We start from the raw sequence: 71,663 nt of genomic DNA on the forward strand, positions 1-71,663 counted from the left end.
ACCTACTTCCTTCCATCTTAGAAGCAAACACTTGTGTCAACTGTGCATTGATTCTTACATATTTGCTTATTTGCATTCATCATATTACTTTGTGTTGACCATTATCTATGAGATATGTATGTTGAAAGTTGAAAGCAATTGCTGAAACTTAAATCTTCCTCTGTGTTGCTTCAATGCCTTTACTTTGAATTTATTGCTTTATGAGTTAACTCTTGTGCAAGACTTTTGATGCTTGTCTTGAAAGTACTATTCATGAAAAGTTTTGCTATATGTCATCTATTTGTTAGCAACTATAGATCATTGCCTTGAGTCACCGCATTCATCTCATATGCTTTATAATAGTATGATCAAGGTTATGTAAGTAGCATGTCACTACGAAATTACTCTTTTTATCGTTTACCTACTCGAGGGCGAGCAGGAACTAAGCTTGGGGATGCCGATACGTCTCCAACGTACCTATAATTTCTGATGTTCCATGCTTGTTTTATGACAATACTTACATGTTTTGCTTGCACTTTATAATGTTTTTATGCATTTTCCGGAACTAACCTATTAACGAGATGCCGAAGTGCCGGTTCCTGTTTCTCGCTGTTTTTGGTTCCAGAAAGGCTGTTCGGGCAATATTCTCGCAATTCGACGAAACGAAGACCCAACATCTTATTTTTCCCGGAAGCATCCAGAACACCGAAGGAGAGTCGGAGAGGGGCCAGGGGCCACCACACAACATGGCGGCGCGGCCCCAGGCCTGGCCGCGCCGACCTACTGTGAGGGGGGCCCAGGCACCCTCCAACTCCGTCTCTTCGCCTATATAAGCCCTTTCGACCTAAAAACGCGATACCAATTGACGAAACTCCAGAAAGACTCCAGGGGCGCCGCCACCATCGCGAAACTCCGTTTCGGGGGACGAAGTCTCGTTCCGGCACCCTGCCGGGATGGGGAAGTGCCCACGGAAGCCATCTCCATCAACGCCACCGCCTCCATCATGCTCCGTGAGTAGTTCCCCCATGGACTACGGGTTCTAGCTGTAGCTAGTTGGTATTCTCTCCCCCATGTACTTCAATACAATGATCTCATGAGCTGCCTTACATGATTGAGATTCATCTGATGTAATCGGTGTTGTGTTTGTTGGGATCCGATGGATTGTTACATTATGATTAGTCTATCTATAAAGTTGTGAAGTTATTGTTGCTGCAATCTTGTTATTCTTAATGCTTGTCACTAGGGCCCGAGTGGCATGATCTTAGATTTAAGCTCTATACTTATTGCTTAGATTGTATCTACAAGTTGTTTGCACATGTCTATGTCCGGAACCAAAGGCCCCAAAGTGACAGAAATTGGGACAACTAGAGGGGAAGGCTTAGATATGAGGATCACATGTTTTCACGGAGTGTTAATGCTTTGCTCCGGTGCTCTATTAAAAGGAGTACCTTAATTTCCGGTAGATTCCCTAGAGGCCCGACTGCCACCTACTGGTAGGACAAAAGATGTTGTACAAGTTTCTCATTGCGAGCACGTATGACTATATATGGAAAACATGCCTACATGATTAATAATCTGGATGTTCTGTCTTAATGCTATTTCAATCCTATCAATTGCCCAACTATAATTTGTTCACCCAACACTTGTTATTGGAGAGTTACCACTAGTGTAGATAGCTGGGAACCCCGGTACATCTTTCATCATTATATACTCGTTTCTACATGACATTCGAAGTAGTATCAACTATTTTCTGGTGCCATTGCTCTCATATTACTGCTATTGCTCTTGTGTTACTGTTACTACTGCTCTCATATTACTGCTGCTTTCACATCACCCCTGTTACTAGTGCTTTTCCAGGTGCAGCTGAATTGACAACTCGGTTGTTAAGGCTTATAAGTATTCTTTACCTCCCCTTGTGTCGAATCAATAAATTTGGGTTTTACTTCCCTCGAAGACTGTTGCGATCCCCTATACTTGTGGGTTATCAAGACTATTTTCTGGCGCCGTTGCCGGGGAGGCATAGCTCTACTCATAAGTTCACCTGGGGAGTACACTCTACCTCTCTCTCTGTTTTATTTTATTTTGTTTTGCTTAGTTTATTTCTGTCTAGTATTATTTTGCTTAGTTCACTTTTGCTTAGTTTCTTTTTGTTTTGTTTTACTTTTCTCATATACCCAAAAATCCATAAAAATTTGAAAAACCTAAAAATTAAAAAACTGCTATTATGGGAGAACCTACAACCTATTTGGAGCTTATAGAATTATATAATAATTATAGAGAATCAAGAACGGGAAAAGTTATGAGTGTTGTGATAGAAAAATTGAATATAATTGCTAAAATCTTGCTTAAACGCCATGATATAAACTGTTGCTCTCAACAGGATACTAAACATCTTAAATTTCAATGTGGCTTTAGTGAGGAAGTTTTAATTAAGAGCTATAATTGGAATAGCTATATTCATTTTGGGTTCGAAGAAGTAGAACAATTTGTTTTGTTTATGGGAGCTTCTGAGATCGAATCCTTCATTGCTAAAAATTATGAAACTTGTGTTGTTTGTAAGGACCTTAAAGATTATGTCTCTTCTATTCTTAATTTTTGCATAGAAAGCTATAGTGATAATCCTTATATCATTGATTATAAAGAGAGACTCATTAATGCACAAGAATGCACTCACAATTTGCGGGAACCAGTGGAAGAAGAAATTGATGAACCTGAAAGCTCATTGGATCAAAAAGAGGAGGAAATTGATGAACCTGAAAGCTCATTGGGTGAAAAAGAAGAGGAGAGTAATGAACAAAAGGAGGAAGAATGGATTAGCTACCCATGCCAACCTTCTAATGAGAGTAACTCTTTATCTCTTACACTATTTGATTGTCCTTCATGCTTACCAAAAGAGGATGAATGTTATGTTCCTGTGGATTCTCTTGAAATATTCCCTATGAGTAAAACTTGTGAGAATAATTATGCTCCTGTTATTTATGATAATCCATGCTACTTTGATAAATCTTATGATAATGCTTTGTTTGTGCCTGATGTCGAAATGCATGGTACTAAAGAGTTTTGCTTGGCAAATGTTTATGATAAATCTCTAGATGATGGTCCTATGTTACTTGATAATATTAATTGTACTACTAATGAAAATGGGATTGGACAGTTCTTGACTTTATCTATGAGTCCCATATCTTTTGAGATTGATCAATCATCTTGTTACATTATTGATAAAAGTGGGTTTGAAAGTTTTAATCCTATTATTTTTGAGCTTGATAAAAATTATATGTTTATGGATCATGAAAAACATGCTGTATGTGATAGTTATGTTGTTGAGTTTGTTCATGAAGCTACTGAAAATTATTATGAGAGAGGAAAATATGGTTGTAGAAATTTTCATGGTACTAAAACACCTCTCTATATGCTTAAAATTTTGAAGTTACTCTTGTTTTATCTTCTTATGCTTGTCACTTTGTTCTTCATGAATTTATTTGTGTACAAGATTCCTATGCATAGGAAGTGGGTGTTATCACCAGAATTTGACCGAGTCAGAGGTGGGCCGTGATCAAGATAGATTTGAAGAATATGCATGGAAGGAAATACGTGAATCGGCCTTTTATACCAAGTTGGGCTTAATTGCCCGTGTATCTGTAACATATTAGATCGCATCTTAGTTTAGAAGTTAGAATCTTACTCGTGCACGGTTTGGTGTACACCCACATTAGAAAGTCCCCGGACTATAAATATGTACCTAGGGTTTATGGAATAAACAACAACCAACGTTCAACCACAAACAAATCTCGGCGCATCGCCAACCCCTTCGTCTCGAGGGTTTCTACCGGTAAGCATCATGCTGCCTAGATCGCATCTTGCGATCTAGGCAGCACAAGCTCTGCCCACGTTGTTCATGCGTTGCTCGTACTCGAAGCCTTTTTGATGGCGAGCAACGTAGTTATCTTAGACATGTTAGGGTTAGCATTGTTCTTCATATTACATGCTTTCGTAGTGCAACCCTTGCATGTCTAGCCGCCCTTACACCTACCTTAGGTGTAGGGGCGGCACCCCGCTTGATCATAGTTTAGTAGATCTGATCCGTTACGATTGCTCCTTGTTCTACAAGGATTAGTTTAATATCTGCAATAGTTAGGCCTTACAAAGGGTTGGAGGATCCAGCGGCACGTAGGGTGGCGTTTGCTGGCCCTAGAAAGGATGTTCCGGGGATCAACCTCGTGTTGGTTTTTAGGCCCAGTCTAGGATCGGTTTACGGTCACCGTGCGCGAGCGCGAGGCCCAATCGTGAGTAGGATGATCCGATTATGTGGTGAAAACCCCAGATCGTCGTAGATCTCATCAGCTTTACCTTGATCAAGCAGGACCACCATATATTCGGACACCTCGTCTGAATCATGGGTGGATCGGCTCTTTGAGCCGATTCACAGGACAACCTGAGAGCCGATCGAGGCTCGTATTTAACGTTTACGTGTGTGCCCTGCAGGAAACTAAGCGAGGCATCATCCACACCTTCCCGACCAGGTATAGGTCGGGTGGCACGCCCTTGCGGTTGGCATCGGCGCGTGCGACCAGGGAGGCTTTGCGGGCCGTCGCTCCGAGGGACCGGGGCCAGCCGCAGCCCTAGTTGTTCCCGGCTCTACCGTGTTGCCCGTCTCCGCCCGCCGGGGGGTTTCGACGTCAACACATTCCGGCACGCCCGGTGGGACAGTCTTCGACATCCACAACATCGCCATCTACATCCGAGATGGCGGAAGACACTCCGGTCACGTACGAGGATCCGCCTCGATGAGCTCAAGAAGAAACATGACGAGATCAAGGCAACCCTCGAAGCCGAACTCATCGGCTCCTTCCACCGAACCCGCTCCCATGGCGTCGGGTGGAAGGGTTTCACACCCGAAGGCGCGCTCGATGGAGTGGACCTGTCCGCCCCATCGAAGAACGCACCAGGTCGCCGCGGCAGGAGATCAACTACATGGTGGCTCATTCGCTGCACCGCCACTCGAGAGCCTCGGTGAACACCTTGGAGCGTGTCGCTCCGCGCGTCGTCAAGGAAATCATGAGTCACCGGTACTCCCCGTCGGGACCGGCTCGGGGACTTTCAAAGGAGAGATGCCGCTCCGGCCCCGGCCCGTTCGCATGGGCAGCACCGGAACTGCCGACCTCATCGGCATACGTCGTCTACAAGATTGGTGGTGATCCCAGTGACTACCAATTCCTACCTGAGGCACCCAAGGAGATCCCGCACGGATACGCGTGCGCATACGTACCTGACTGCAACGCCTGGGCGCTCTCGAACCAGGCTGCAATATCAGGGGCCTCTGGAACAGCAGGAGGAACGTCAGGAGCCGATCCTGAGAAGCAATCGTGGCTGGCTAAGTACGCCACTCCGACGAACCTCCAAAGCCCAGCTCCTGCAGTTGGCTTAGAACCAGAAAAGCAAGCATGGCTGGTTAAGTATGCCACCCCGGCGAATCTTCAGGGTTCGACACCTACGGCCATCACAGCGGATCAGATTTGTGCAATTCTGAAAGATCAGTTCGGCATGATGCCGAAAAGGAAGGCGTTCGGCTACACCAAGCCGTACCCCAACAGCTACGAACTGATCCCGCTGCCACCCAAATATCGGCTCCCGGACTTCACGAAGTTTAGTGGATCAGATGGTTCCAGCTCCATCGAGCATGTGAGCCGATATTTGGCACAGCTGGGCACAATCTCGGCGTCAGACGAGTTGCGCGTGAGGTTCTTCGCACAGTCCCTCACAGGATCGGCTTTCGGGTGGTACACATCGCTACCACCGAACTCCATCCAGACTTGGAAGCAGTTGGAAGAGCAGTTCCATGAGCAGTATCACTCAGAGGCTTCCGACGTTGGCATTGCCGATCTAGCGCAAGTACGGCAGAAGCGCGGGGAGACAGTGGCAGAATACGTCCAACGCTTCAGGACCATTAGGAACCGATGCTTTTCGGCTCATATAAGTGAAAAAGAAGCAGTCGAGTTGGCGGTGGTGGGTCTCTCATCATCAATCAAGGACGTGGCCTCCCAGCGTGACTACCCTTCGTTGGCACACATGGTGCAAAAGCTGTCAGCATATGAACAGCGCCACCCAGATGTTTACCAGGACAAATTCAAGCGGGTGGTGACTGTGGTTGAGGCAGACGAAGATGAAGGTGCCATGGGAGATCAGGAGGTAGCAGTGGCTGAATGGACTCGAGCGACGAGGCCCCGTGACCTGCAAATGGGTGAAGCCACAAGGCCCTCCAAAAGGGTTCGACTTCGACGTGACCAAAACTGAGCAGATCTTTGATCTCTTACTCACGGAGAAGCATATAAAAGTACCCGAAGGCCACAAGTTCCCCACGGTGCAAGAGCTGAACGGAAGGCCATACTGCAAATGGCATAACACGTTCTCCCACACCACCAACGACTGCAGGGTGTGGCGGCAGCAGATCCAAATGGCGATAGAAAACGGACGGTTGATTTTTAACCAATACGCCATGAAGGTCGACACGCACCCTTTCCCCGCCGTAAACATGGTGGAGTATGCTTGCCATGGAGGGTGCCAGCCGGGTTTCCTGTGCAATATCAACATGGTGGATCTTGGACACCACGCTGGCAAGGATGGAGATGAGGGCAGCTGCTCTCATAGCAAAGATACAGAGGAAGCCGCTCCACGCGATCGGCTCCGCCAAGACGGCAAGCGCTACGTAACAGAGGGAGAAGTGAAGAACATAAGATATCAGCGACCTCTCTCTGATCACCTCCTCAACAAATATGTGAGTCAGTACGACCAACGCCGACGGTCAAGCGATGATGATGAAAGAGATCGTCTGGCTAGAGAAGCCAGAAGACATCGTCGGCATAGTCGCGATGAGGAGGAGCACGAGCGTTGTGCCAAGGAAAAGGCAAGGGAGCAAGACGACGAGGACAGGCACTGGGATTGCCCCTTCTTCAGGCACTGCTGGGATTCAGGAATGAGCCGATTGCCAACAATCGGCAACTGCCCAGAATGCAACCGGAAGAAGAAGGAGGCAGCCAACGTGTCCGTGTTCGAGCGCTTAGGACCTCTCCCGCCACGGAGCAAACGAGCTGAGTCCCCTCGGTTGAAAGATCTCGAAGATTCGGAAGACGAGGGAGAAGAAGAAGACAGGTATCACCGGCCAAGGTGGTGCCCCGATGGACTCGGCCGTTCCCGAAACGCGGGGTTCAACGATTACGCGGCCCGGAAGAAGCCGAGAGGTTATACTTGCATACATTGAGGAAGGCAAGGCCTCGATTCGGCTGCGAAGGTTCAGCGAACCTTGGATGAAGAGGGTCGTCCACGGAAAATGGAGTGGCGCCCCAAGCAAAGGAAAGCCGATGATGAAACATCGGCTGGCACAAACATGGTGCTTGTTCTTCCCACAAAGCTTAGTGCTCCGCGATTTCACGATACACTCAAGGCGGACGACAGCAAGCGCACCAACATGATAAAGTCAGAGATTGGGCTGGTTTTGTCTACCGGCCTGAACGAGTAGCAAGAGCACATCAATGAGCAAGCATGACGAGGCTGATCCTTGTGATCGGCCCCAAAAAATTTATGAAGGGACATCACAAAACCTTCACCGAGCAAGCAACGTGGAGGCCGATTCCAGCAATCGGCCAAAATTATCCTCACCCACCATTCTCGCTCGGGTTCAACATGTTATCCAACAGAGCCGATACCATCAATTCTCTTGACAGAATCGGCTCGGGGGGGGCACCCAGGTGGATAAAACATGAGGATATGCAATGGAAGCGTCTCATCCTTTAGTGATGGGTATTGGAGCATGGGGGCCAATGCACAGGTCGGCCGTAAAAAAAGAAGAATTCTGAAAATTCGAAAATTTTCGAGCACAGCCGATGCAGCAGACATCGACTTAAGGGTATGAAAGCCGATGCACGAAGGAGGTTTTTAATGAAAGAACTCCTCAATGGAGTAGTTTAAGGGCTCGGATCCTCTTTTCAAGGACAAGGTCAAGAGCAGCCTGGACGTGCGGATCAGGTCAAGGATGGATTACATTAGATCCACCAAAGGAAAGGAGCCGATCTGGCCGGCAAGAACTGAAGAAACTCGGGGGGCAGCTCACCTTGAAGGCTCTCTGCTTTGAGAAGCCGATTTATGTTCAGATCGGCTGGCTCCGCATAAGAAGTTCCCTCAGACATGATCAAGCCCAGGTCCATACAGCTACTTGGCGTATCCTCGTCTCTGTTTTGTCTTGGCTGAGACTCGGGGGGCAACATGCCTGGTAGGTGCCCTGTTTTTGAGAGCCGATTGGAGTTACCTCGGCTGTCACTGCATCATGATCTTCTCAGGGAAGAACTGGGAAGGAAAAGCCGTCGTCTGGTACGAGGATTGGACCGTGCTGGTGCTGCAAGAAAAGGAAGAGACTGGTTTCTCAAATTAGCCGATGAATAGTCATCGGCTGCGGGACTGCAAAACGCCACGGTCGAGAAAAACAATAATAGCCCGATTCGTTACTATCGGTCTTGGTGTGGCAAGCGGGGAGGATGGAAATTGGATTAATGAAAGGAGAAATTGGAAGAACAATTCTCATTAGTTCAAAGGAGCAGCTTTACAAGAAGAGCCGACGGCTCTCAAAAGAGGGATCTAGTGCCTAGTGCACTGCTATCGCTAGTCCTACTCTACTAGTCGTCGCTGTCCTCATCGTCGCCGTCGTCGAGGTCGTCGGCGCTGCTCCCGGAAGCTCCTCGCCGCCGCTGCCCCAGCCGTCGGCTGGAGCTTCCTCCTCCTCCTCCTCGTCATCATCATCATCCTCGCTATCCGCCCAGCTGCGGAAGCGCTTCGTTGGAGGATACCCAATGGAGGAGGAGGAATCATCTTCCTCCTCCTCATCTTCTTCTTCCTCATCGTCATCATCGTCCTCGCTGTCCGCCCACATGCGGGAGCGCTTCTTCGGCGGAAGCCTGACGGAGGGGGAGGCCTTGGTCCCCTCCGCTTCTCCTCCCTTCTTCTCCTTGTCAGAGGAGATGGGGTGCGCCCCGGAGCGGGGATCGTCCTCTTCCTTGTTCTTCGGCAACGGTTGGAGAGAGAGGCCTGAAGCGGAGGAGGAAGAAGAAGACATGGCTGCAGGGGAGAAGGGTTTTTTGGTTTGGTGAACAGAGTAGAGCAAGGGGATGGAGTGGTGAACCGTTTGGCACAGATAAATAAAGAGAGTGTAGTGGAGATTTAATGCCATGACGGTTCTCGAGGACGTGATGCCAAGATTGACAATTCATACAGAGAAGCCCAGGAGACGAGGCGTAATGATGGAAGATTCTGCGGCAGTTCTGCTCTGCCATGACATGACCCGACGAGAGAAAGCGTAATGATTTTGGAAATGTCATTTCCAAAACCAGGGGGGCATGTGTTATCACCAGAATTTGACCGAGTCAGAGGTGGGCCGTGATCAAGATAGATTTGAAGAATATGCATGGAAGGAAATACGTGAATCGGCCTTTTATACCAAGTTGGGCTTAATTGCCCGTGTATACGTAACATATTAGATCGCATCTTAGTTTAGAAGTTAGAATCTTACTCGTGCACGGTTTGGTGTACGCCCACATTAGAAAGTCCCCTGGACTATAAATATGTACCCAGGGTTTATGGAATAAACAACAACCAACGTTCAACCACAAACAAATCTCGGCGCATCGCCAACCCCTTCGTCTCGAGGGTTTCTACCGGTAAGCATCATGCTGCCTAGATCGCATCTTGCGATCTAGGCAGCACAAGCCTGCCCACGTTGTTCATGCGTTGCTCGTATCGAAGCCTTTTTGATGGCGAGCAACGTAGTTATCTTAGACATGTTAGGGTTAGCATTGTTCTTCATATTACATGCTTTCGTAGTGCAACCCTTGCATGTCTAGCCGCCCTTACACCTACCTTAGGTGTAGGGGCGGCACCCCGCTTGATCATAGTTTAGTAGATCCGATCCGTTACGATTGCTCCTTGTTCTACAAGGATTAGTTTAATATCTGCAATAGTTAGGCCTTACAAAGGGTTGGAGGATCCAGCGGCGTGTAGGGTGGCGTTTGCTGGCCCTAGAAAGGATGTTCCGGGGATCAACCTCGTGTTGATTTTTAGGCCCAGTCTAGGATCGGTTTACGGTCACCGTGCACGAGCGTGAGGCCCAATCGTGAGTAGGATGATCCGATTATGTGGTGAAAACCCCAGATCGTCGTAGATCTCATCAGCTTTACCTTGATCAAGCAGGACCACCATATATTCGGACACCTCGTCTGAATCATGGGTGGATCGGCTCTTTGAGCCGATTCACGAGACAACCCGAGAGCCGATCGAGGCTCGTATTTAACGTTTACGTGTGTGCCCCGCAGGAAACTAAGCGAGGCATCATCCACACCTTCCCGACCGGGTATAGGTCGGGTGGCACGCCCTTGCGGTTGGCATCGGCGCGTGCGACCAGGAGGCTTTGCGGGCCGTCGCTCTGAGGGACTGGGGCCAGCCGCAGCCCTAGTTGTTCCCGGCTCTACCGTGTTTCCCGTCTCTGCCCGCCAGGGGGTTTCTGACGTCAACAGTGGGTTAGACTTAAATGTGTTTTGAACATGCTTTTTGATGCTCTCCTTTGCTTCAACTCTTATTTCTTGTGAGTGCATCATTAAAATTGTTGAGCCCATCTTAATGACTATAAAGAAAGCACTTCTTGGGAGATAACCCATGTGTTTATTTTGCTACTGTTTTGTTGTGTTTTGGAAGTTGATACTACTGTAGCAACCTCTCCTTATCTTTATTTTATTGCAATGTTGTGCCTAGTGAAGTCTCTAATAGAAGGTTGATGCTAGATTTGGATTTCTGCGCAGAAACAGATTTCTTGCTGTCACGAATTTGGGTATGATTCTCTGTAGGTAACTCAGAAAAATCTGCCAATTTACATGAGTGATCCTCAGATATGTACGCAACTTTCATTAGTTTTGAGTTTTCTGATTTGAGCAACGGAAGTACCTCTTAAAAATTCGTGTTTACTGGTTGTTCTGTTTTGACGGATTCTGTCTCTGTTTTTTGCATTGTCTCTTGTGGACTTTAAGTGAGGCTTTCTAGACGTGGAGAGCTGTAGCTAATGTTTTATTTACTTCTTGCAATGTGTCACTACAGGGCCAAGGTGGATTAAAGTTTTTTGAGTACTAACCCCTCTAATGAAGTTTATGAGAAGTTTGGTGTGAAGGAAGTTTTCAAGGGTCAAGAGAGGAGGATGATATATGATCAAGAAGAGTGAAAAGTCTAAGCTTGGGGATGCCCCCGTGGTTCATCCCTGCATATTTCAAGAAGACTCAAGCGTCTAAGCTTGGGGATGCCCAAGGCATTCCCTTCTTCATCAACTTATCAGGTTTCTTCTATTGAAACTATATTTTTATTCGGTCACATCTTATGTGCTTTACTTGGAGCGTCTGTGTGCTTTTATTTTTGTTTATGTTTGAATAAATTCGGATCCTAGCAATCCTTGTTTGGGAGAGAGACACGCTCCGCTTTTTCATATGAACACTTGTGTTCTTCGTTTTACTTTTAACGTTCAATGACAAAAGTTGGAAGCTATTGCACTTGTTGCTATTTGGTTGGAAAAAGAAAATGCTTCATATTGTCTTGGATAATTTGATACTTGGCAATTGTTTTGAGCTCTCAAGTAGATCATGATTAATCTCTTGCATCATGTAGTTTGAACCTATTAGTGGAGAAATACCGTAGAGCTTGTTGAAATTGGTTTGCATGATTGATCTCTCTAAGGTCTAGATATTTTCTAGTAGAAGTGTTTGAGCAACAAGGAAGACAATGTAGAGTTTTATAATGCTTGCAATATGTTCTTATGTAAGTTTTGTCTGTACCGGTTCATACTTGTGTTTGCTTCAAACAACCTTGCTAGCCAAAGCCTTGTACTGAGAGGGAATGCTTCTCGTGCATCCAAAACCTTGAGCCAAAACCTATGCCATTTGTGTCCACCATACCTACCTACTATATGGTATTTTCTGCCATTCCAAGTAAATACTTCATGTGCTACCTTTAAACAATTCAAAACTTTATTATCTCTTATTTGTGTCAATGTTTTATAGCTCATGAGGAAGTATGTGGTGTTTTATCTTTCAATCTTGTTGGGCAGCTTTCACCAATGGACTAGTGGCTTCATCCGCTTATCCAATAATTTTGCAAAAAGAGCTGGCGCGGGGTTCCCAGCCCCCAATTAATTAACTTTCATTAATAATTCTCTTCACGTGTTTTGCCCTGATTCATCAGTAAGCAACTTAATTTTGCAAATAGACACTCCTTCATGGTATGTGAATGTTGGAAGGCACCCGAGGATTCGGTTAGCCATGGCTTGTGTAAGCAAAAGGTTGGGAGGAGTGTCAACCATAAATAAAACTAAAGTACATGTGTCAACAAAAGAGAAGAGGGATGATCTACCTTGCTGGTAGAGATAACGTCCTTCATGGGAGCCGCTCTTTGAAAGACTGTTTGGCAAGGGGGTTAGAGTACCCACTACCATTCGTTGACAACAACAAACACCTCTCAAAAACTTTACTTTTATGCTCCCTATATGATTTCAAAACTTAAAAAGCTCTAGCACATGATTTAATCCCTGCTTCCCTCTGCGAAGGGCCTTTCTTTTACTTTATGTTGAGTCAGTTTACCTACTTCCTTCCATCTTAGAAGCAAACACTTGTGTCAACTGTGCATTGATTCTTACATATTTGCTTATTTGCATTCATCATATTACTTTGTGTTGACCATTATCTATGAGATATGTATGTTGAAAGTTGAAAGCAATTGCTGAAACTTAAATCTTCCTCTGTGTTGCTTCAATGCCTTTACTTTGAATTTATTGCTTTATGAGTTAACTCTTGTGCAAGACTTTTGATGCTTGTCTTGAAAGTACTATTCATGAAAAGTTTTGCTACATGTCATCTATTTGTTAGCAACTATAGATCATTGCCTTGAGTCACTGCATTCATCTCATATGCTTTATAATAGTATGATCAAGGTTATGTAAGTAGCATGTCACTACAGAAATTACTCTTTTTATCGTTTACCTACTCGAGGGCGAGCAGGAACTAAGCTTGGGGATGCTGATACGTCTCCAACGTACCTATAATTTCCGATGTTCCATGCTTGTTTTATGACAATACTTACATGTTTTGCTTGCACTTTATAATGTTTTTATGCATTTTCCGGAACTAACCTATTAACGAGATGCCGAAGTGCCGCTTCTGTTTTCTGCTGTTTTTGGTTCCAGAAAGGCTGTTCGGGCAATATTCTCGGAATTCGACGAAACGAAGACCCAACATCTTATTTTTCCCGGAAGCATCCAGAACACCGAAGGAGAGTCGGAGAGGGGACAGGGGCCACCACACAACATGGCGGCGCGGCCCCAGGCCTGGCCGCGCCGGCCTACTGTGAGGGGGGCCCAGGCACCCTCCGACTCCGTCTCTTCGCCTATATAAGCCCTTTCGACCTAAAAACGCGATACCAATTGACGAAACTCCAGAAAGACTCCAGGGGCGCCACCACCATCGCGAAACTCCGTTTCGGGGGACAGAAGTCTCTGTTCCGGCACCCTGCCGGGACGGGGAAGTGCCCCCGGAAGCCATCTCCATCAACGCCACCGCCTCCATCATGCTCCGTGAGTAGTTCCCCCATGGACTACGGGTTCTAGCTGTAGCTAGTTGGTATTCTCTCCCCCATGTACTTCAATACAATGATCTCATGAGCTGCCTTACATGATTGAGATTCATCTGATGTAATCGGTGTTGTGTTTGTTGGGATCCGATGGATTGTTACATTATGATTAGTCTATCTATAAAATTGTGAAGTTATTGTTGCTGCAATCTTGTTATGCTTAATGCTTGTCACTAGGGCCCGAGTGGCATGATCTTAGATTTAAGCTCTATACTTATTGCTTAGATTGTATCTACAAGTTGTTTGCACATGTCTATGTCCGGAACCAAAGGCCCCAAAGTGACAACTGGAGGGGAAGGCTTAGATATGAGGATCACATGTTTTCACGGAGTGTTAACGCTTTGCTCCGGTGCTCTATTAAAAGGAGTACCTTAATTTCCAGTAGATTCCCTAGAGGCCCGGCTGCCACCGGCTGGTAGGACAAAAGATGTTGTACAAGTTTCTCATTGCAAGCACGTATGACTATATATGGAAAACATGCCTACATGATTAATAATCTGGATGTTCTGTCTTAATGCTATTTCAATCCTATCAATTGCCCAACTGTAATTTGTTCACCCAACACTTGTTATTGGAGAGTTACCACTAGTGTAGATAGCTGGGAACCCGGTCCATCTTTCATCATTATATACTCGTTTCTACATGACATTGGAAGTAGTATCAACTATTTTCTGGTGCCATTGCTCTCATATTACTGCTACTGCTGCTGTGTTACTGTTACTACTGCTCTCATATTACTGCTGCTTTCACATCACCCCTGTTACTAGTGCTTTTCCAGGTGCAGCTGAATTGACAACTCAGTTGTTAAGGCTTATAAGTATTCTTTACCTCCCCTTGTGTCGAATCAATAAATTTGGGTTTTACTTCCCTCGAAGATTGTTGCGATCCCCTATACTTGTGGGTTATCAAGCATCTTGTTAATAGGTTAGTTCCGGAAAATGCATCAAAACGATATAAAGTATGGATAAAACATGTAGATATTGTCATAAAATTAGCATGGAACATAAGAAATTATAGATACGTTTGAGACGTATCACCGGCGTCGACCCGCCGGACCTGGACGCCGACCGCGAGCCAGACGAGGAGGAGGATGGGTCCATCCTCCTCGGCATCCAGGAACTACCGTGCCGGCGCGACACGGTAGCCGCCACCGGCGGCGGCATCCCCAGGACGGGGGTGTTCCCGCCCTCGATGTGCGCGAGCACATTTGCGAGGTTGCGGCCAGGCGCGCTCCACCATCGGCGGTGGCCGGCGGCGTTGTTCCTTGCCGGAGGAGGAGGAGGGCCGTCGTACGCCGCGAGTTCGCGTTCATACCTTCGCCGGAAGAACGCGATCCACGATTCGTAGTTGTCGGGGAAGAAACGTGGATCCGCGCGCTGCTCGTCACTGAGAGTGACGAGCACCTCGTCGATCGCCGCTTCGAGTGCGCCCCCACCTGTTGGCGGCGGCGGGATCGGCACGCCGCCTGCGCTCAGCCTCCATCCTCCCGGCGCGCGGAAGTCCGGCGGCGCCGGGTAGCCCGCAGCGTGGAGGAGCCGTCCCTCCCATTGGTGGAGAGAGCGGCGGCCGAAGCCGTTGTTGGCCGCACCGTCGTTCGCCATTGCTGGTTCGTTCGAGTTGGGGGAAGATTTGGGGGAAGGCGAGCGAGGTGAATGCGGGGCAGACGCGGTAGTTCGGCGATAAATAGAGGTAGGCGCGCGTGAAACCGAGGCGACGGCATTAACTCGCCGCGTGGAAGCTACGCGGCCGGCGAATACTGACCGGCGGCAGGCTTTTACAGCGCGCGGAAGACGATGCGATGAGGACGATGATCGGTGTCTCTCGCCGACAAGTTGGGGCCACCAGACGCGCGGGAAGTTTCCTCGACGTTTCGTGCGCTTTCGTTTCGTCCGGAGTCCCTGAGCGCTCCCCGGGGGGCCGGGGATGGCGTGGGCTCGCCGGATGAATTTAGGCCCAAATCCGGACGAAATCGAGGAACCGGGGGCGCGACTGGACCGAATAACGCCGTCCGGATTGGAAAAACATCGCTCGGGACCTAGTCGGGGAGACGAGTGGGGATGCTCTAAGACCCATCCAGAGAACGCTGGATGGAAAAAGGAGGGGTAGGATGTCACTTGGCGTTAATGCAGGGCGAGCTCAGTTGGTACATTTGTAAAAACACCCTTACAATGGCAACATACAGTTGATGTCACTAATTCACATTCCAGAGTGTGTGTTTGTGGCTAGGATTATGTATCACAAAGGTAACATACTAAGGGCCTCTTGATTTTACAGGATTATGAAAACATATAAATAGCAAAGACGTGGGATTGTAATGTCATGCGCATTCATATCATACATAATTTTAGGTTGTTTGATTGCATCACATACAGAAAAAAAGGCTTGGGTGAATGCAAGCTTTGTTAGGAGTCGTCAGGAAAAAATTTCATAGTATTATCAACTTCAAAATTTCTATGAAATCCCTTGAACCAACAAGACCCTGAAACATATTGTTGATCCAATGTTTGTCCTAACAAATTGTAGTAGTTTCTTCGACCTAAATTAATTTAGGCATCCAGAAAAAACTGCAATATAGTAGAAGTAGTGATAATTTTGAAAGGGAAAGAATAAGGTGTGAACAAGAAGGCAATCAAGCTCGTGTCAGTCCCCAAGTGACAGTGAGGGCGAACTCTAGCGACCACGTCACCAGGCCACATTTCCCGATTTCTCCATTGTCACTACCGGCTTAAGCCGCGTTGCCGATCGGAGATGCGGAATCTGGGCGGCGGTCCGAGGTCCTCATCGGCGAGCACTGAGGTTAACGAGGCAGAGGCAACCGACTTGGCTGACCGTTAGGGAGGCCGACTCGGACGGGTGTGGAAGAGGTGGACACAAGCGTTGTGTCCCGCGGGTCGCAAGCGGGGGAGCAGAAGGACGGTTATGCGGTGCGACACCGGTGGATGATCTCGGCGGTTGCGCAACATCGGCGTGGCCAAGGGCAGGGGTGCAGCCGGCCGACGCAAGTGTGCTTGGGCCGGTAGGAATTAGGCACATGGGCTGGATTAGCTTCTTTGACCAGATTGTACAACCTAATGTTATTTTTTTACCAAGCTAAATGAGCTGCTCCCGAGCTAGGTGAACTCCGCTCGTTTAGCTCGAACTCATTTAAGGATAAAATTTGAAACTCGGCTCGACTTGTTTTACATCGAGTTTGAATCAAGGTGTGCCGAGTCGTGAGTTACTCGTTTACCTCACGAGTTTCGAGTTTTATTTTAGGCCTAGTGTCGGGGGGACTTGGCACGTCATGTGAGTTTGGTGTGTGTTGGCCCTTCGGGTTGGTTTTGTTGGCTCGCAGCTGTGGGGGAAGGAGGGCCATCGCTGCGATGCTTGGCAAGTTGGTGGTGGCTAGGAGAAGACGAATGGTGCCGATGCGGGTGTTGCATCCCCCGTCTAGTGCGAGGAAGATGAAGAAGGGATGCCATCACGTTTGGCTTGCTAGTGAGGTGCAGAGAGTCGTGGAGGCAGAGGCAACAAGGTGGAGTGGTGGCTGACCGGAGCTAAGCTTGTAAGTATTGTTGCGGCTGGAGTCATCGACAACAGCTCCTATGAGCGATGTTCCCTTGTTGGAGGTGTGAACGTAGCAGCTCCCAGCTGCCTTTTGCTGGAATGCTCTAGGGAAACCCTAGGTTTGGTCTTCTAGATCGAATCGAACGATGGTGACGCTACTCGGTGTCGTGTTCCCTCTTTGGGGGCATCGTCTTGGACGAGGATTCTATGATCCGTGGCTAGCGGGGGTGTGCGACAGTGAGTACCAGGAGCCCCCCCCCCCCCCCCCCCACACGCGACGGGTCAGCCGATTTGGTCTCGCTCATGGGTACGAAGAGGCACATGCCCTCCTCTTTTGCAAAAATGTCATCCCTCTATAGCGTAGACGAGGTTGGGGAAAGGTATCATGGAAGATCAAGACGATGCGCGATGGTTTTTAGTGAGCACTACGAGCGATGGGACGCTGGAATAGCTCGCCTATGTGTCTTTTGTTTTCCACCTTCCAGCGTTCTGTATGTGTTTGGTGCTTTAGGTGCGGCTTGCCGCTGTTTAGGTTTTGTGCCGATTTTTATTTACTTAATAAACCAAACAGAATCCTCAGCACTCGGAATACCAAAACTGATTCGCTCCCGGAATGTATAGCATATATTTAAAAAACGTAAAAAATTTAGGATTTTTTTTGGCATGTAGAGGGACATGCTCTATTTCTGCACCTAACGTTCCACATAAAACCTACAATCTTTGTGCCTTGTGTGAGAAGATAAATAATGCCTCGAAAAATAGACTATTTTAACACAAATAATTTGCTTTTTTTTACACAGGGAGTAAAATATATCAGTTTTTTTTGAAACAACTTTGTAAGCATGTAACATGTCAATATATACACGAGACATTTTTATTTAATTTTATTTGACACTTATAAATATATATGTTTAAAATAAGTGCATATGCACCGAATGCAGAAACACCCTGCCACAATCCAAAAAAAAAAAAACACCCTGCCCCATAAAAAAGAGAAGCAATAATCCAAGAAGAGAAAAGACATGTTTGACTTGCTCTCCAAGCGAACAAGCCCTGGGATCCGCAATCAGCATTGTAAAAGCCAAAGTGAGAAAATAAAATAAAAGAGAAAGTGAAGAGCAGCCTGAAGAAGAAAAGGGAAATCAAGACCTGTGTAGAACCGCCACCTCGCCGCGAGGAAGAAAAAAAATGCTCGCCCGAACCCTCACCGGCCGCCTCCTCCGGCCCCGCTTCGCGCCGTCGCTCGCTGCCCTCCGCGGCTACTCGTCCCGCGCGTCGGCGCCGGTCGCCGCCACGGACATCGCCATCGACGAGGACACGCCGCGGCCCGCGTCCCCCGTCGGGGTCGGCGCCGCCGCCATCGCCGCCACGCTGCCCACCGTCCTGCAGCCGCGCGTGCTCATCTACGACGGCGTCTGCCACCTCTGCCACCGCGGTGAGCAACATCCGACCTAGCCCTAGGACCCTGGGTACCATTTGGCTCGAGCCGCCGGCTAATTTGGGGGAACGATTCGCGTTCGGTGGCACTCGTTTGCTGTGCCATTGGATTTCTTGCGATGGCGAATCGTTCGCGATTTTTTTTGCAATGCAGGGGTGAAATGGGTGTTCAAGGCAGACAAGCACGCCAAGATCAGGTTCTGCTGCCTGCAGTCCAAGGCCGCGGAGCCGTACCTGAGGCTGGTCGGCATGGACCGGGAGGACGTGCTGCGCCGCGTGCTCTTCATCGAGGGGCCTGAGGCCTACTACGAAGGCTCCACAGGTTAGTATGCTCCTGATCAGATTCGCGGAGCAGGCTCTGTGTTGTGTCAAGAAAAGATTGGAGATTTTCATTTTACGGCGCTGAGAGTAAAACTAACATCACCCTGAGACAGGGTCAATGTTTAAAGGTGGGAATTCTTGTCATTTTCTGCAGAAGGCTAACATGAGAGCTACTTGAAATCTTAGAGTTGATTTTTATTTCAGTACCATCTAGTACAAAATATGTTATTGGTCATAATTTATCACTTGGGAGCCATCACCTGCCCCTTGTTGATTCTTGAGTCAGGCCAATTGACTTATCTGTAGCTAGGCTTTTGAAGGATACACAAGCACCTTACTTATCATAGAACTCATCTGTATTTGTACTTCAGCTGGTTCGCTGAAATTATTTCATCTGCATGTTTATGCTATATTTGCACCGCCCCTTATTCAACCTAGTTTTTTGCAATGATAAGCAACTGTTTTTTGCTCTCCTGCACTAGATTGTGTAAAATGTGTTTGGTCTATAAAATGCATAATAATAACATTATAAACTGTAGTTCTATCAGTCCTTGAGGCATCACAAAATTCTGAAAGTACAGAGAGTTTCAGATTTTTATATGCATGTCATGCAAATTGCAAATTATGAACAGAGCTATACTGTGATATAATGGCATGAAACAAAAACACACACACCCACACAGTTCATAAAATAAACAATTAAAGTACAGTTATTTCATTACTGTTGATCGTCTCAGTTCTCATGGCACTAACCATTTTCATATTTTTGGTTGCAGCTGCGCTGAAAGTTGCATCATACCTGCCTCTTCCCTACTCGGTGTTGAGCTCCTTGCTGATCATCCCCGTACCACTACGTGATGCAGCCTATGACTACATTGCAAAGAATCGGTACGATTGGTTTGGCAAAGGCGATGAATGCCTAGTCACCAAGGACCAGGAGCTTCTCGAGCGTTTCATTGACAGGGAGGAAATGCTTGGTGGTGGTCCCAGCAATAGCTCTTATTGATCACAGCTTTTGCTGTCAATGTTTGCTTCTCAGTTCGTGCGGTAGGCGTAGGCAAAGAAAACAATGTAAGTAATCTTCCCATCTATGTAGGGCGATTATGATTAGTTCTAAAAGAAGCCTGGAACTTCAGCTCCGTTCTCAGTCACCGACAGTGGCTGGGATGCAGCATATATGGCAACATCTGTCAGATGGTTTCCAACTTTGCGTGCTAACTTTAGAGGGTTAACGTCTAGAGAAAGAGAGGAGATTTTTGGATTTTGGATTATTATCTGGCGGTGCATCAGGCTTTGAATGCCCCAACTTGTCAAGTTCCTCAAGATGTTTTTGTGGTATTTTACTGGAAATTATTATTCTGTATAAATACCCTAATTAAAGTGCATTTCTTCTTATAAATTCAGGATAACACCATAATATTATATGGTCATAGCTACCCAAGATTCTGTGGTGTATGCCTTAGGGCATGTACAATGGGGTGACGTCAACCTTCCCTTACGCTTGCCACGTAGGATATTTGCTTAGTTGGAGGAGAGAGAAGGAAGAAAGAGAATGTTGTTTTTCCTTAGCTAAGGGATGATCTCTTATGAAATAAGAGAAGACTATTTTCCCCATTGTACGACTTGTCTTCCCTTAGCCACATAATTTGCTACTAAAAATAATTAATTCTCATTTATTATAAGAAATGATAATAAGAGATAATGCATTGTATCCCTAATATTTATCGTCTTCTCGAGATGACGTGGACTACTAAGAGAAGACATGTCTTCTCTACCATTGTACATGCCCTTATTGCACATAATCCTAGGTCTTATGGTTTTCGAAAGTCATTCTTCAACCAATTCCCACTCTGGCTGACATGATAATCCAACGTAGAATACGCTTTGTACCGCTGATCCATCCACCTTGACATGTTGGCAGCAAAAACAAGACTGCTCATCTAGCGGCATTGTATCTGGGACTGGTTGTTTAGCTTGAATATCAATTACTCAAAAGTTTGGTTATCTTAATCCTATAAAACACAGGATTATGAAACCTCTACCTTTGCAGTCTTCCGCATCACAACTTAACAATCATAACACACCAGATTTTGTGAAATAAAATTACTTATGTGTTCACCTTTTTATAAATGCTTGACATTTATTTAGTAGAAACATCGGCACAAAGTCGCCCCTGATACAACCCAGAACAACATCACAGAAAGTTTGAGATCACACCTTGTGATAGATGCTCATGCAAACATCGTGTACATTCAAGGCAAAGCGGTTGTATAATACAAGACTTGTGCCTCATGAAGAACATTCTCCGTACTGTTTTACAATACAACAAAGGGAACAACAACTATATACGAGCCCACCAAACTACATTTTCTACACAAAGTTTTGGAAACAGTTACCCGCTGGTCTACAGTACAAGGAACAGAAACAAAACTATACAGGTCCAGCAAACTACATTTTCTTCTGAAAGGTTTAGGGTACTATAACTAGAGATTTCGTTCATGGGGTTCCAACCAGGGGAATCCAAGTGTGTCAAACACATCCTTCTCCTCATGACAGTTAACTATAGCTTCTGATCTCCCCGCCTGTAAAATTCACGATAAATGAATAATGCAGACAAAAAAAAAGACTGATCTGTAATGACGAAAAAACAAGTACATGAACGTACGCGCTTTCCACCACTGCTCTGTGTGGCAAGATACAAACCAGTATCATCAAGCACGTAACCTTTGGATTCTGCTAATATTCTTAATCTGCATGTTTTAATTGCAAAAATTATTTCAGAAAATAAAATGTAGTTTTTCAGAACCTATGTAGCTTGAAATCGTACCGTCGGTTTAGAACATCATTTCCAGTCCAAGCAAGCAGTCCGAAGGCATATCTGTTCCTTGGGTATACCTGTCAACACCGAATGACAGATATACCTCATTATCAGCAGATAATTACTATATATTAATGTCATTATACAACCTATTGTACATGGCGAAGCCACACATCATGTACGCTGATAGTTCATATCATTGTTATTAACAAGGTGTCATGGTGTTAATACAAAATACTGGAGTTGTTAATTTCTACAAACATAAGACAAGTAAATAGCAATACACATAGCCGTAACAAAAAAAAGAACCTATACCAAATGAATTTTGTTCTTCTTCTCCAAAAGAAACAAATTATGCTAAAATAAGAATAAAAATGCCAACATAACTGAATTTCCTCCCACTGGAATCACTCCATACCTTCAGGTCAATACGGTGCCGCAGCTCACGTCCAGGATATGTGCAAAGACCAAAATATGTATCAACCCCACAGTCAGTTCCCTGCATTTCATTGAGGAATGTTAGTTAATCAAAATACTCTTAACACAATGTCTCAGGAAGTTTAAAAAAGGACCTTACTAAATATTGTCATTTTCTCACTTATTATCCTACTGGATTCCTATCTATAGGCTTTCTCTTCCATTTAATCTATCTTCCTAAATCCTGTGAAATTGGTGTCTACTTACCTCAATACTGTGTATGCTAAAGATAAGATCCTCCCTCAAAAAACTCATGTCCTTTAACCTCTGAACAAACTTCGGCAGAAAACCTACATGACTGCAAAAGATTGTAAGGCCCCATACATAACTTGGTACTACCAAATTATCATTGCATAAACATGAATTGACATGTATATAATTGAGAATAAGTCACAAAACCAAACTTGCAAGTTACAAGAATGAGCTGCTAACAATGGTAAAAAATTGCTGTTCGGAATGGTTTTGAGGTTCTCTTTTTTGCCCATTTTCACTTTTCCTAGTTATTATTGAATTCAATAGAATATTATAGCATACACCGAAAAAGGGATTCTCCCAAAACTTGAATATAAAATCATGACATGATTTTTCAGTTCAAAACCTGTACATTTTGAAGTCAACAACTTTTGCATATGCTTTGAAGTATACCTTTCACCATCAGGATGAGTAATAACGATATCCATGTCCCCGCAAGAAGCTTTTCCACGCCTGTATGATCCTCCACATACGATTATCACCTCCAAATAAGGATCACACAGTAAGAATTTTAGAAGTAACTACAGGAAATGATTGGCTTATTTTAACAGCTTATGTGTGATGCAGAAAAGTAGTTCCTCGAAATTGTCAATGTAACTCACTCCAGGCAAGATATCCTTCCCAACTTCTTGCAAAAGCTTCTCCATCTCACTGACCTAGATAAGCAAATAAGGTAACATGTGCAATGTTGTATGGCACAAAGCTAGCAATTAATAGCAAACAATTCCACGAATTACATACCTCATGCCGAGGGATTCTTTGTTTGATATCATCAAAAAACTTCAGGCCTGTCCTCTGAGCATATGTAAGTGAGTCATCTTTTTGAAGATCATCAAGAGTACGATATCCTTTATCATATAACTTAAGAGCAGTTGCAGGACCAACACCCCAAACTTCACCAAATAGGTTGACAGCCCCCACCTTCAAAATTATGTACATCTATTCTCAGGACATACAACAGTATAATGCTTAAGAATGTAGTCCTTGCTCAAATCAGGTTACCTTTTCATCATTCTCAAAGTGTTCCAACTTGGAAAGCTTCCCTGTTGTTACTATTTCGTTAATCTGCATATACAAATTGCTTAATAAAATCACTACCAAAGAGACAGCAAATCAAATGATGAATGCAAAATCAATCCTTTTCTCGGAACTTCTATGGCCATACTCCTATTGGGCACATAATTGATGCAACAATTCGTTCAGCATCATTTGACACTTCTAGATCTTATTTTACAAGCTCAAATGCCACCATTTTTTTGTAAGTAAAAAAGGCAAAGGCAGTACATAATATACGAAAGAGTATTAGTTTATTTTAACATTGGAAAGTCTGAGATATACATCTTGGCTTGATAAAATAGTGAAAGAGATGCGCACTACACTAGCAGTAACCAACAAACAGTAAGAAATGATAGAATAAGACATACATACATGGTCTTTCAAAGATTTCCCTATGGTAGGGAGGTTTTTAACTTGGTCGGCACTTTCTATTTTGAATGGCAGTTTCTCGATTACAGGAATGGCCTTGTAATAGCTAAATGATCTCCGGTCATCTCCGAGGGCTTCAAAAGGAAAATGATTTGCCACAGCAAACAACAAAGAATGAGAAAATTACTATGTGCAATGAGTCAATGCCCTTACCTCTATATATGTTGATAAGTTTTCCAAAAATCTCAGTGATGTTCCTGTTGAGGTCTGGCGGAGTATATGTTGTGGGTTCTCCAGAAGAAGCTTCCTGGTTGTATAACTAATGAATTAGCACGCACAACAGAAAAAACCTCTTTTATGCAAAAATGAGATGAAGCCCAGTAATGGAATGTGAAGACCTCCAAATTTCTGCTCCATAGATAAAAATTAGAATAGCCATAAAGTTTACTCGATAAAAGGATAACAGAGCAGAATTCCAATACTCAGGCATGTAATAATATTTATCTTCTGTTGCCTCACTGTGAATAAACTTCAGCAAACTAAACCAGAATGTATGTGCCAAAATAATCAAATTTAAGCTTTACAGTAAAGATGGTTCAGGGAATTGGCTAATCAGTTCACGATTATATACCTCTGCATCAAATGTAGCCTGAGACCCTATGGTATCCTTAGTATCTCCAGAGCTACTTTGGCTACATGCAATTTGGTTAGGCCCCTTTTTGACACCTGAACCTTCAGGTACAATTGTGTCTGGATGTTCTCCGGTCGCCATCTCCTTCTTCCCATCCTGTCCACTAATTTCTTTGTGATTCTCAGATGCCATTCTGCTCCTCTTCGCAGGATTTGACGCACCTGTATCTCCTGCACCAGATGCCTTTTTGGGCTTAAATTCCTCTTCATAATTAATGGTGAATTTGTGCTCAGGCAGCCTTTCGCCAGCCTTGAGGCACTCCTCCAGCCAATCGAAAGACACCGTGCTCTGCGATCAAAATCCAATCTTTGTGTGAGTACATGCACCTTCAGAACGCTTTTTAGGGCATGAGCAATGGGGGCAGTAACATGTGACCGCCCCATCCAATCCATGTAGATATTCCTTGTGAAGCTACCGTCCAAACTCATCATCAATTAACGCTAGGCAGTCTCTTCACCCAACGTTGGCAGCCTTTTCTGTCTCATCTCTCTCCTCCTTTTCCCTTGCTTTTTTCATGGAGCGGCGGCCTCCCCTGCAGGAGATCACTTGGCTCTGCAAGCATACGACTTTTTCTGACTCTCTTCCACTTCAGCTAATCGTCCTACGTGGATCTGTGAAGCAGCGGTCCAGCATGGAGCGTTGGCCATGCCCTTATACTGGCAGGGTTATTTGATAAGAAATGCCGCACATACTTTGGCAAGTGCCCAAAAACGGAGTCTTTCAGAACTGAATGCAGGTTAGGACAGAGTAGGGGAATATAGGGTTGTAGGAGCCAAGAGGGGTCAGGGAGAGGAGGGATTACCCCGCGGAAGCGATGGAGCCAGGCGGCGTCGAGCTCCCGGAGCAGCGCCTTGGCGTCGGCGGCGAGCACGTGGTTGAACGTGGCGCCCTTGGCGGCCTTGTGCTCCTGGACGCGGCCCCCCATCTGCACCAGCTTCTGCTTCCACACCTGCACCACCGCATCCGAAATCTAAGCGCAAATGGAAGCGCCAGCTAGAGCAAATCGAGGGGAGCGGAAGTGGGGAGCGCGACCTCCAGGCGGCGGGACTGTACGCCGTGTGGGACGAAGAAGGCGGACACGCCGCGGAATATCCCGTCGGGGTCCGCCGGCGGGTTCGCCGGCTTCCGCTTTGGCGCCATCCAGACCTTCGCCGCGCGCCCGCGCCGTCCTTCTCAGGGTTCTGAGGTTTGGAGGTTTAGCTTGTACTGTTTTTTTTTAAGGAAGGTTGTTGTCCGCTGATACGGATGAGTAAGAACAGTGGCAACTTCACAAGGAAACCAAATTCAGCAAGCACAGGCCAGAACCAACTCTGAATATATCCGCTCACATCACACAACACATTCTGAAAAAATTCAACAAGCACAAACAAATTTGTATCGAACCATTTACATCACCTCATATAGAACAAAAATATGAGCAAAAATACAAACCAAATTCTGCTGTAAAAAACCAAATTCTGAATGTTTCCGCTCCGTCTCCATCAAAAGCTTTGCATCCCCACTTCCGTCCTTGCTCTGAGGCTGGGGTTTAGATTGACCAAATATTTGCTAAGGAAGGTTGTTCTAACTTCTGCTTCTACTAATGGGTTAGCAATGTGGAAACTTCACAAGAGAACATATAAATGAACTCTGAAACACAGGACAGGACCAACTCTGAATATCTAATCACAGCACACAAACAATTCTGAACAGATTCAGCAAGCACGAATAAATTTGTACTGAATCGTTTACATCATCTGATATAGAAATATGACCAAAACCAACCAAACCAAATTCTGCTGTAAAAACCACAATGCTGCCCTCCTCCTAATGTGGGGAGGGGCTTATTGCCTGTGAGTAAATCAAGTAAATACCTATAGTTCTTTCTTTCTTTCTTTCCCTCAAATTTTACAACTCAAACAAACATTGTACAGACAAAATAAACAAAAATGGCACACAAAACTATCACCGGTAGTATCTGACCGTCTTGGTTAAAAACTTTTTGCTCATTGCATGCTAATTGTATCCAGCTAACCTGTACCGACTCATGCTGGCATATTTGATTCTGTGGAAGGTGAGGGTTTGTCAGTGGATGAATCTGTGTCATTCTTGCTGCCAGTGCCTTCTTCCGCTTCCTCTGATGATTTGTCGGTAGCTGACTTCTCATGAACCTTGCTATCCCCTGATGGCTTGACAGCGTCGTCTTCTTCCTCCAATGGCTTCTCAACATCCATGCTGTCATTCGATGGCTCAGCGCTCACCTTGTCTTCCTCGGATGGTTTGTCGGTTACTGGCTTCTCAAGAGCAGTGCTGTTTTCTGATGGTTTGACAGTGTCAACTTCTTCCTCCAATTGCTTCTCAAGATTCACGCTGCCATTCGATGGCTCAACGCTCACCTTGTCTTCCTCTGATGGTTTGTCGGTTACTGTCTTCTCAAGAGCTGTGCTGCTTTCTGATGGTTTGACAGTGTCAACTTCTTCCTCCGATGGCTTCTCAAGGTCCACTGTGCTGTTTAATGGCTCAGCACTCCCCTCGTCTTCCTTCGATGGTTTGCCAATGACTGGCTTCTCAACAGCCATGCTGTCTTCTGATGGCTTGACAGTGTCAGCTTCTTCCTCTGATGGTTTCTCAAGATCCACTTTGTTGTTTGATGGCCCAGCAATCTCCTCATCTTCCTTTGGTGGTTTGTCGGTGACTAGCTTCTCAAGAGCCATGATGTCTTCTGATGGCTTGACAGTGTCAACTTCTTCCACTAATGGCTTCTCAACATCCACTCCGACGTTTGATAGCTTAGCAATCCCCTCATCTTCCTCTGATGGTTTTTCAAGAGGTGCATTGTCTTCTGCTAGCTCAATGCTTGCATTACCTTGCTCCGATGGCTTCATAGGAGTTATGCTGTCCTCTAATGGCTTGGCACTGTTGTCATTGTCCTCCAATGGCTTCTGAAGAGCTGAGCTGTCATCTGATGTCTCAACACTGGCCTCTCTGACATCTACGGAATCCTCAGCAGGTACAGTGCTTTTTTCTAGTGAAATGCTTTGAGGCGGTGTCTCCTCAGAAATACCGCCTTGTGCAGGTTCCTCAGTGGCAGTACTGATCTTTGGAGTGCTTTCAGGCAGTGTTTCAGTAGCTAAGCTGCTTTCTGATGGATTATCAGCAACAACACCAATGGCGGTTTCTAGTGGTTTCTCAATAGATTCATCTTCTTGAGGTGGCTTCTCAACAGATTCATCCTCTTGAGGTTCCAATGGCTCCTTAGTTAGCTTAAGTGGAGCTCCATCAATTTCTGATGGCTCCTCAGTAGTTGCATCACTAGTTTCTGATGGCTTACTGGCAGATGGAACGTTCTGAGGCTCTGATGGCTGTCCTGATGATTCAACAGCATCTGCATCACTTTTAGACTCAGATGGATTCTTGGAAGACATGTCACTTCGATGGACTGCTGGCTCCTCCACTGATGTGCCACTTTGAAGTTCCGGTAGTTTCTCAACTGACTGATCAACAACTGCATCTCTTTGTGGTTCGGATGACTTCACGGCAGGTGTGTCAAATTCAGGCTGCAATGACTCCTTAGCAATCGCATCACTATTAGGCTCTGATTGATCGTTGTCATCGGCTATACGCTGACATTCCAATGGCTGCGCTGTAGCTGCATCCTTTTGACATTGTAATGGCTGTTCCACTGGAAATTCAGCTGGTGCAATACTTTCAGATTCTAATGGCTGCTCAATGCCTGCATCATTTTTAGCTTCCAGTATCTGCTCAGTTGCCTCCTCAGGAGCAACGTCCTGAGATTCCAATGTCTGTTCAACTGTTCGCTTACTCTGAGACATTGACAAGTTCTCACCTGATGCAGCCCCTTCATGCTCTGATGGTTCCTTGGTTGGCTTGTCAGAAGTGGCGTCGCTTTCAGGCTCTGGTATCTTCTTGATAATCAGGTCCCTCTGTTGTGTAGCATCAGCAGTACCTTCAGTTTGAAGTTGTTTCTCAACAGTTTCTTCACTCTGAAATTGCTCCTTAGAAGGTCCCTTCTTTTGTAATGGCATCTCTTGAGAACTTTCTTGTGATGGCTTCTCGATGACCGCACTGATTTCAGGTGCCTTTTCTTGAGAACTTTCTTGTGAGGGCTTCTCGGTGGTTGCAGCCATTTGAGGTGTCTTTTCCTGTAATGGCTTCTCTTGAGAACGTTCTTGTGATGGCTTCTCGATCACTGCCTTGGTTTGCAATGCTTTATTGGTAGTCATACCACTCCCGGTAATGTTTTTTGGAGTTGTACTTCTTTGCCATGACTTCTTCACAGCCATGTTGCTCGGGGCTGGCTTTGTGACGGTCACATTGCTTTGTGATGTTGCTGTAGCTGCTGCACTGCTTTGTGATGGCTTTTCAAATGATGTGTTGCGCTGCCACGCCCGTTTGACCACTCCAATACTTTCATTTTTTTTTGCATCAACCGCACTGCTCTGGGATTGCTTCTCGGTTCCTAGGTTGAATTGCCATGGCTTTTTCTCTACTGCTGCAGTGTCCTCCGAAGGCTTCACATCATCTGTCTTTTTAGTTTCTGGAGGTTCCTCAGCCGTTTCACTCTGTTGATGTAGCACAGTGACCACTGTACTGGCCTCCACTGGTTTCACATCAACCTCGCTGCTCGGCAGAGATTTCTCACTGGCCACTCTGCGTCCCCACGGCCTCTTAATTGTGCTGCTGCTATCTAATGGCTTTGAATCACTCGTAGGTGATGGCTTCTCAATTGGTCCACTCTTTTGCGTTTGGTTCTCAGCAGCCACAGTGCGTTGCCATGGTTTTTTGACCGCTTTGCCGCTTTCTGATGGCTTCACATCATCTGTGCTGCCTGATGCTGGCTTATCCGATGGTAGCATGCTTTGTTGTGGATTTTCAGTAGCTACACTGCGCTTCCATGACTTTTTTACAACTGTGCTGCTGTCCAATGGTTTCACATTAATCCCGTTACTGGACGATGGCTTCTCACTGGCTGCATCACTCGGTGATGGCTTTTCAGCGGTTGCACTACTCACTAACGGCTTATCTATGGGAAGACTGCGTTGCCATGGTTTTCTTACGGATGTACTGCTTCCTGACGGCTTAATATCAACCACACTGCTCTGTGGTGGCTTCTCGGCACTGCTTTCTAACGGCTTCTTGTTGATCACCTGACCCTTTGAATCACTCTCAGTTACCGTTTCACTTTCTGCTGACTTCTGGAGTGTGCTCTCTGATGGTTTAGGAACATCAATGCCACTTTCCACTTGCTTTTCAGCTGCAACATCATCTTGGGATGGTTTGTCAACAGTGAGCTCATTTTCTGAGGGTTTCTCACCAAGTTCATCACCTTGACCTGGCTTTTTGGTGTCTTCTACAGTTTCTGCTTCTTTCTCAACAGCCACTTTTGCATTTGCGGTGTTCTCCTGAAACTGACTGAAATTTCCTTTGACCATAAATAACTGAGAATGGTGGGTCTTGCAATAAAGTTTGCCTTCATGTGTGATATGGTTGGATGGGCTGAGTGTACAGCCACCATGGGTGCAACGGAAGCATGACTTATGATATGAGCCTCCGTTAAGATCAACCTGCAAAAAAATGAGTTGAACCAAAAAAAAATACTGTCAATGAGATAAATATAGAAAGTGAGATGAGAAAGAATATACATTTAAAGGAAAATATAGCTAAAAATGCAAACATTATCTATGCTTATCGGACCCGCCATGGAAGGTAAACATTATTAATGTTAATCAGAACAGCCATGGAAGGTAAAGTTAATTATATGATGCTTTCACAGCTATGCACTATGTTAAAAGGCATTGAAGACTTAACCATGTACTATTGGATTGACGTAACATATTTTCACCAAAAAAGTAACTTTGGATCGTGGCCAAGATATGGATCAATTTTTTTTCCTGCATGCTACTTGCAAGTTAGATTGGAGAACTGCATTAGACCCGGGAAACTCAATGGATTGTAATTTACTAGGGAGTTATTCTAAATTTCTAATAATAAACATGAATAATTAGATTACATTTCTAATAATTATGGCAGATTCAGCAAGATGATAGAGAAAACCACAATTCCTCCATACACTTACAGACATCAATATAAATCTGGGCTATCAGACAGAACAAAATATACAAAATGCTAATTTTTCTCAGAAGTTGTTGGTTCAGTGTGTATAAGAGTAGCAAAACCAAAGACTAAATAATACCAACCTTTTCAAGAGGGTACACTGTCTTGCTACAAACAACGCACTTGTCTTGCGTGCCGACGAACATGCTAGAGAATCTGCTGTTTTGCTGGCCCTGCATTTTGCGAAAAAATCAATGTGGAAATGGATATAAATTCTGTGTATATTGCAGCATAAGTGTAACAAATTTTGATTCTGGGCATATGCTTCAACCACACAAAAGGCATGTCCTACATGAGCTCATTACCTTCTGTCCATTCGATTTTTCTGACTTAGCTGCTCTCGTCACACCTGAGAAAATACAGAATTGTTTCCCAATTTCAGAGAACAATACTAAAAGTTAATCCTGACAACAAACACATCTGAGCGCAATGGGTCAAGTATTTTCTTCAGTACCTTCAAAACTTTTGTCCAAACTGCCAGTTGATTTTAGTATCTGGTCATAGTGAGGTTTGCAGTACAGCACACCTTCGATGGAAGAATAATTACTAAACTGCAACAGAAACGATAAAGTGTTAGTTCAGTTAGGTTTCAAGATATAGCTTTAGCCGCAAACAGAAAAAAACATGGTATCATGTCGCATAAAATTTTCAAAACAAAAGGTATGATGCAGCAGAAAAGGTTTAGCATGAACGTTTCTGCTTTCAACAAAAATCATTAGTTTCTAAATGAAGCTACAGAGTACAGGCTGTGCCAAACCATGTGGTCTGAAGGAACAATCAATAATGCAAGGATAGCATGCCTAATCTAGCATTAGGATGACACACCAACCTAATTCTGTCTTTGGCTTTATTGCTAGTTCAACTGCCTACATACTAGTTGTGAGTTATCATAGCTCTAAATTGCTTTTATAATGTTGAAAAGAGAATTTCAGGGATCCCGAAACGAATCAGGGCTTAAGGGTCCCACCCACAGCAAATCATCACTAAACTGCATGTGCTATGCTGTCTTGGCCATTCCTTTAAGGAAAGGCAAGTACAGAGAACTCATCATGCCAATGTGACACCTCAATGTGCACTGGAGGTTCATTCCTCGAAAGAAATTAAATGCAGACTATAATATCATCATTTCAGGCTCTCGTGTAATCTGCAGGTGTGCAGTCAGCAATAACTCGTTCCGAGCGCTAATGGCACGAAGTCGCCGCGGTTGTTGTTGTTGAGAAAGAGAAACACACAGCAAGTACAATCACCAACTTAAGTACTACCTACCGCATCAATCGAACAAGGACAATAATTTAGCAAGCTGTGATGATGCTCAGGTATACGCATTAGTACCGCTTCTTGCAAAGCTCGCAATAATAGTACTTAGGAATCATGAGAGCATAAGCACGATATCAGAATGAAAGGATCAATGGATTATAACATATGTCCTACGCTGGTAGGAGTACTTTGTAGCTAGAAATGGAGGATATGAACAGTGGAACTCTGGGTGCGAATATTCTGGTCAAGGGGGAGCTGAGCTGGGGAAGGAAGGAGGTGAGGAATAGGATTGACCTGGAGGGTGCTCTTGCAGTGGTGGCAGCGGAAGCAGGGGCGGTGGTAGGCTCGGCCGTCGGCGGCGAGCTCCTCGACCGGGTAGACGGTCTTGCCGCAGGACGCGCACTTCTGCTTCGTGCCGCCCCACGCCGCCGACGCCATCCCCTCCTCCCCCTCCGCCTCCGCGTCGCCGGCCAGCGCCTCCGTCCCGCCGCCGCGACAGGGCTCGGAATCAGATGATGCTGGAGAAAGAAGGATCGGAAGGGAGAAAGAAGAAGGAAGAAAAGAAGGCGACGATGGGTGGTGGGAGGGATGATTAGTGAAGGTGAAAGCGGCGGCAGCACAGCTCAGAGTTGTGGCGAATAACGAGCGGCAGCGCACGCAGCAGCGGAGTTGGTGCGGTGTGCGCTCTCTAGCCTACTTTCGTCAAAAAGATAGAATGAATTGCTACGGCCACCGCCACACTCTGGCTATCAGGCTATTTAGCCTCTTTATATTTAAACATTCAAAATTCGTATTTTAAAGAAAGTAAAACTCTGGAAAAAAAATCATAAGGCTACAAATCTGTAAAATCTCAATATGAACTACTTTATATTCTAGGCTACACAGAAATGACAAAATCTGACCAATTATATAGTGTTCAAATGTTCACTATAAAATCTGTCAAATTTTGTCATTTTTATGTAGCTTAGAATACAAAGTAGTTTGTATTGAGATTTTTACACGTTTGTAGTATATACAAGTTTATATAAGAGAGTAATTTTTCGAGCGAGGATTGGTATTTTTTTCTTGGAAAGTCTATAAACTGGCTTTTAAAGATTATGAAAATTCGAAAGAAACTAGCCATGTAGAAATTGTGAAAGTTTGTTGATCTGTAGTCTAGATAAATACCAATGAGGTAGAATAGAATATTTAGGTTGCGAGGAAAGTCTTGGGTTTCTATTTTTACACAGCCCGGCGATGATTTCTACGAAACTTGAAATCAATATAAACCTTATTGAGTCATTGACGTGCAAGTTTTTAAAGATTTTTTATTAGTATATATATTAACCTAGAGTAAGAGAACAAGCATATATATATATTTCAATTGAAGACCTACAAAACCTGTTTGTCTAGTCCGGCCCCAATAGTTTACATCATTCGACATTGTGCTGATGTCTAACCTTCTTAGGTGGTCAATATATAACGAGAAGAAAGTGGATAGTTCATATAGAGATTGGGAAATAAAAAGTATGTATACATTTGAGGTTCAATTTTTTTTTTGTTCAACATCTCAATCCATTTAAATTAATCGGCGGCATTACTTCTCGACGTTGTTTACTTAATAGCTTGCTCTCTAGGGATGCAACAAGGAAGTGAAGTGCAAAAATAATCAAAAGGACTCGAAAGTTAGGAGTTTCTAGGTATGAATATTCCTGCAACAGCGAGGGAGCGAGAGCATATGTTGTCGCTTGACATCGGTAGTTACACGTGGTAAGGCGGTGATATATTTAAGAACCGTTGTCTAGACTATATCACACTTCTCCTTGCAAGAAGATCAAATCATAGTGATATATCACTTCTATCTCGAATGACATTGTAAGAGTTCGTAGCTGCGACATGACCTCGAGCTGATGTATTTATGCGTCCATGCATCTCCTCAGCTCGATATCTTCATGGCCCGACGGTTGCGAGGGTTTAATTTGCTTTTGTCTCTGGGCCGGCAAGGTTGAAAATTTGTAACGTCATCCTCTTCGGTCAACCTTTCTGCGAGTAACGACGCTGACAGTTTTAAAACAACAATCTAGGCCATTATTTCCTGGAAAAGAGAGAATACCGAAAACATGTTTCATGGTTAGGTTAAGTGTGTTCGTGCATGGGTTATGGTGCATTCCCTTGGTGTTCGTAGCGGTGCCACCATCTCCTGGTAGAGGGAGGTTAATGATTTGCTTTCGCTCCTCGAGTTGACACCATGTCTTGAGCATGACACATCGAGCCCACAAACAAGCGAGCGCAAGATTAGATAAGGTCCCTGTGACCGTACCCTTTCCCACCGCCGGCGGGGCCCGGCGGCGATTTGTTTCGCATATCCGGCCACGCGCGTGCTTGCTACGCCGTTGACGACAGGCCCCTGCCACTGACACGCGTGCTCCCAAGCAGAGCTGTCCCCATTTGTAAGCTCCACGGAACACGACGAGTCCTGTGTTGTTGTTCTTCTCTGGCGATTCGCCAGTGCGCGCGCCCGATTCGCGGAAAGCGGCAGACAGGTGGGGCCGACGAAACCCCGTCGGCTTGGAGAGCGCACGATAGACGGAGCGCGGATTATCAGATTTGGCGGAATCTGTTCTGTGAGCTGGCTCGCGCGCGCCTAATCAATCCTGGGATCATCATTTGTTTTGGCGGAAGTACTAATTTGTTCTGTAAAAGGGCGCTCCACTGTAGTCTTATTTTCGCCTGAACCACTAATGCTGTACGGACGGGTGCGTAGGCAGCAGGGTGTTTGGGTGGGCCAAACTTTTTTTTTTAAATTAAATTAGTAAGGTTTGCCTATCTCTCATGTTTGATTCCATCGCAAGTGTCATGAATCATCAAGTTCGCGAGGTGCACGGTTGATGTTACCGAAAATAGGGGGAGGACCTTTTCCATGGCTCCTGCAAATAGGGGCAAGTGTGGAGCCGAAAGTTTCCGACGTTTTTCGCGGAAAAACAGAAATAGAAATAATTTTGTTTAGCGGATTAGGAAAGAGGATAACGTTTTTTTTTTCCATAGACCAGACATGACAAGGATTTTTCATTTCCGACTAATATGAGATTTCCATTTTAGAGTAGATGTGTATGGCCTAATCCAATAGACCCATTCCATAGTCTTGTCAAGCCCAACTCCGGAAGCGGCTCATCCTAAACCGGCGACCATGAAACCCCTTCATGCATTCGTGGAGCCTTCTACGGTTCAACATTTGCATTATTCTATAGTAAACCGAGCAGTGTTCTAGAACTAGGAAATAAGTTTGTTGGTTTGCCTGATGCTTATTCTTTTTTTTTTGTGCATGATTTTAGAGTTCTCTTGGTTCTCGCAAGCATCCACATAGCTTCGCGTCCGTACCGTATTCTATATGTATATGTTTTCGACAATATGTGATTCCATATTTTTTTTCTTGTTTTTAGTATTCATTTTTTAAATCAATTGAGTGGCACCACTCAGCTTCATTCGTTCCCGCTCCGTTTTCGTCTCTACCGGTAAACATAGGATTTGAAATTCAAATTTCGACATGAGACCTTTGATCACTACTAACTGTGTGTAAGCTAAAAACTTGAAAACCTGTTTTTTTTGTTTTGAGTGTTAAAAACCTTGTGCGATAAACAACTTAAACATAATTTTTGAATTCAAATTGAGTTTTGACTTTAGTCAAACTTGAATTCAAATTATTTGAATCAAAATGTAAACCTTTGATACAGATATACCTATATAACTATGTAAATCATATTAAAAATATCAATCTTAAGCTCAATCATAATCATATAATAATGCAAAACATAATTCGAATTTCAAATTTTGAATTTCAATAGTAATTAAGCCTAGATTCAAATATTCATAACTAAATAAATAAAAATCAGTAAACACAAACTTTAAACCAAAATGATCACAAGCACATTCTTTATTGATATCCAAACAACTTCAAAGTCATTTACATGGAAAAAAATAGTGAAATGGAAATAGAACAATGTATTTCGATGGACCGGACATCAGAACGGAATTTTTTGTTTCCGGCTAATATGAAATATCTATTTTAGGGTTGATGTGTGGCCCAATCCAATAGGCCTATTACATAACCTTGTCAAGCCGATCTTCTAAACCGGCTACTCCGAAAATCAGCGACATGAAACCCCTTCATGCATTGGAGGAGCCTTCCAGAGTTCAATATTTCCTCTATTTTGTAGTTAACCGAGCACCATTCTATTAGGGAACAAGTTTGTCGGTCTGCCTGAATGTTAAATCTTGTTATTTTGCATGATTCAAGGGTTATCTTGGTTCTCGCAAGCATCCGCATAGCTCCATGTCCGCACCTTATTCTGTGACAATATATACTTCCATATTTTGTTTTTGTGGTTTCTGTATTTATTTCTGCTTCTGCAAAAATATGAAACCAAATGTGGAACCACTCAGTTTCGTTTTTTCTACTCCGTTTTCATGCCATATGATCGAGTGTACAGTCCCTTTTGTTGTTCAATGGAATTGGTTGAACAACGTTGGGGAAATTGGTGATCGCTTACTCAGAAACAATATTTTCCTTTTTACGATGACTTTGGAATCTTTTTTTTTTTTGCCCAAGTGACGAAGTTAGTTCCGTCCCTATTATATATCATCTGCTAGGGATGCTCTTAGCCAAACCCAATTCAACACCGGGTATCAGTACACCAGAAAATGGAATCGTCAAAAATAACCCAGTGACAAATTTATGGTGTCATTAAAATCGTCACTATGGCACCGCTCAGTTCCGTTTGTTTTCGCTCTGTTTTATCCCTACCTAAAAACATATGAGTGTACCGTCCCTTTTGTCGTTCAATGGAATTGGTCGAACGACGTTGTGGAAATTGTTGATCGCTTAGTCAGAAATAATATTTCATTTTTAATTAGGGTTATTCATATAAATACTATGGCAATGTCATATAGCTATAGACCACCTGTTGGAGACTGATTTTTTTTTTTGTCTCAAGTGATGAAGTTAGTTTATTGGACGCCAGGAATTTTCCTTGGACGCCACCCCCTATTATACAGTTGTTAGAGATGCTCTTAGCCATAGTCAATTCAACACCAGGTTTTTTTTTTGAGAAATTCAATTCAACACCAGGTACACAACCATGTCTAAGATTTGCGCTGTGGGCCGCCGGTACGGCACGGCCCAGCCTGGTGGTGGACATACGCACAAAGGGCTTGTGCGGGCTTGAACTGAAAAAAGTGTACTCAGCTGCCAGTCTTAGAGATGCATGTGTGTCACTCCTAAGGTACCCTCCATCATATCTTCTTTGTTCAAAAAAACTAACTTCGCTGAAGCACAAGCTATACCATCATATCTGATGTCTGTCTTTATGATTTCAGAACAAATATGCTAAGGAATCATGAGCATGATGTCACAATAATAGTGGGGAAATGATACTAACCGGAAAAAGGATGCGCTAGCTAGTATGGTGGAAATTATGTGTACCAAAGAATAAAGGATGCTGACTTATTGAGGAACCTAATTCATGTTAGAGTATAACATCACGACACTATCCGGGCGACCGCCGGCAGCTAACCATCTTGGTGTACACGTCAAGTATTCCAAAAAATCTCATACGGATGGCAGGCTATCCCATAGTTGATTCTATTGTAATCTAAACCGACATTGTATACTTGTACTATATATACATCAAGGAAAATGCTTAAAATCAACCGACCGATCAAACGCCGAAAATCGGTCGCTCTCCCGCGCGCGCACCTGTTCCGCTGTAGACCTTGCCGCGCAGCTATTTTCTTTCCCGCGAAGCTAGCTTTGGCTCCCTGCGACGCACATGGCCCAGTAGGCCATGCATGTCCACTCGTTTTCGATGTACGTGCTAGCTAGCGCTCCACGAGAGGAAATAGCAGATCACACCACTTGTTGGTGCTTCTTTTGCAAAGAACCACAACAATGGTTTGTTGTTGCAAGGAACACCACATTTTGCTTAATTTTTTGCACACAACACATAAAAGTAATTAAGCAGCTTGATGGTCAATCCGTTAGTCAGTCTTACTGTTACGCGGGCAATTTCTCTCGGGCTACTGCATGGTCAGTTTGGACCGGCCGAATGCCATTTTTTGTTTCGTTTTAGATTTTTCTTTTTATGTTTATTTTTAAATTTTCAAAATCAGAATATTTTAAAAAACTACATATTTTTAAAATCCAACCATTTTGTGATTCCGCGGGACCATGAGGGTCCTGTCGTTGGAACCCGCGCGTCTCTGCTGCTGCCGCGCCGGTTCGCGGATTGTGATTCCGCCGCCGCTGCCGCGTCTCCGATTTGAAAGCGGTGTCGTGTACTCATTCCAATAGTGCACGTGCTCCTAGGCACTTTGTGAGTATGTGTGGTGGGCCTTTTACACATAAAGTTATCAATCCTTAAAGCCAACTATTGTACAAGTTAGCTATAAGCTGACTATAGCTGGCCTTACAGCCAGCACCCGGCCGCACTATTGGAATGGCTGTTATGCCAATATTGGCTGTTCAGTGAACTCTACCACATAGACAATCTAGGGATACGTGCAAGCCCTATGAACTGGGACGGAGGGAGTACTAGAAAATACACACTTTGCCACTTTACTTGATTATTAGCACAAGCAGCAGCATGCACATAACACCACATGCATATGAACCACAATTATGTTTTACTACCCCGTTTCTAATGAATAAGGCATATATTAAAAAGTTAAACTACTAAAGTTTGATCAAATTTATATAGAAAAGTCATAGTATGTATAATACAAAAAATAGCATGGTTAGATACATCATAAAATATATTTGTATATGATATCTATTATATACTAAAAGCACAATACGGAGGTTTAAAATAGAGATACCACGTTAATCCACGTCATCAGAATTATTTTAGCTGTTAGATCTAAAATTTACGACTATGATTTAATAAAAGGCTAATATTAACGTAACTGGGTGACCACGTTTGACACGTCTATTATTTTATAATAAAAAATCTGTCCAACACGTCTAGGAGAAAAACTCAGCGTAACTAATTGGTACAGCTTCGTTTAACTTATCTTTGAGCGTCCTAAGACATGGGCCAACTAACAACGTTGTTTACTTGGAGAAGTTCGAATCCAAGAAAGAAAATAGGATGCTAGGATAAATGGACTAGACCACAGGAAGAAAAAATGGCGTGTGTGCTAGACTATCGGCCATACACGTACGTGCCAGACTATCAGCCATACACGTACATAAACTTGTAGTAAAAAAACGAGATAAGATAAATGTTAGTGATTTTATATACTAAAAGCACAATACGGAGGTTTAAAATAGAGACACCACGTTAATCCACATCATCAGAATTATTTTAGCTGTTAGATCTAAAATTTACGACTATGATTTAATAAAAGGCTAATATTAACGTAACTGGGTGACCATGTTTGACACGTCTATTATTTTATAATAAAAAATCTGTCCAACACGTCTAGGAGAAAAACTCAGCGTAACTAATTGGTACAGCTTCGTTTAACTTATCTTTGAGCGTCCTAAGACATGGGCCAACTAACAACGTTGTTTACTTGGAGAAGTTCGAATCCAAGAAAGAAAATAGGATGCTAGGATAAATGGACTAGACCACAGGAAGAAAAAATGGCGTGTGTGCTAGACTATCGGCCATACACGTACGTGCCAGACTATCAGCCATACACGTACGTGCCAGACTATCAGCCATACACGTACATAAACTTGTAGTAAAAAAACGAGATAAGATAAATGTTAGTGATTTTTTTTTCTTGAAACGAGACAAAAGCTTGGCCTTTCATTCATATAGGAGAAAAGATTTGGCCCGTTTATGAGGACAACTGGCCGAAAAATCGTTACAACACGACACCACACGCCAGCCCCGAGGCTGCGCTCCACACGGGTCGATGACCAATCAGGTCGACACCACACCTCAACGCAACAGGCGGAGGCGAAAGACCGGAGCCACCGCTCCAACTACCATGCCAACCCCAAGGCGGCGCCCCGCCTGGCCGAAGACGAACCCGCCTCCGCCGAACCACCAAAACACTCCACAAACCCCTCTGTCGAGTGGACGTCCAAAGCGAGGCCCCAAAAGGCAAAGCGACACAAGAGCGTCGCCCACGCCCGATCCCACGAGGGATCTATGGTTTCCCTCGGAGAGCCCGGGCAGAGATCAAGAGACACCCGCTTCGACGATGTCTTCAAGAAGGATGCGGCGCCCACGGGCGTCACCGTCGTCGGTCCTGGCCGGCCGCCAAGACACAGCTTTCGCCCAGCGAAAAGTCCAAAAAACTCGCGCCCGCCCAACAAGGGTCGGCACAGACTACCACCCCTGCATCTGCCGGATCGCGACCCCCGGAGCAACGCGCCTGTAGCCAACGGAGCACCTCCGAAGAGCACCGTGGGCGCCGCCGGAACGCCACATAGAGGGGACGCCGACCAACACCAACACGGGGCTCGAGGACGAACGCCGAAGCCCGCAGACAAGAACTCCCAGATCCGGCCGCCCACGCGACCACCGCGGCCGCCGCACCGCCGAGGATTCCGAGGTCACCGACCCGTCGCGCCCCTCACCCAGCTCCTCCTCCCAGGGACTTGCCGCGCCCGCCGGTAAATGTTAGTGATTAACTGCCTCAAATGTATGTCATAGATTTGTTTAAATTCAGATGTATCTATAGATAAAATGGTATCTAGATACGTCTAAGTTTCAACAAAATTTTCACATCTTTTTGGAAGGAAGTGGGTACATGATTTAGATAGTGTTATCACCAGAATTTGACCGGATCAGAAGTGGGCCGCGATTGGAGATGGGATTGAAGAATATACATAGAAGGAATACATGAATCGGCCTTGTATACCAAGTTTGGGCTAGTTTTCCCGTGTATCTGTAACATAGTAGGATACGTGTCGTTTAGAAGTTAGAGTTTTACTGTAATGTCCCAGGTTTAGAGACGATCGAAGGGTAGATTTTAGAAAGGGATGTGCATTTCATAGTAAATTCTGGGGAAATTTCGCGCTTTTAAACAAAAACTGCATCGAAGGGGAACAAGTTTCTCTCTCGACACCTTACAGGGTTAGGGTTTCGAGAGTGCGACAAACTTGCAACTCACCTCAACTAAATTAGGGTTTTGGAGAAGAGAGGAGAGTATTGCATTAAAACTTAAGTTGCATGATTGAATTCAAAATTAAGTTGCATGATTGAATTCAAACCTAAAGTTGAATTTGAATTTCAAATTCAAACATCAAATTGTTATCTCATAATTCAAACTTGGGATAATTCAATAAACAATTATCAATAATCAAGAATTATAATTAATACAACAATTATGAAAAGCTCATTAAGGAAAATGGGAGCTTTATTGATAATCACACATAATACAATGTCATTTACAATATCCAGAATAGATATATGATATATTACAACTCATTATACAAATTGAGAAAAATAGAAAGGAATATAAAAAGAAAAGTACAAGGATAGATTCTATCCTAGATACTACAAGATCATCTTCATTTGATCTTGGACTTGATCATCTTCTGGATCATCTTAATCAGCTCACTTATACCCTGTACACAAGCACAACAAAGAAAGGAATTATGCCAAGTGGCATTGCCACTTGGCAGGTTAGAAAAAAAGGAAAATTGGGGATATGGATCAGCTATGCCGAGCTGATCATCTCCAAGCCAAGTTCAGAGTATCAGGTGCACACACACACACACACAGGCAGCTCACACTGCATGTGTGCATGCTGTACAACACACAAGCCAGAGAGGAGTCACCAAGGGAGGCCAGGCCAAGCTGTCGATCAGTGATGCAATGGCTGGGCATATAAAAGCTTTTCCAAGCCAAACCCTAGCCATTTGATTCAGCCATCGACAGGTTCCACTGGTAAGAACATAAGAACACAAGAACACAAGAACACAGGAACAGCCACTGCTGTTCAATCTGCTAACTCACCACAGCACTGAATCAAGCCCCACCAGATCACCAGGAGGACCAGGGCAAGTAAACCAACCACAAGATCATCACAGAAGAAAAACCTCTACATCAACAACTCATCTAGGAGCTGGAGTGAGGTATAAACAAGATCAACCTGAGCAAAACTCTGTTTTGCTCATAAATAAGCATGTGCATAAATATACACAAGCCAGAGGGTATTGTTACCCTGTGTGCATCATCATTTGGTGATCAAACCATTTGATGCTGGCAAAGAGGGAATTAAGCCAGAAGAAATCATCCCAGGGAAGAAATGGTCAAAACCACTCGTATTAACACCGAGATAAACCAAAGCATCCAGCAAGAAAGATTCACGACTAGCCTACCCAACTCACCTAGCACTACATGGTTTGCTAACCATCGGGTAGATAGGCACTTGTGCCTATTCTAGATTGTCAACAACGAAAGAGCACTCGGAAATCCAACAAGGATTGCCCAGATGATGCATCCACAAAGCCACCACAAGTCACGAAGGAGGGAGCTACCCATGACAGCATCAAAGAGGCTGCCAGGGCTACCTCAACCCATAACCAACATCTTAAGCCACCACATCATCACCCGAGTAGGGTTCGATAGAGGGCTAGGGTACACAACCGAGTGTTGGCATCCATCTAGCCCTGTCTCATTTAATAGGATGATCACAACTGCAAAGCAGCTCACATCACTTATCCACTTCAATAAAATTTAGGAAACTGCAGATAAGTGAACTAAACAAACAAATCAAAACACCAGGGCTTTGCAGTGATTCAATGGATCACTGCAAGCAACATCAGTTGCTTAAGCCAACAACAGTACACACCAGGCTCAGCCTGTATGAAGCTCAAATAGCACTGGTTGAGTACCGGTGAATCACGAGAGAGAAGCACACACTGGCTCACAAGCAAGTAATGATCAATTGATCATCGAGCATCACTTGCTCTTGCTACAGGTCACCACAGCCAAGCATAACATCAACACATGAACCGGACAATAAGATCAGCCACGGGACGAGGAACAAATATATCACGAGATAATTAAACTAGTCATATACAGGAGCCAATCATCCAAGGATGGTGGTCTCTTGTAACAGGCATGCTCAAGGGAGCATGTCTATAAATCATAGCACACAGAAGAGCACCCTGGGGCACTGGCTCTTGTGAATTTACAAGAATTGCACACGACAACCAAGCCAGAACACCATTAATGAATACACTTGAGTAATTGGTAAAGATAGCATCAAGAACAGAGACACTGGCACTAGCAGGCTACAAGGATCATGCATAATGATCAAGCCAGGGCCAAGATTTTACACACACAGGATATCCTAGTGGCAGTAGCTATCTTAGGAGCAAGCCAGTAGGCCATGAGCATCACTGGATGCTCATGAGCAATCACAGGAAGGCCACAGTAGGAGTATAGCATATAACAGTAGTGCATAGAGCAAAGTTAGAAGAGCAGCAGCAGCTAGCAATCCATGGCAGCAGCAGAAAGCACATCAGCATAGGCAACACAGCAGTAGCACACGCAGAGCGCAAGCAACATAGCACGAGCAGGAACGAGCAAGCACGGCTCGAGCAATAGGACTAGAGGAGGAAGAAGGCCAGGCACGGGAGGGAAGTAGGAAAGGAGGCGCACTTACCGGAGTCGAGGAGAACAGCGCAACCATGGCGGCCACGGCGGCACCCACCGGAGCGCGGCGGCGCCGAGCCAAGCCGGGCCATGGCGGCACCACGAGCGCCACGGCCAGGCACGGCAACACCGCAGCAGCAGGGGCGCAGGCAAACGACGCATCGCCATGAATCCATGCGGCCAGGGTTGCAGACGAGATGGGGCCGCATGGTGGCGTGGATGAACTCCAAATCGACGCGGATGAGGATGACCGCCGTCGTGGGGCGCGTCGATTGCGCACCATGGCGGGGGCCAAGTCCGGCGGAGTTCGCCGGAATCGAGCGGCGACGGTGGCGGCGACCACGAATCGCCAGAGAGGGGATTAGGGTTAGGGTTCGGACACGCGCGAGAGAGAGAGAGAGAGAGAGAGAGAGAGGAGTGAGGCTGGTCGAGCCGGACCAGGCCGGTCGGTTCGACCTAACCCGCTGGGTTGCACCGACAGGTGGGCCCAGGGGCATTTTTGCCATTTCACAATTCCATTTAAATACATAAACTTTGAAAAGGCACCATAAATATTTAATAGCTCTAACAAAATAATTAAAAATATGAAAATAGATCAGCATAAAATTCTCTATCATAATAAAATACAAAAGGGAATTTTTGAAGACAATTAAGAATAAGTCTTCATTTGATGATTTAAACAATCATTTAAATCACATATATAAATTTCAATAATAAAAATAAGTCCATTAATGCATTTGGACTTTAAAAACACCTTGACAATATTTCAAGGTTGTATTTTACTTTAAATCAAGTATCCCCAAAATTATTCTTAGTATTAACCCCTTACATGAAATAATAACGACATCGGAAGGGGGGAGCAAACCCTAAAAATGGAATCATGCATAATCGCCTCTTTAACCATTGCCCTTATCGGACAATGATGCTATTTTTTAGAAACAGAGGACAAGGGTCAGTCCACACCTTCCAACTGCAAAACTTTGCAGTGTTCGAGCAAGTTCATCACTTGCTCATGTCATTTGAGTATTTCTATCAAATTACTTGCAAAGTATTATGGTTATCACTATTGCATAAAAACCAAAACCACTACTTTCATAACTATGAATATGACTATGTGGTGGGCAATGGAACCATGGATTGTGTTGATATGGAGGAGGTTCCATTGCAAGGGTTAATATCCATCTAGGATTAAACAACAAATGTCGCCGATGATTCTTGTGCCGTAATACCCGTGTTAACCATAAGATCCGGAGTGGGACGGAGTAGTCAAAAGTGTTTCCACCTCTCGTTCATCAACGGATGCGCTTTACCGTAGTACACTTGTAATCCAAGGGGGCAAGTCGGTGAGGTCGGGGAGTCCTAAGTCCCCACGGCATAGTCCGTAGTACACTTGTCGCCCGAAGGAGCAAGATGGTGAGGTCGGGGGAGTCCTAAGTCCCCACGGTATTGCGGTCTAGGATGGGTTGCAGCCTACCGGCGTAGGAGTGTATGGTAGAGCCCAAGCATCGTTGTCGTGGTCGGGGTCCACCTTGAAATCTACAGGAATAATGGGACCGACGTGGACCCAGGGTCGGGGCATGCAACAAAGGGTGGGTGTTCGAGGTAGCGGAGGAACATGATTGGCTAGACCTTATACCGGGCCTCACACGGAAGGAAGTGTGGACGGGAAAGCTGCCCGGTTGGCACCAAGGTTAAGATCTCTTATGGGTAAAGCAACACACCTCCGCAGAGTGTAAAGAACTGTGACTGTCACTCCCTGTTCCGGGATTGAGGAACTGCGAACGCGGCCGGAAAGGAGCTCCATGAAGTTCTAGTAAACCGGTGAAGGCTGACGGACATAGCTCTTTGAAATAAAAGCAATCTCTTGAAGAAATGTTTATCAAAACTTGCATTGGTATTAGACCTTCTGGTCTAATATCGTAGCTAGTGCATAAAACACCTCTTATCTATAATGAACTTGTTGAGTACGCTCGTACTCATACCACTCTTAAATCCCATGCTTAGATTGTCTGAATCGTCTGGAGGAGGACTACGACAACAATGAAGGAGCCGAGATCATCGGCTACGAGGAACCGGACCTCTCGGGAGGAGTTGAAGGCGTAGACTACCTCATCGTCTACGGATCCGGAGAGGCTTCCGGAGGAGAACAAGCCTAGGGATATCCGCTAGTAGTAGTAACCGAGCAGCCGGAACTCTTAGTATTTAGCTGCTCGATGAAATAAATGTTTAGTTTAATGAAACTCTGGTATTGTAAGTTAAGTTGGGTTCACCTCGAACCCAGGAGTATTCCTCTTAGGACCCAAGAGGATCTCCAAGACGACATGTGTATGTTAATTGTAATAATATGTGAATGAGTTATGGACCCTGCTATGTTCTGTTGTACTACTGCGAGGGATGTAATATTTGCGGAATGGTACTTCGTGAATGTTATATCAACGACCGGCATACTACAACATGCGGTGGTATGCGGGGTCACCACGAGTTGGTATCAGAGCCAAAGCTTTGACCTTAGGTTGGAACCTAGTAAATGGGACCAAACGTTAGGAGTCAAATAGGACTAATAAAGAATTCTCTAAAAATATGGTGTATATTCAATTGAGAATACAACAATCATATCTTTTAGTGCGATAATTCTTTATTATCTCTATTATGATGCATTATTACTAATCTCATAATCTTTCTATTTCTACAGCCAACATGGCAAGTTCACGACCAGGAAGAAACGTGAAAGTTATGGATTCCACACTGAATGAGTACCAAGGAGGACTTGCTGATATCCTACGAGCCATGTTACTGGAATTTGGGTGCGATCCCCAGATTCCAGTAAAGAAATACATGTTCTATGATGGTCCGGTGTTGGCCAAGTGCAGGGTAGGACTGCGACTTCCCGAATCTTTGGGAATGAGCGTAGTCATGCCAGCTGGAGAAGCGAGGACAACCAACACAGCTTACCATATAGCTGTTATGAGAGCCATAACCGATATTCGGGAGCATAAGACGAAAGAGCTTATGGGTTCCGAATTTACACACATTCCTCATATGGAGGAGGACAATGATCCCATGCTTGAACCATTTCAAATATGCCAAAAGCAAACCAGCCGAAGCAGCCAAATACATGGACAATAGCCGTAACTTCATATCATTACTCTTTCAGTTGAATCATCATCTGATAGGAGCAATTGATACGATGCTTGAGGAATTCACTGAAACCAAGGAGGCGAGTAGGGGGAAAGAACCTATGGAGAATGTGGTGCACACACCGGTTTATTCAGCTGGTGACTACATCGGTATTGATCCACTTGCACGTGAACCTACACCTGTTACACCTGGGAACTATCTGGGTAGTTCCTATGGGGGATACGAAGGCGGAGAGGAATCCGGAAACAACCAGCGTTCCGAGACTCCTATCGAGAATTCTAGGGGTTGGCGATGGGGGTCTGATACTGGAACTCATAGTACCACAGCGTATTATGATGGGGAGATGAATGAAGATGCCACGTCCCAGCACCAGAGTTATCCATGGAATGAGGAGGAAGTTGGAGGGTATCCGACACAGGTTGGGTCGGATACGAATGTAGGAAATACCTATGGTGTAGGTACAGGGGAGTACACCCGATGGGTGGATTACGACGCACTGAATGATCAGTTTGTGAACACTGATTTTGCCCTAGGATCATCATCGGATTCCGACTATCAGCCAACGGGGAGACCTTATGTTCCAGGTTTTGTCAGGAGAACGACACGTTCGACCGGATGGAAGCCTGGAATGTATCGGGAGTGAAGATCGTCTAGAGACTACCAAGAGAAGCAAAGCTACAATACACAAGTACCACGTGTATTGTAGAGTGTAATATTTTGTAGAAATTTGTATATATACTTTAATAAGTGAGTTTGCATACTCACATCGACTTGAGTATTGTAATAAGACCACTTAAGTATGTAAATATATGGTATATGTTTTGTATGATTTGGATTTGCTTCTTGATTTCCATTGCGTGACTAGTTCTCGCGCACAATGTTGAGCTCAGAAAACTTGCGCATGGAGTAATTATGAGTATCATCTTGTGTTGCAGAACTAGGGGGTCATGTCGGGAACGTTAGGAGAGGAGACCGAAGCGCAGCGCATGGAGCGCGAAGCCAAACAAAAGGAGGAGGCTGAGGGAGCAGCCGGAGATCAGTTACCACCACCACCACCACCCATGACGCAGCAAAACTTTATCCAGTACATGCAGCTGGTAGAGGAGCGACAGCGGGTAACACTGGAGCAGCAGAACAAATTCTTTCAGGATTTGTTGCAGCAAAACAGGGTAGAGAGACCCGAGAATCAGGGAGTCACCTTAGCAGACTTCCAGAACACCAAGCCCATATCCTTTGCATACGCGCCCGAGCCAATGGACGCGGAAGAGCGGCTCATGGACACCGAGCGAAAGCTCAACACCGTTGGATGTAACGACCAAGAGAAGGTTCGTTATGCTACCCATCCGCTATGTGGACCTGCCGCATCATGGTGGGACAATATTGTAGCCGTTTATCCGGCTGGAAAGGTATTTACCTGGGAGGAGTTCACGAGGAAGTTCAGGGAATCCAATGTCCCTGAAAGTATAGTGGAGCTGAAGCGTCGAGAATTTGGAAGTCTCGAGCAGAAGGACAAGGCAATCCTGACCTATGTCAGAGAGTTCTCTAAACTGTCCCGGTATGCTGTTGAAGAAGTCAACACCGAGGACAAGAAGAAAAAGAGATTTCTGAGGGGGTTAAGTCCCCAGTTCAAGGTACAGCTCCGTATGATGAGAGCAACGGAGTTTCAAGAGTTGGTGGATGCAGCCATCACTCTAGAAGATGATTTCAAACAGTTACAAGAGGAGAAGAGAAAGAAGGCCAAGTTTGGGCCTAAGAGGTTTGTTAGTAACAAGCCCAATACCAGCTTGAGTTTCAAGCCAAGATACAACAACAACAACAGCAACTACTATGGTAGTAGGAAGAATCAGGCATTTCAGACTGCAAATCAAAGCGTTTGCAGGAGCTGTGGACTCACAGGGCATTTCGCCAAGGATTGCAAGAAACCAAAGATTATATGCTTTGGTTGTCGCCAGGAGGGGCACATGCTGAAGGACTGCCCCAAGAGAAACACTGGAGGAGGTCAGTCTGGAGGAGGTGGAGGTCGAGGAGGAAACATCGGAGGGAGCTGGAAGAATAAGAAGCCCTTCGGCAAGCTGAACTGTACCAGTCTGGAGGAGGTGGTCAACTCTGACCAGGCGGTGATAGGTACGCTCCAGATACTCACTCATCCTGGCAAAGTACTTTTTGATACCGGTGCAACTACATCATTCATTTCTCAACAATTCGTCATCAAACATGGGATTAGTTGCACTAAGTTAGATACACCCATAACCATACTTTCTGCGGGGGGAACGATAGTAGTAACCCATACCAAACAAAAACAAGTCATCATGATCAACAAGTGCGCGTTTGACGCGGACCTGTTCATTTTACCAATGAAGGACATTGATGTCATTCTTGGTATGAACTGGTTGGAAACTAATGGAGCATTGATCGACTGTGTGAACAAGACGGTATCGTTGAAAAGCCCCGATGGAAGCAGAATGATCTACCAAGGCGACAAACATACACAGATCGAAGTTGAGCTACAACTAAACAGCATGAAGGAGGTGAAGCTAGAGGATATACCTGTAGTAAATGAATACCAGGATGTATTTCCTGCGGAATTACCTGGTATGCCACCAGATAGGGAGATAGAATTCACTATCGACCTAATCCCAGGAACAGCTCCAATTTCTAAGGAACCATATAAGATGGGGCCTAAGGAGTTGAAAGAACTTAAGGAGCAATTGGATGACTTGGAACAAAAGGGATTCATTCAAGAGAGTGTTTCACCATGGGGATCACCTGTGATCTTCGTGGATAAAAGAGATGGAGGAAGAAGGATGTGCGGAGACTACGGGAATCTAAACAACGTCACAATCAAGAACAAGTATCCACTTCCGAGAATACAAGATCTATTTGATCAAGTTAGAGGAGCGGGAGTCTTTTCCAAGATTGATCTAAGATCCGGTTATCACCAGATAAAGATCAAGAAGGAAGACGTTCCGAAAACTGCCTTTGTTTCAAGATATGGACATCATGAATATCTTGTAGTGCCATTTGGATTAACCAATGACCGAGCAATATTCATGAATCTCATGAATAAGATCTTCATGCCTTATCTAGACAAGTTTGTCATCGTATTTATCGATGATATTCTGATATATTCCAAGAACAAGGCAGAACATGCCGAACATTTGAGGTTAGTGTTGCAAACACTAAGGGAACATCAACTCTATGCCAAACTTAGTAAGTGTGAATTTTGGCTAGATCAAGTGGAATTTCTTGGTCATGTCATTAGTAAAGATGGAATAGCTGTTAACCCGAGTAAGGTAGCAGCAGTTCTAGAATGGGAAGCACCCAAGACTGTCAAAGAGATCCGAGGATTCCTTGGGATGGCAGGGTATTACCGGAGGTTCATTGAAGGATTCTCCAAAATAGCAGGACCAATGACGAAGTTGTTAAGGAAGAATACACCATTTGTATGGTCTGATGAGTGTGAGAAGAGTTTTCAAACTCTAAAAGAGAAACTCACCACAGCACCGGTGTTAGCAGTTCCAGAAGTTGGCAAGGACTACACCGTGTACTGTGACGCATCCAAGCATGGATTGGGTTGCGTACTCATGCAAGATCGGAAAGTGATATCTTATGGATCGAGGCAACTCAGACCTCATGAAGTGAATTATCCAACACATGACTTGGAATTAGCCGCAATCGTATTTGCACTCAAAACATGGAGACATTTTCTCTATGGAGCTAAGTGTGAGCTCTATACAGATCATAAAAGCCTCAAATATTTCTTCACTCGAAGGAACTCAACATGAGACGAAAAGATGGCTAGAATTGATTAAGGATTATGACCTCGACAATCAATTACACTCCAGGGAAGGCTAATGTTGTAGCAGATGCCCTGAGTAGAAAGAGTACCGGAGGAGTGGAACAAGAAATATCACCGGAGTTGAGGAAGGAAATAAGTCAAGCCCAAATACAACTTTGGGAGAAGGAAGCTCATGAGGGACTATCAGCTTTACAAATAGCCGATGAGTTGAATGTCAACCTGAAGAATGAGATAATGATGGGTCAGCTGGATGATCCATTCATCGTGGAGGAGATGAGAAGAATAGATGAAGGAAGACCATCAGAATTTCATCGCGGAGAATCTGGATCATTATGGTTCCAGAAAAGAATTTGCGTTCCGGATATTGCTGAAATTAAGGAAGTAATACTCGGGAAGCTCATCAAACCCCATATTCCATACATCCGGGAAGTACAAAGATGTACATGGACCTAAAGGAACTATTCTGGTGGAATAACATGAAGAGGGAGATAGCACAATATGTGGCAGAATGCCATACCTGCCAGAGAGTGAAGGCTGAACACCAGAGTCCGGCAGGGAAGTTACAACCTTTACCTATTCCAGAGTGGAAATGGGAAGAAATAGGGATGGATTTCATCACCGGACTACCCATGACTAATAAAAAGAAGGACATGATATGGGTAATCGTGGACCGGTTGACGAAAAGTGCACACTTTTTAGCGGTAAATCAGCAGGATAAAGGAGAGAAACTTATCGATCTTTACATCAAAGAGATCGTGAGTAAGCATGGAGTGCCTAAGAAGATAGTATCGGATCGAGGGTCCGTGTTCACATCAGCATTCTGGAAACAACTACACGAAGCTTTAGGATCCAAGTTAGACTATAGTACCGCCTATCATCCCCGGACAGAGGACAAACGGAGAGAACTAACCAGATCCTAGAGGATATGCTTAGGGCTTGTGCCCTAGACTTCGGAGGATCATGGGAGGAGCACTTACCATTAGCAGAGTTTTCATATAACAATAGTTACCAAAGCAGCATCAAGATGACACCATTTGAAGCTCTGTATGGAAGGAAGTGTAGATCACCGATATGTTGGTATGAAGCTGGAGCAAGCAAGGAGTTCAACCCTGACTATGTCAAGGAAAAACAACATATCATTGACATTATAAGAGACAGACTGAAGATAGCCCAAAGTCGGCAAAAGAGTTACGCAGATCAGAAGAGAAGAACATGGGAGCCACAAGTTGGAGACATGGTATACCTTAAGGTGAGCCCGATGAAAGGACTCCAGAGGTTTGGAGTAAAAGGAAAGCTCAGTCCTAGATATATAGGACCTTTCAAAATACTGAGTCAGAACCGAGGTTTAGCCTTTGAATTGGATCTACCGGGAAGGCTAGCACAAGTTCACAATGTATTCCATGTGTCGCAACTCAGGAAATGCTTAAAGACCCCAGATGAGCCAATATCACATGCTGAGCTAGAGTTACAACCAGATTTGACTTACATTGAGAAGCCAGCTAAGATTCTCGAAGAGAGCTGGAAACAACTCAGAAATAAAGCTATCAAGTACTGCAAGATACAATGGAAGCATCATCCCGAGAGGGAAGCCACCTGGGAAAAGGAAGAAGACCTGCGGAAAACATACCCCCGAACCGTTCGGGTATTACAACCACAACTTCGGGACGAAGTTTTCTTTAAGGGGGAAAGGTTGTAATGTCCCAGGTTTAGAGACGATCGAAGGGTAGATTTTAGAAAGGGATGTGCATTTCATAGTAAATTCTGGGGAAATTTCGCGCTTTTAAACAAAAACTGCATCGAAGGGGAACAAGTTTCTCTCTCGACACCTTACAGGGTTAGGGTTTCGAGAGTGCGACAAACTTGCAACTCACCTAACTAAATTAGGGTTTTGAGAAGAGAGGAGAGTATTGCATTAAAACTTAAGTTGCATGATTGAATTCAAAATTAAGTTGCATGATTGAATTCAAACCTAAAGTTGAATTTGAATTTCAAATTCAAACATCAAATTGTTATCTCATAATTCAAACTTGGGATAATTCAATAAACAATTATCAATAATCAAGAATTATAATTAATACAACAATTATGAAAAGCTCATTAAGGAAAATGGGAGCTTTATTGATAATCACACATAATACAATGTCATTTACAATATCCAGAATAGATATATGATATATTACAACTCATTATACAAATTGAGAAAAATAGAAAGGAATATAAAAAGAAAAGTACAAGGATAGATTCTATCCTAGATACTACAAGATCATCTTCATTTGATCTTGGACTTGATCATCTTCTGGATCATCTTAATCAGCTCACTTATACCCTGTACACAAGCACAACAAAGAAAGGAATTATGCCAAGTGGCATTGCCACTTGGCAAGTGTTAGAAAGAAAGGAAAATTGGGGATATGGATCAGCTCTGCCGAGCTGATCATCTCCAAGCCAAGTTCAGAGTATCAGGTGCACACACACACACACACAGGCAGCTCACACTGCATGTGTGCATGCTGTACAACACACAAGCCAGAGAGGAGTCACCAAGGGAGGCCAGGCCAAGCTGTCGATCAGTGATGCAATGGCTGGGCATATAAAAGCTTTTCCAAGCCAAACCCTAGCCATTTGATTCAGCCATCGACAGGTTCCACTGGTAAGAACATAAGAACACAAGAACACAAGAACACAAGAACAGCCACTGCTGTTCAATCTGCTAACTCACCACGAAGATCGAATCAAGCCCCACCGGATCACCGGGAGGAGCAGGGCAAGTAAACCAACCACAAGATCATCACAGAAGCAAAACCTCTACATCAACAACTCATCTAGGAGCTGGAGTGAGGTATAAACAAGATCAACCTGAGCAAAACTCTGTTTTGCTCATAAATAAGCATGTGCATAAATATACACAAGCCAGAGGGTATTGTTACCCTGTGTGCATCATCATTTGGTGATCAAACCATTTGATGTCGGCAAAGAGGGAATTAAGCCAGAAGAAATCATCCCGGGGAAGAAATGGTCAAAACCACCGTATTAACACCGAGATAAACCAAAGCATCCGAGCAAGAAAGATTCACGGCTAGCCTACCCAACTCACCTAGCACTACATGGTTTGCTAACCATCGGGTAGATAGGCACTTGTGCCTATTCTAGATTGTCAACAAGCAAAGAGCACCTGGAAATCCAACAAGGATTGCCCAGTGATGCATCCACAAAGCCACCACAAGTCACAGAAGGAGGGAGCTACCCTTGACAGCATCAAAGAGCTGCCAGGGCTACCTCAACCCATAACCAACATCTTAAGCCACCACATCATCACCCAGTAGGGTTCAGTAGAGGGCTAGGGTACACAACTGAGTGTTGGCATCCATCTAGCCCTGTCTCATTTAATAGGATGATCACAACTGCAAAGCAGCTCACATCACTTATCCACTTCAATAAAATTTAGGCAACTGCAGATAAGTGAACTAAACAAACAAATCAAAACACCAGGGCTTTGCAGTGATTCAATGGATCACTGCAAGCAACCGCAGTTGCTTAAGCCAACAACAGTACACACCGGGCTCGACTCGTATGAAGCTCAAATAGCACTCGGTTGAGTACCAGTGAATCACAGAGAGAAGCACACACTGGCTCACAAGCAAGTAATGATCAATTGATCATCGGAGCATCACTTGCTCTTGCTACGAGTCACCACGACCAAGCATAACATCAACACATGAACCGGACAATAAGATCAGCCACAGGACAGGAACAAATATATCACGAGATAATTAAACTAGTCATATACGGGAGCCAATCATCCAAGGATGGTGGTCTCTTGTAACGTGCATGCTCAAGGGAGCATGTCTATAAATCATAGCACACGAGAAGAGCACCCCAGGGCACCGGCTCTTGTGAATTTACAAGAATTGCACACGGCAACCAAGCCAGAACACCATTAATGAATACACTTGAGTAATTGGTAAAGATAGCATCAAGAATAGAGACACTGGCACTAGCAGGCTACAAGGATCATGCATAATCATCAAGCCAGGGCCAAGATTTTACACACACAGGATATCCTAGTGGCAGTAGCTATCTTAGGAGCAAGCCAGTAGGCCATGAGCATCACTGGATGCTCATGAGCAATCACGGGAAGGCCACGAGTAGGAGTATAGCATATAACAAGTAGTGCATAGAGCAAAGTTAGAAGAGCGAGCAGCAGCCTAGCAATCCATGGCAGCAAGAGAAAGCACATCAGCATAGGCAACACAGCAGTAGCACACGCAGAGCGCAGCAACATAGCACAGCAGGAACAGGCAAGCACAGCTCAGCAATAGGACTAGAGGAGGAAGAAGGTCAGGCACAGGAGGGAAGTAGGAAAGGAGGCGCACTTACCCGGAGTCGAGGAGAACAGCGCAACCATGGCGGCCACGGCGGCACCCACCGGAGCGCGGCGGCGCCAGGCCAAGCCAGGCCATGGCAGCACCACAGCGCCACGGCCGGGCACAGCGAACACCGCGAGCAGCAGGGCGCAGGCAAACGACGCATCGCCATGAATCCATGCGGCCAGGGTTGCAGACGAGATGGGGCCGCATGGTGGCGTGGATGAACTCCAAATCGACGCGGATGAGGATGACCGCCGTCGTGGGGTGCGTCGATTGCGCACCATGGCGGGGGCCAAGTCCGGCGGAGTTCGCCGGAATCGAGCGGCGACGGTGGCGGCGACCACGAATCGCCAGAGAGGGGATTAGGGTTAGGGTTCGGACACGCGCGCGCGAGAGAGAGGAGTGAGGCTGGTCGAGCCGGACCAGGCCGGTCGGTTCGACCTAACCCGCTGGGTTGCACCGACAGGTGGGCCCAGGGGCATTTTTGCCATTTCACAATTCCATTTAAATACATAAACTTTGAAAAGGCACCATAAATATTTAATAGCTCTAACAAAATAATTAAAAATATGAAAATAGATCAGCATAAAATTCTCTATCATAATAAAATACAAAAGGGAATTTTTGAAGACAATTAAGAATAAGTCTTCATTTGATGATTTAAACAATCATTTAAATCACATATATAAATTTCAATAATAATAATAAGTCCATTAATGCATTTGGACTTTAAAAACACCTTGACAACATTTCAAGGTTGTATTTTACTTTAAATCAAGTATCCCCAAAATTATTCTTAGTATTAACCCCTTACATGAAATAATAACGACATCGGAAGGGGGGAGCAAACCCTAAAAATGGAATCATGCATAATCGCCTCTTTAACCATTGCCCTTATCGGACAATGATGCTATTTTTCGAAACGAGAGGACAAGGGTCAGTCCACACCTTCCAACCGCAAAACTTTGCGGTGTTCGAGCAAGTTCATCACTTGCTCATGTCATTTGAGTATTTCTATCAAATTACTTGCAAAGTATTATGGTTATCACTATTGCATAAAAATCAAAACCACTACTTTCATAACTATGAATATGACTATGTGGTGGGCAATGGAACCATGGATTGTGTTGATATGGAGGAGGTTCCATTGCAAGGGTTAATATCCATCTAGGATTAAACAACAAATGTCGCCGATGATTCTTGTGCCGTAATACCCGTGTTAACCATAAGATCCGGAGTGGGACGGAGTAGTCAAAAGTGTTTCCACCTCTCGTTCATCAACGGATGCGCTTTACCGTAGTACACTTGTAATCCAAGGGGCAAGTCGGGTGAGGTCGGGGAGTCCTAAGTCCCCACGGCATAGTCCGTAGTACACTTGTCGCCCGAAGGAGCAAGATGGTGAGGCCGGGGAGTCCTAAGTCCCCACGGTATTGCGGTCTAGGATGGGTTGCGGCTACCGGCGTAGGAGTGTATGGTAGAGCCCAAGCACTGTTGTCGTGGTCGGGGTCCACCTTGAAATCTACGGGAATAATGGGACCGACGTGGACCCAGGGTCGGGGCATGCAACAAAGGGTGGGTGTTCGAGGTAGCGGAGGAACATGATTGGCTAGACCTTATACCGGGCCTCACACCGAAGGAAGTGTGGACGGGAAAGCTGCCCGGTTGGCACCAAGGTTAAGATCTCTTATGGGTAAAGCAACACACCTCGCAGAGTGTAAAGAACCGTGACTGTCACTCCCTGTTCCGGGATTGAGGAACTGCGAACGCGGCCGGAAAGGAGCTCCATGAAGTTCTAGTAAACCGGTGAAGGCTGACGGACATAGCTCTTTGAAATAAAAGTAATCTCTTGAAGAAATGTTTATCAAAACTTGCATTGGTATTAGACCTTCTGGTCTAATATCGTAGCTAGTGCATTAAACACCTCTTATCTATAATGAACTTGTTGAGTACGCTCGTACTCATACCACTCTTAAATCCCATGCTTAGATTGTCTGAATCGTCCGGAGGAGGACTACGACAACAATGAAGGAGCCGAGATCATCGGCTACGAGGAACCGGACCTCTCAGGAGGAGTTGAAGGCGTAGACTACCTCATCGTCTACGGATCCGGAGAGGCTTCCGGAGGAGAACAAGCCTAGGGATATCCGCTAGTAGTAGTAACCGAGCAGCCGGAACTCTTAGTATTTAGCTGCTCGATGAAATAAATGTTTAGTTTAATGAAACTCTGGCATTGTAAGTTAAGTTGGGTTCACCTCGAATCCAGGAGTATTCCTCTTAGGACCCAAGAGGATCTCCAAGACGACATGTGTATGTTAATTGTAATAATATGTGAATGAGTTATGGACCCTGCTATGTTCTGTTGTACTACTCTGAGGGATGTAATATTTGCGGAATGGTACTTCGTGAATGTTATATCAACGACTGGCATACTACAACATGCAGTGGTATGCAGGGTCACCACATTTACCCGTGCACGGTTAGGTGCACGCCTGAATTAGAAAGTCCCCCGGACTATAAATATGTATCTAGGGTTTATGAAATAAACAACAACCAACGTTCACCACAAACCAATCTCGGCGCATCGCCAACTCCCCGTCTCGAGGGTTTCTTCCGGGTAAGCACCATGCTGCCTAGATCGCATCTTGCGATCTAGGCAAGCACACGTTTATTCGCCGTTCATGCGTTGCTCGTATCGAAGCCTTTTTGATGGCGAGCAACGTAGTTATCATAGATGTCTTAGGGTTAGCATTGTTCTTCATATCATATGCTATCGTCGTGCAACCCTTAGGCATCTAGCCGCCCTTACGCCTATCACGGGTGTAAGGGCGGCACCCCGCTGATCATCGTTTAGTAGATCCGATCCGTTATGATTGCTCCTTGATCTTCAAGGATTAGTTTAATATCCGCATCGTTAGGCCTTACAAACGGGTCGAAGGATCCAAGTGGCGCGTAGGGTGTAGTTTGCTAGCCCTAGACAGGATGTTCCGAGGATCAACTTCGTGTTGGTTTTTAGGCCTTGTCTAGGGTCGGTTTACGATCACCGTGCGTGGCCGCCGGTGCTCGATCACGAGTAGGATGTTCCGATTATGCGGTGAAAACCCCAGATCGTAGTAGGTCGCTTCAGCTTTATCTTGATCAAGCAGGACCACCATCCGATCGTACACCTCGTACGTATCATGGGTGGATCGGCTCTTTGAGCCGATTCACAGGACAACCCGAGAGCCGATCGAGGCTCGTATTTAACGTTTACGTGTATGCCATGCAGGAAACTAAGCGAGGCATCATCCAACACCTTCCCGACCAGGTATAGGTCAGGTGGCACGCCCTTGCATCAAGCATCGGACGTGCGTGCGGAAGGCTTTGCGGGCCGTCGCTCGGAGGGACCAGGGCCAGCCGCAGTCCTGGGAGATTCCCGGCTCTACGGTGTTGCCCGTCGCTGCCCGCCGGTGGGTTTCTGACCGCAACACATTCTGGCACGCCCGGTGGGACCATCGTCGACATCCACCGCATCGCTACTCCGGTCAAGTACGAGGATCTGACTGAGGAGCTCAAGAAGAAGCATGACGAGATCAAAGCAGTCCCCGAAGCCGACCTCATCGGCTCCTTTCACAGAACCCGCTCACATGGCATCAGGTGGAAGGGGTTCTCACCCGAAGGCGCGCTCGATGGAGTGGACCTGTCCTCCCCGTCAGAAGAACGCACCAGGTCGCTGCGTCGAGAGATCAACTTCATGGTGGCTCATTCGCTGCACCGCCACTCGAGAGCCTCGGTGAACACTTTGGAGCGTGTCGCTCGCGCGTGATCCAGAAATCATGAGCCATCGGCATTCTCCGTCGGACCAGCTCGGGGACTTACCAAGGAGAGATGCCACTCCAGTCCCGTCCACCGCTGCCGTTCGCGCCGGCAGCATCGAGGTGCCGACTCATCGGCATACGTCGTCTACAAGATCGGTGGTGACCCTAGTGACTACCAATTCTTGCATGAGGCGCCTAAGGAGATCCCGCACGGATACACGTGCGCATACGTGCCGGACTGCAGTAGCTGGGCGCTCTCGAACCAGGCTGCAACAGCAGGGTCTTCTGGAACAGCAGGAGGAACGTCGGGAACGGATCTTGAGAAGCAGACGTGGCTAGCCAAGTATGCCACTCCGACAAACCTCCAGAGCTCAGCTCCTGCAGTTGGCTCAGAACTAGAAAAGCAAGCATGGCTGGCTAAGTATGCCACCCCGGCGAACATTCAGAGTTCGACGCCTGCAGCCATCACCGCGGATCAGATTTGTACAATTCTGAAAGACCAGTTCGGCATGATGCCGAAAAGGAGGACAATCGGCTATTCCAAGCCGTACCCCAACGAGTACGAATTGATCCCACTACCACCCAAATATCGGCTCCCTGACTTCACAAAGTTTAGTGGATCAGATGGTTCCAGCTCCATCGAGCATGTGAGCCGATATTTGGCGCAGCTGGGCACGATCTCAGCATCAGACGAGCTGCGAGTGAGGTTCTTCGCACAGTCCCTCACAGGATCGGCTTTCGGGTGGTACACATCGCTGCCACCAAACTCAATCCGGACTTGGAAGCGCTTGGAAGAGCGAGCTCCACGAGCAAGTATCACTCGAAGCTTCCGAGGCTGGCATTGCCGATCTAGCACAAGTACGACGAAGCGCGGGGAAACAGTGGCGGAATACGTCCGCCGCTTCAGGACCGTTAGGAACCGATGCTATTCGGTTCATGTAAGTGAAAAAGAAGCAGTCGAGTTGGCGGTGGTGGGTCTCTCATCATCGATCAAGGACGTGGCCTCCCAAGCAGACTACCCTTCACTGGCGCACATATGAACAGCGCCTCCCAGATGTTTACCAGGATAAATTCAAGCGTGCGGTGGTCCTGGTTGAGGCAGATGAAGATGAAGGTGCTGCGGGAGATCAAGAGGTAGCAGTGGCTGAATGGACTCGGGGGCAAGCCCCGTGTCCCGTAAGTGGGTCAAGCCACAAGGTCCTCCAAAAGGGTTTGACTTCGACGTGACCAAAGCTGAGCAGATTTTCGACCTCTTACTCAAGGAGAAGCAGCCTAAAGTTACCCGAAGGCCACAAGATCCCCACGGTGCAAGAGCTGAACGGAAAGCCATACTCGCAAATGGCATAACACGTTCACCCACGCCACCAACGACCGCAGGGTGTGGCGTCAACAGGTCCAAATGGCGATAGAACAAGGGCGGCTAATTTTCAGCCGAGCACGCCATGAAGGTCGACACACACCCCTTCCCCGCCGTTAACATGGTGGAGTATACTTACCATGGAGGGTGCCAGCCAGATTTCTCGTGCAATATCAACATGGTAGGACCTGGACACCACTCTGGTAAGGTCGGAGATGAGGGCAGCTGCTCTCATAGCAAGGACACAGAGGAAGCCGCTCCACGCGATCGGCTCCGTCACGATGGCAAGCGCTACATCACAGAGGGAGAAGTGAGGAACGTAAGATATCAGCGACCTCTCTCTGATCACCTCCTCAACAAGTACGTGGGTCAATACGACCAACGCCGGCGATACAACGACGATGATGAAAGAGATCGTCTGGCTAGGGACGCCAGGAGACACCGCCGGCATGATCACGACGAGGAGCGATATGAGCGCCACGCCAAGGAAAAGTCGAGGGAGCAAGACGACGTGGATAGGCACTGGGACTGCCCCTTCTTCAGACACTGATGGGATTCAGGAATGAGCCGATTGCCCACAATCGGCAACCGCCTGAATGTAAACAAAAGAAGAAGGATGCAGCTAACGTGTCCGTGTTCAAACGTCTAGGGCCTCTCCCGCCTCGAACAAGCATGTTGAGTCCGCTCGGGTGGAAGATCTCGAGGAACTAGAGGACGATGATGAAGAAGAAGAGAAGTATCATCGGCCAAGGTGGTGCCCTGATGGGCTCAGCCGTTCCCAAAAGCGAAGGGTTCAGCGTCTACGTGGGTTAGATGAAGCTGAAAGGTTATACCTGCACACGTTGAGGAAGGCGCGGCTCTGATCCGGCCGCCAAAATTCAGCGAACCCCGGACGAAGAAGGTCGGCCACAAAGGAAAGAGTGGCGCCCGTACAAAAGAAAGCCGATGATGAGACATCGGCTGGCACAAACATGGTCTTCATCCTTCCAACGGAGTTTAGCGCTCCAGGATTAGACGAAGCACCTGTGGCACAACTTGACTGCGGCCCACGACCGGTCATCTTTGAGAAGCCACGAGAGAGAAGCTACAGGCATCTGAAGGCCCTGTACTTGCGAGGTTACATCAATGGGCAGCCTGTCAACAAGATGTTGGTGGACACCGGAGCGGCAGTTAACATTATGCCATACTCCATGCTACGTCGGTTGGGACGCTCCAGCTCGGATCTGATCAAGACCAATGTGACACTGAGCGATTTCAACGGCCAAGCATCTGACGCACAAGGTGTTCTGAACGTGGATCTGACCGTAGGAAGGAAAACTGTCCCTACGACGTTCTTTATTGTCGACAGCAAGAGCTCCTATGCTGTCTTACTAGGGAGAGATTGGATCCACGCTAATCGTTGCATCCCATCCACGATGCACCAATGCCTAATACAATGGGATGGAGATGAAGTAGAAGTCGTCCACGCAGATGATTCAGCCGAGATTTCAACGGCCGGCATGAACGTTTGGGAGACATCAGGCCAAGAGCCACTCTCGAGCATCAATTTGGACGATCGCGAGCGCATCGACGTGACAAAGGACGGGGTTAGGCTGGTTTTATCCACCGGCCTGACCGTGTAACAAAAGCAACATCGATGGACAAACGTGGCGATGCCGATCCAGGTGATCGGCCCCAAGGATTTATGGAGGAACATTGCAAAACCTTCATCGAGCAAGCAACATGGAGGCCGATTCCAGCAATCGGCCAAAATTATCCTCACCATACATTCTCGCCTCGGGTTCAGCATTTGATCCAACACGGAATACCTGAAGAGCCGATACCCTCAATTACTTGAAAGAATCGGCTCGGGGGGCACCTAGGTGGATAAAACACGAGGATATGAAGTGGAAGTGTCTTTCAAATGCCCAGCAGCCCAAGATATTCTTTGATGATGGGTATTGAAGTATGGGGGCCGATACATAAATCGGCCGTAAAAAATTCAAAAAAATTTTAAGCACAGCCGATGCGCAGACATCGACTTAAGGATAGAAGGCCGATGCATGGCCATCGACTCAAGAGGTACAACTGTTATAAGCAGAAGCCCAATGGAGCAGGTATCGAGTTACATGGAGAGGCTCTATTTGAAGAACTCCTCAATGGAATTGTTTGGTGGCTTAGATCCTCTCTCCAAGAACCTCCAACTTCTTTCTGCAAGTATTTGAGTCCGCAATATCAGCTGGGGCAAGTTTGAGGGATCACAACCCTGACCAATACCAAGAACAGCATGGACGTGCAGATCAGGTTAAGGATGGGTTGCATCAATCCGCCAAAGGTAAGGAGCCGATCTGATCAGCAAGACGCAAGAAGTGGACTGGAAAAGCTCGGGGGGCAGCTCACCCTGAAGGTTCTCTGCTCTGGGGAGCCGATTTTGGTTGAAATCGGCCGGCTCGCATTCCGACTTGGAAGCCGATGGTGGCACATTTGGTTGGCTCATCGGCTGTTCTCGCCTTGATTGAGGCTCGGGGGGCAACTGACTGCGTAGATATTCTGTTCTTAAGAAGCCGATTGAGATTTCGTCGGCTGGCCCTCCATCATAATCTTCTTCAAGGGGATTGCGCAGGGTTGAAGAATATCACTGAAGAGAATATCACTGAATATCTGAATATCCAGAGGTATCGGCTTCAGCATCAAGTCGTTTCAGCGGCGGTTCTGGGGCTCTCTTAAAGACGTTGGTCTTCCACATTGTCCACCAGAACTCAAGGGCATCAGTTGGAAAAATGAAGGACTGATGCGTTAGCATCGGCTCATTGAGCATTAGCTAAGTGATGATCGGCAGAACCAGTATGAGGGGAAATCGGCTAAATTAGCATGAAGGAAATCGGCAAAATTAAATTGGGAGAAATTCTTCATTGATAAACAAGATTTCTTACAAAGAAAGAGCCGATTGCTCAAGGAAGGAAGAACAAAAGATGGGTCCGTTGACCAATCTGCTACTACTAGACCTACACTAGTAGATCCTATCTACGGGCCGTCACTGCCCTCGTCGTCGTCCTCGGAGCTCTCATCGGCACTACTGCCGGTGGGCTCCTCGTCGCTGCTCCCGTAGCCCTCTACGGGAGCTTCATCCTCCTCTTCATCATCGCTGTCGTCGTTGTCCCACCACATGCGGAGGCGTTTTGCTGGCGGGTAGCCCTCGAGGGAGTCGTCGTCTTCCTCCTCCTCTTCTTCAGAGGAGGGGCAGCCGTCCCAGGGGAACAAGTCATCCTCGCTTTTCGATTCCAGTTCCCCATCGGCGAGGAACTGGAGATCTTCGTCCCCGCTGGTCAAGGACTTGTCGTCCTCGGACCAGACGGAGGAGGCGTGGTCTTCCTGGTCCCATTCTTCTGGCGCGCGTATGTCCTCCGGCGTCTCGCGGGAGGAGGAAGACCCGTAGGAAGGACCGGAAGAGGAAGAGGAGGAAGAAGACATGGTGGCGCAGGAGGGTTTTTTGGGTGCTAATGCAAAGAGGATGAGGGAGAAGCAAACAGTTTGGAACGGTTAAATAAAAGGGGATATAGTGGAGATTCAATGCCACAACAGTTTCCGAGGAGGTGGTGCCCAACAAAAAAGGAAAAAAAATTTGTCAGGCCACGCGGAGAAGTGGAGGAGGCAAGGCATCATGATGAAGGATACTGCGACGGTTTCTGCTCTGCCACGACATGACCTGACGAAGGAAAAGCGTAATGATTTTGGAAATGTCATTTCCAAAACCAGGGGGGCATGTGTTATCACCAGAATTTGACCGAATCAGAAGTGGGCCGCGATTGGAGATGGGCTTGAAGAATATACATAGAAGGAATACATGAATCGGCCTTGTATACCAAGTTTGGGCTAGTTTGCCCGTGTATCTGTAACATAGTAGGATACGTGTCGTTTAGAAGTTAGAGTTTTACCCGTGCACGGTTAGGTGCACGCCTGAATTAGAAAGTTCCCCGGACTATAAATATGTATCTAGGGTTTATGAAATAAACAACAACCAACGTTCACCACAAACCAATCTCGGCGCATCGCCAACTCCCCCGTCTCGAGGGTTTCTTCCGGGTAAGCACCATGCTGCCTAGATCGCATCTTGCGATCTAGGCAGCACACGTTTATTCGTCGTTCATGCGTTGCTCGTATCGAAGCCTTTTTGATGGCGAGCAACGTAGTTATCATAGATGTCTTAGGGTTAGCATTGTTCTTCGTATCATATGCTATCGTCGTGCAACCCTTAGGCATCTAGCCGCCCTTACGCCTATCACGGGTGTAAGGGCGGCACCCCGCTTGATCATCGTTTAGTAGATCCGATCCGTTATGATTGCTCCTTGATCTTCAAGGATTAGTTTAATATCTGCATCGTTAGGTCTTACAAACGGGTCGAAGGATCCAGTGGCGCGTAGGGTGTAGTTTGCTAGCCCTAGACAGGATGTTCCGAGGATCAACTTCGTGTTGGTTTTTAGGCCTTGTCTAGGGTCAGTTTACGATCACCGTGCGTGGCCGCCAGGCTCGATCACGAGTAGGATGTTCCGATTATGCGGTGAAAACCCCAGATCGTAGTAGGTCGCTTCAGCTTTATCTTGATCAAGCAGGACCACCATCCGATCGTACACCTCGTACGTATCATGGGTGGATCGGCTCTTTGAGCCGATTCACAGGACAACCTGAGAGCCGATCGAGGCTCGTATTTAACGTTTACGTGTATGCCATGCAGGAAACTAAGCGAGGCATCATCCAACACCTCCTGACCAGGTATAGGTCAGGTGGCACGCCCTTGCATCAGCATCGGACGTGCGTGCAGAAGGCTTTGCGGGCCGTCGCTCGGAGGGACCAGGGCCAGCCGCAGTCCTGGGAGATTCTCGGCTCTACGGTGTTGCCCGTCGCTGCCCGCCGGTGGGTTTCTGACCGCAATCAGATAGTGATATGAGATATGTAAGTAACTGTCCAATATAATTTATGTGATGTTACGAGATAGTAAGATATGAAAAATAGCTGATCACTTCTTTTTGTGCGTACAGACTTTTAGGCAAGCTAGCTGGTCTCTACAGTTTTTTTACAAACCGAATCAGACAGCTGATGTATCTTTCTTAAGACCGATCAGCTATTCATGCGGGCAGGAAACTCGGTCTGGGCTATTTCTATACGGGATTTATTCCCTGCTTGATTCGCCAAAAAATAGATGAACAATTGCCGTGAATGAGTAAAAAAAAAAGCTAACTCAAAAGCTCATTCTATACGTGTGTTAAAAAAAAGCTCATCCTTCTTCATAAAGAACTCAAAAGCTCATTGGTCGTCGAAAGAAAAGTTTCATCAACCAGATGATGAGTAAGAACGTACATGAAGCTAACTCAAAAGCTGATGTCCCTTCAAAGCAAAAACACAAAAACTGATCGGTCATTTAAAAAAAGGCTTATCGGTGATGGGAGAATTCCAGAATTAATTCATATGTGTACGAAACAAACTCCAAAACTGATTGCCCCTTAAAAACTACAAAACTGATTAACCATGAATTTTTTTGAAAGCAGATCAACATGATATAATATATAACCAGGAAGAATAAGTTAAAATTAATTGGTTGGTCTACTCACAACCTTGCAACCTATACTTGCGAGGAGCTGTACATGCTGAAACTTAAGGATTACAGAACAAGAAATTGATCAACTAAATTTCTTCTAAATTCTAAGTTTATATGACATGACAGGGTTATCCAAGTAAAAAGGAGAGACTGATCAATGAGATTTGTGTATGGAGGTGGAGGATTAGTGGTTCATTATTAGGCATGTATAGTTGCACAAGGAAGAAACACTTACGAAAGTCTATAGTTTCTGGACCAAATAACTATGATGTCTAAGCAATGACAACATGATATTTACATATTTGAATGGAACTAAAAAGAATGATAATCGCACACGAGAAATTTTATTTACCGCAATATCCATGATTGTCATAGAAGAACATTATTATGTATCACGCATAATATGAACATTCATAAAAAAAAAACATGTTCTTCAACCCCTTAAAAACAAAAAGATGATGCCCTCGCATTTGCGAGGGCCATCTTGCTAGTTTGTAAAATATTATAGTTGTTGATAGTTTTCTATAAAATGTTTGTTTAAAATTTATTCAGCTTGACTTTTTGTAAAAATACGTCCTATTCATTGAGAAGGAGGAAATATTTGTTTAGCCCACACTATATCTTGTTTTACCGTTTTCTACTGCGGAGCTGAAATGACCAAGACTGGCATTACATGAATGTAGCGTTAGCGTTGTAGCTGCGTGCGACAGTGTACTTTGGTGAAAAGAGTAATGATTTACTCCATGTATTACTGAGAATGATTAATCACATGAATAATATCAGACGACGCACACATGCACCATCTCGTGCAGTTACAGTTAAAATTCAAACAAACGCTAGTTCAGGACATAACACTTCTTCCTTATCTCCCCCTCGGCTCCGGTGAGCACGCCAACGTTGCCCATCTTGATCATGGACTCGCTGAAGTCCTTGAAGAACTCGGCGTCGAACTTGCCCGTGGCGACACGCTGGACGTAGTCCCTGGTGGTGGCGTCGGTGAGGAGTGCGGCGTCAGAGCGGAAGAGGCCCCTGCGCTTTGCGACGTGGCCGTAGTAGCTGGTGTCGAAGGTCTTGTAGCTCCCCGGGTCCATCTCCGACAGCATGCTCCGGTCGTTCAAGCTCTTGCACTTGAGCCTCATCTTGTCAGCGTACTCGCTGTCCAGGGACGGGTCCAAGGACGCGCCGCCCTCGCCGGTGGCGTTGTAAAGGCGGTCGGCGTAGGACGGGCAATGAGCGGTGCCGAGGGTGTGGGCGCCGGAGAGGACGACGAGGTCCTTGAGGTTGAGCCCCTTGGAGGCGAAGATCTTGACAAGCAGAGGGATGTCGCCGTAGGCCGGGGGAAGCTCGTGGCTAGCTTCCATGGCACTGGACGCTCTGCCGTCTCGCCTGCCCAGCGCCACCGGCCAGTTGGGGCCCTTGGCGAGCACGACGGCGTCGCGGGACATGAGGGTGAGGACGTCGGCGCAGGAGACGACGCCCGGGCAGGCGGCCTCGAGCTTGGCCTTTACCCGCTCCACTGAGCCGAACCCACGCAGGCTCTTGTTCGGCTTGGCGTCCTTCTCCGCCACGTTGCCCTCGGTAGACTCGAGCAGGACAGAGGCGTCACAGCCCTGCAATTTAATTCATGTAAGCATACATTGCACCGATCTTCTATAGGAGAAGAAGTTCAATCGACAAAGGACTAGAGAGCAACTTACATTGACGAAGCAGTCGTGGAAATGGAGGCGGAGGAGCGGGCCGGCAAGACTGGGCGCGGCGGCGATGATCTTGACCATCTCCTCGCGGACGATCTCCTCGACTTGCGGGCATGTCTTGCTGTAGAAGCCGATCTCCAGCTGAGCCACCGCTGCCGAGCTAGCTGCTAGAACGGCCAGGAGGGCGAGAGGAAGCATCAAAGGACTGATCGTCGCCATGGAACCTTAACCAGCTGTACGATCAAATTAAAGCTTCAACTCTGTGGCTACAGAAAGAATGTTCTTTTGCGGCTGGGTTGTCGACTGAGTGATCTTTGTCCTTGCAAACCACATCTACTTATAGATGCAACCGGTTACCTAGGCTTGGTTGAATGCTGTCAGCGTGACAACCTGGTTGCTGCGTATGCATCCATGTGCTAACCTCCACCTCTATGCAACCGCGGTTGCAAGCGCGTCAAAACGACCTGGTCAGTACACGAAAAATGCCAGAAAAATAATACAAACGGCACCGATCGAGGCCTGTTCATGGTCAGTCGTGTCGTCCATGGTAACATGGCATGAATCCATAATCTGTCTCTTAACCGGAGGGAATGCAATTATCGGATTTCGGCACTGATTGCATCAACAGATACACGGAATAAGCTCATGTGCTTGGCCAATCATTTGCGATGTCTCTAGATTGTTTTTGAAGACAAACTAAATCCCAGTCATTGGGAGGTTTTGGCACGCAGGCATTGGACCGGGTTCCGGGTTGAACCCTAGCAAAAATGAGATGTAGTGTGTCGAATTCACTAGCCCGTCCTAGCATTCTAGTGATTGAGATGGGCCAAGTGTATTAGCATGAATACACTTGGCCCAACAAGGGAGGCCCACTGAGAGAGGGATAGTTGGGCCTGATGGAGTTCCAGTGGCGCAGCAACACGGTTTATCTACAACCCCTCTACAACATCCTTACCTTATCTAATGGTGTCCGGTGTTCGAAGATGTTGGCATGATCCCATAGAAGCACATCTTTGCACTCCTATAGGAGTCAAAGTGTACCACTTCAAGGGACCGACCAAACACGCCCCTCTTCCTCGATTTGGACAAGCAAGAGTCGATGACTCCTCTTCGATAAAACAAAAAGCTTCGGCTGGGCTCACGGTCCAGTGATTCCTCTTCGATAGGCAAAAGATTCGGCTGTACTCACGGTCCAACGACTTCTTCGACAAACAAAAAACTTCGGCTGGGCTCACGGTCCATCGACTCCTTCGGGACATCATCCAAATCATCGACTCCTTCGGGACATCATCCAAATCATCAACTCCTTCGGGACATCATCAAAATCATCGATTCCTCCGAAACGTCATCGACTCCTCCGTGACATCATCAAAATCATCAATTCCTCTATGACATCATCAAAATCATCAATTCCTCTGTGACATTAATCAAAAGCATCCAAATGTTCTCGGAACTCGAAGAAATCTACGGTATTCGACTCAGCATTTTTACACCCTATACATGACTATTTCATATTCATCTTCAGGCTCGGGGGCTACTCCCATCGGGAGCGCTGGTCACGCACCCGATAAAAAGATGGCAGCCTCGTCGACAAACAAGAATAAACCCGAAGACGTCGGCATCAACATCAAGATACTTGAGTCTATGTGCGGCTGCAAGCACCCGCCCATAGACTCGGGGGCTACTCCCATCGGGAGCGCTTCGCGCACCCGACAAAAAAGCAACTTCGACTCTACATCAAGTACAAGATTAAACATTCAACAGATGATCAAGACATTCAGACGATGACAACTTTAGTCCCTGCCCGAAACTTCACTTCGGCCAGACACTCGGGGGCTACTGATGTGGGCATAACCCTTCGGGTACCTGACATTGTCATACCCGGTGCAGATTATGAAGATGGAGCAGCACAAGGACTCGACAAGCTGGACCCACAAGGAATATCAACTTGGATTACAAGAAAGAAGTCTCCAATACGAATCTTACTAGGACTCTTGGAAACCCTAGCTTGGCTGATATGTAAAGCCAGGCAGGGGCACTCCTTAGGGGACACACAATCAGAAACATAAAATATAGGCGCGATACGCCTAGACATCGCAACCCACAAATTAGAACTAGACTAGATACAACAACTCCGCCTATGGCGGCCCCCTGTACACATATATTCATATAGTGGATTGCTAGCAGGACGTAACGATCCTCCACCGCGGGGACGTGAACCTGGGCACGTCGTGTCTTCTCTCGCTCCCGGAACTTCCATCGTCGCATTTCTCTAAACCCAAGCCCCTCATGGTGGGCATTGTCGAGGAGCCGCCTCGACAATAGAGTTCCTGGAAAATATACCAAGAATGATTTTCGAAGTGTTACGTTCACTTTCCTAAAGAGTACACTTGGTACTTGTTTGTAGCACGCAATAAGAATAAAAAACAATGTTCTTATAATTTAGAGAGGAGCTCACACTACATCAGAGGATAGGATCCCAAAAAGTTCACTGTGAAGTACTTAGTTTCCAAGTACATAGATCCTTTAGGAAAGATGACAAGCTAGATGACACTCAGAAACTTGCAAGCTTGGTGCAAAAAAATTCAATATGACTTTGTCCAAAATCATGTTACAAAATATAGAAGATTATGAATGAATGGAATCCATGGAGACAAAATTAACAAATATGAGAAGCTTTGGGACTATTCAACAGAGGCCATGATTTCATATATTAGAAGCTCCATATGCATGATGCTGAAAGATGGTTATTTTAGTAGCTTATACATGTCACAAGATGTATGCAAAACTGGGAGTGGGATGATGATGAAGAAGAAGCCCTTTGAACGGTTATATACATGTAGTGTGTAAATGCCATACTACCAACCCTCTTCCCTCTCATCTTCTCAACCCAGTATCTCTCTTCCCCATTTCCCTTGCCCTCGCCCGACAATGCCCCTCCTCACCTCAAACTTCATGGTCTCTGCCTTGCATATATCTTCTGCGAGCATTGCTATGACACAATTAGGTATCAAGATAGTCCCTCTCGCACTGAATGGACCGCCTTCATGCATGGTTGATGTCTACGGGTGCTTCTATTCTTGTAGACAGTGTTGGGCCTCCAAGAGCAGAGGTTTGTAGAACAGCAGCAAGTTTCCCTTAAGTGGATCACCCAAGGTTTATCGAACTCAGGGAGGAAGAGGTCAAAGATATCCCTCTCAAGCAACCCTACAATCACGATACAAGAAGTCTCTTGTGTCCCCAACACACCTAATACACTTGTCGGATGTATAGGTGCACTAGTTCGGTGAAGAGATAGTGAAATACAAGTGGTATGAATGAATATGAGCAGTAGTAACGGCGCCGTAAAAGTGCTTGCCGGCGTGCAGCTGATGGTAGTAATATTGCGAGAAGTAAACATGCAGTAGAACAAGAAACAAGCGGTGTTTGCAGTATTGGAAACAAGGCCTAGGGATCATACTTTCACTAGTGGACACTCTCAACACTGATCACATAAATAAATAAGTTCTCTTCCTTTGTGCTACATATACTCTTGTTTGATAATGAACACCATTCGTTGTGTAGGGCTACAAGAGCTCCCTCAAGCCGGAGTTAACAAGCGCCACAACATTCGGTGTTCATATTTAAGTAACCTTTAGAGCATAATAGATCATTGCAATTTAAACCGAGTACTAACATAGCATGCACACTGTCACCATCACACTATGAAGGGGGAATAAATCACATCAATACTATCATAGTAATAATTAACTCCATAACCTACAAGAGATTATGATCATAACCTACGCCAAGTACTACACGATGCACACACCGTCACCATTACACCGTGAAGGAGGAATAGACTACTTTAATAACATCACAAGAGTAGCACATAGACTAATAGTGATACAATGCTCATCATATGGATCTCAATTATGCAAGGCAATTCATGAGATCATTGTATTGGGGTACATGAGAGAGATTAACCACATAGCTACCGGTACAGCCCTTAGCTTCGAGGGAGAACTACTCCCTCCTCATGGGAGACAGCAGCGTTGATGAAGATGGCGGTGGTGTCGATGGAGGAGCCTTCCGGGGGCACTTCCCTGTCCCGGCGGCGTGCCGTAACGGAGACTCCTGTCCCCCGCATCTTGGCTTCGCGATGGCGGCGGCTCGAAAGGTTTCTCGTACCGTGGCTTTTCCGTATCGAGGTTTTAGATCGGGGACCTTTAAATAGGCGAAGAGGCGGAGTCGGAAGGCCGACGAGGCGGTGACACAAGAGGGGGCGCGGCCCGGCCCCGGCCGCGCCGCCCTATCATCCGGTGGCCCCCGTGGCCCCCTCTCGCCGGCT

At 45.8% G+C, this 71,663-nt stretch overlaps 4 protein-coding genes across 4 annotated transcripts; 1 reads left to right on the top strand and 3 right to left on the bottom strand.

Moving 5' to 3' along the window:
- The first annotated feature begins 18,411 nt into the window (after positions 1–18,411).
- On the top strand, positions 18,412–20,065 carry LOC124673622 (uncharacterized protein YuxK-like). The gene is made up of 3 exons (XM_047209672.1): positions 18,412–18,658; positions 18,815–18,982; positions 19,758–20,065. Exons 1-3 carry the CDS (start codon positions 18,412–18,414, stop codon positions 19,985–19,987), a joined length of 645 nt encoding a protein of 214 aa, XP_047065628.1. The 3' UTR covers positions 19,988–20,065.
- A 1,210-nt stretch (positions 20,066–21,275) lies between these two features.
- Positions 21,276–25,784, bottom strand: LOC124708371 (DNA polymerase lambda-like). The gene is made up of 14 exons (XM_047240049.1): positions 25,677–25,784; positions 25,447–25,593; positions 24,585–24,932; positions 24,167–24,260; positions 23,957–24,087; positions 23,531–23,593; positions 23,270–23,449; positions 23,131–23,184; positions 22,922–23,010; positions 22,484–22,574; positions 22,218–22,298; positions 21,809–21,876; positions 21,647–21,731; positions 21,276–21,563 (listed from the first exon to the last, which is right to left on the bottom strand). Exons 1-14 carry the CDS (start codon positions 25,782–25,784, stop codon positions 21,465–21,467), a joined length of 1,638 nt encoding a protein of 545 aa, XP_047096005.1. The 3' UTR covers positions 21,276–21,464.
- Positions 25,785–26,668: 884 nt separating this feature from the next.
- Positions 26,669–32,453, bottom strand: LOC124708380 (titin homolog). Its single transcript, XM_047240060.1, has 5 exons — positions 32,310–32,453; positions 31,213–31,309; positions 31,064–31,107; positions 30,842–30,931; positions 26,669–30,208 (listed from the first exon to the last, which is right to left on the bottom strand). The coding sequence occupies exons 1-5, from the start codon at positions 32,451–32,453 to the stop codon at positions 26,669–26,671; spliced, it is 3,915 nt and encodes a 1,304-aa protein (XP_047096016.1).
- Positions 32,454–66,475: 34,022 nt separating this feature from the next.
- Positions 66,476–67,552, bottom strand: LOC124673634 (peroxidase 1-like). The gene is made up of 2 exons (XM_047209680.1): positions 67,337–67,552; positions 66,476–67,249 (listed from the first exon to the last, which is right to left on the bottom strand). Exons 1-2 carry the CDS (start codon positions 67,550–67,552, stop codon positions 66,476–66,478), a joined length of 990 nt encoding a protein of 329 aa, XP_047065636.1.
- Between the last annotated feature and the right edge of the window lie 4,111 nt (positions 67,553–71,663).

The sequence above is a fragment of the Lolium rigidum genome, chromosome 1 (genome assembly GCF_022539505.1).
Source record: "Lolium rigidum isolate FL_2022 chromosome 1, APGP_CSIRO_Lrig_0.1, whole genome shotgun sequence".
Lineage (NCBI taxonomy): Eukaryota > Viridiplantae > Streptophyta > Magnoliopsida > Poales > Poaceae > Lolium > Lolium rigidum.

What these genes read in the sequence shown, in the direction of transcription:
- LOC124708380 (XM_047240060.1), bottom strand. Translation starts at nt 32,453, where the DNA reads ATGGCGTCGGCGGCGTGGGGCGGCACGAAGCAGAAGTGCGCGTCCTGC. An exon ending in TTTGGACAAAAGTTTTGAAG is followed by an intron (nt 31,108 to 31,212) that starts GTACTGAAGAAA and finishes GTATTTTCTCAG; the next exon opens with GTGTGACGAGAGCAGCTAAG. An exon ending in AAAAATCGAATGGACAGAAG is followed by an intron (nt 30,932 to 31,063) that starts GTAATGAGCTCA and finishes CGCAAAATGCAG; the next exon opens with GGCCAGCAAAACAGCAGATT.
- LOC124708371 (XM_047240049.1), bottom strand. Translation starts at nt 25,784, where the DNA reads ATGGCGCCAAAGCGGAAGCCGGCGAACCCGCCGGCGGACCCCGACGGG. An exon ending in GGCTCCATCGCTTCCGCGGG is followed by an intron (nt 24,933 to 25,446) that starts GTAATCCCTCCT and finishes TTTTGATCGCAG; the next exon opens with AGCACGGTGTCTTTCGATTG. An exon ending in AGAGCAGTGGTGGAAAGCGC is followed by an intron (nt 21,564 to 21,646) that starts GTACGTTCATGT and finishes TGAATTTTACAG; the next exon opens with GCGGGGAGATCAGAAGCTAT.
- LOC124673622 (XM_047209672.1), top strand. Translation starts at nt 18,412, where the DNA reads ATGCTCGCCCGAACCCTCACCGGCCGCCTCCTCCGGCCCCGCTTCGCG. An exon ending in CTGCCACCTCTGCCACCGCG is followed by an intron (nt 18,659 to 18,814) that starts GTGAGCAACATC and finishes TTTGCAATGCAG; the next exon opens with GGGTGAAATGGGTGTTCAAG. An exon ending in CTACTACGAAGGCTCCACAG is followed by an intron (nt 18,983 to 19,757) that starts GTTAGTATGCTC and finishes TTTTGGTTGCAG; the next exon opens with CTGCGCTGAAAGTTGCATCA.
- LOC124673634 (XM_047209680.1), bottom strand. Translation starts at nt 67,552, where the DNA reads ATGGCGACGATCAGTCCTTTGATGCTTCCTCTCGCCCTCCTGGCCGTT. An exon ending in TCCACGACTGCTTCGTCAAT is followed by an intron (nt 67,250 to 67,336) that starts GTAAGTTGCTCT and finishes ATTAAATTGCAG; the next exon opens with GGCTGTGACGCCTCTGTCCT.